This window comes from Zootoca vivipara, chromosome 10 (assembly GCF_963506605.1).
Source record: "Zootoca vivipara chromosome 10, rZooViv1.1, whole genome shotgun sequence".
NCBI classification, from domain to species: Eukaryota; Metazoa; Chordata; class Lepidosauria; order Squamata; family Lacertidae; genus Zootoca; species Zootoca vivipara.
In genome coordinates, this window is record NC_083285.1 from 35,870,458 (window position 1) to 35,937,211 (window position 66,754).

Here is a 66,754-nt window from a genome sequence, read left to right on the forward strand (position 1 = left end):
GTGAATGAACCTAAGGGGGTAGGAAATCCTTGCAGAACAGACAGAACACAAATGCAGATAATCTAATTTGTTTTAAGCATTTAAAGTATTACTTGATGAGGAATCATGTGGGCATTGCCTCCATGACTTTCCGTTCAGCGACAAGAGCAGTAATAGCCTTTTGGCAGCCAGTCCCCTTCCTCCCCACAGGCCCCTCTCTGAACATGGCCCTATCTCGCAGCTATACTCAAGGAGGAAGTGGAGGCTAATGCAGAAAGCAGGAACAGATATTAGACTGGGCCGTCTGGAAACCATTGTAAGAAACCCTAACTCAAGGTAAGTAAGATTAAAGGTAAAGGTAAAGGTAAAGACAGCCCTGACCATTAGGTCCAGTCATGACCAACTCTGGGGTTGCGGCGCTCATCTTGCTTTACTGGCCGAGGGAGCCGGCGTACAGCTTCCAGGTCATGTGGCCAGCATGACAAAGCCACTTCTGGCAAACCAGAGCAGCACACGGAAACACCGTTTACCTTCCCACTGTAGCGGTACCTATTTATCTACTTGCACTTTGACGTGCTTTCAAACTGCTAGGTTGGCAGGAGCTAGGACCAAACAACAGGAGCTCACCCCGTCGCAGGGATTCGAACCGCCGACCTTCTGATTAGCAAGCCCTAGGCTCTGTGGTTTAACCCACAGTGCCACCCGCATCCCATAGGCAAGTAAGATTACCTACTTATTATTTTACAACAGATTTCCTTATTCACATCCATGTTTAACTGATGCAATATAATTTTTCAAGTAATAGTTTCCTCCTCTTCTGGCTGTGTTCTGTAATGCATAACCAAAAGCATGACAAGTAAATACCTTTTATCTTGATACTTGTGATTAAAGAAAGTAGGGATTATAGGCAGTTGAAGGGAATTGGGTATGTTTAGCCTGGAAAAGAAAAGAGAAGACTAAGAAATGATATGATAGCCATTTTCAAATATCTAAAGGGTTGTCATGTGCAAGATGAAGCAAGCTTGTTTTCTGCTGCTCCAAAGGGTAGGATCCAAACCAATGGATTCAAATTTAAAGAAAACCCCAACTAAATATTAGGCAGAACTTTCTGGTGTTAAGAGCTAGTCTACAGTTGAATGGACTATCTCAGAAGGTGGTGGACTCTCCTTCATTGCATGTTTTTAAACAGAGCTTGGATGGTCATCTGTCAAGTGATTATTTAGTTGTGATTTCTGCAGGGTAGGGTTAAACTAGAAGACCCTTTGGGTCCTTCCAACTCTACAGTTCTATGATTTTATGATCATCATCTGCTAATATTGGCCCTTCATAGCTCAAACAGAAACCTGAAGCATAAAACTCCCAGATCCAAGAAAAACATGTAGATTGATGGATGTTAACGAAAGAGTGAAACAGCATTCCCGGGTTATCCTAATGGGTGATATCCAATTATGTCTATCCAATAATGAAATTAGCATCTGCTCATTCAACAGGACTTCCTGTTCCACTCCTTTCCCTATATGTCAACCAAATCTGTTTCAAAAGGTTGAGGGAGCCTCTTGGTAGAAGACAGGAAGGGGAAATCTGCATGTGCAACATTGGGTATTACCCTTAGCCTTATTTTACCAGATATTAGATTCAGTGAATGAAAATGAATCATTCCCTATTAAGGCATCAGTACCTTTAAATTGTGAGTTCTTTCAAATGCATCTGGGAGTATTTAGGGTTAGCATAGACAGTTTCAAAAGCAGCACATACTGAGTGTCCTGCTGGCACAGTTCTTTCTTTCTTAGGGGTTTAGACTGATGCCTTAGGTTAATTTCTTGCTTGAATTAGCAAGACATTAAAAGAGAGAGGTGTGCTGAATAATTAAATTAGATGATATTTTATCATCCTGAAAATGTGAGTCCATTTATAGAAGCATTATGTGTGCAACACTAGTCAACACCCCTCCCCAGTTCACTGCCTCAGCTTTTGTAGCTGGAGTCAGTCCTGCCCTCCTTCCCAGACCAGGTAGAAAAAAAGCCTGAAAGGCAGGGAAAATGTCTTCCAGGATGCACAGCCACACACTGAAATGAAGTCCACTGATTTTGATAGTCTGTTCTTAGATGTTTGGATGTAGGAGAAATTCAGTTTTGTTTGCATTCAAAGGTGAATCTACATGATCTGCACTTCCTGAAACTATACACAAACCAAAAAACAACCATCCTTCTAAATTCACATTTCTCTGATCTTTTCAGTGCAGTTCTTCAGCTAAGTAATGTGTGCAAAAATGCACGTGCTAGTAAAAATGTGCATAGAAATATATATATCACTGAAAACAGGAGACAAAAATGCATTATATTAGGGGGGAATGCTTTGAATTGTACAGTATATATTGGCAAAATTGCATTAAAGGTGTCTGTTAAAAGAAATTTGCTCTAAAATGCTGAGAAATTTTCACAAGGACTTGTTAAACCGATGTGCAAATGTGGAGAACTGAACTCATGATTGGAAAAATGAAAAACCAAAACTAAAATGGACAGATTTGCCAATTTTTAGCCAGATACCACTGTCTGTCTCTAATGCCACTTAGCATTCCATCACACTCCCATGCTGTTAATCCTTCTTCTACAACAGGGGTCAGCAAACTTTTTCAGCAGGGGGCTGGTCCACTGTCCCTCAGACCTTGTGGGGGGCCGGACTATATTTTGAAAAAAAGAAAAAAAATTCCTATGGCCCACAAATAACCCAGAGATGCATTTCAAATAAAAGCACACATTCTACTCATGTAAAAACATGTTGATTCCCGGACCGGCTGTGGGCCAGATTGAGAAGGTGATTGGGCCGGATCCGGCCCCCGGGCATTAGTTTGCCTACCCATGTTCTACAAATTCTTCTATGTGTTACATATTCTTCTACGTGTTACGTATCTGAAAAAGTGTGCATGCACACGAAAGCTCATACCAATAACAAACTTAGTTGGTCTCTAAGGTGCTACTGGAATGATTTTTTTTATATTCACGTACAGCAGGTATCTTCAACTTTTTCAGACCCAAGACCCACTTTTAGCCCATTTCTTTTAACACAGATTTCCATGGTGCTTAATGCTCCTGCTGTGGCCCTTCTTGGATCAGATTGCAACCCACCAGTTGGAGATCAGTGGCCTAGAGCATTTAAACTAAACATGTCTCATTGAAGATAGGTTTGTTTGTTTTTTCAGAACAAAAATGAAAGTTGTTACTTGGGCCTGTGTTTTATTCTACAGTTTTGCATGTTGTTTTATTTGTTTGCCATTCTTTCCCATTTTGATCCTATGGAAAAAGTGGCCCAAAAACTGTTTGAGTGAGGAATGAAAGAAAATGTAAAGAATCGTCAAAACAGAGGTTCATACGAGCCTCGGTGCGAAGCTAGAGAAAACCTGGCAATTTACCATTTGCAAAGGAGTAACAGTTATTTCCACATAGTCTTGTAGCTTTTACTGAACAGTCATTTATAAGGAATAATGAAAAAGAGCCTCTTTAAAAATACATGAAGGGCAAATGTGTTTTCTTTATCAGCTTCACAAATTTGATGCACAATCTAATTTCTTTCTGTTGTACCTTGCAGGGGTCCATTGATCTTCTGGCGTGGGAGGACTGTTATGGTGGGAGTCTGTTTCCCTCAGCTAGATGACAGCATTAATTAAGTTGTGCTCTGGGAAAATGAAAACAGTATAGAAGCATATTTGCCTCTCTGCCAATAAACACTTTAGTGCTAAAGTACTGGACGTTTTCAACCAAAATCAATTTGATTTGGCTTTTTTTTTAAAAAAATGCCACTCATCTTTTGTCAGATATGAAGAACAAGGGAGTGCAAATTTTGTTTCGAGTTTTTCAGACTGGGTCTGTGGTTTTACTGTCCTCACTCATGCAAAAGCTTCAGTCCTATAGCAAACTTTGAACCTCAAGGGACTTATTCACATAAACTTGTGTAAGATGTGGAAATCAATTGCATGAAAATCAGTTGCATTGACTTCCAAGTAAGTATGATCAGGATTAGAGTCTTAAAATGACAAAATCCACAAATCTGCTTACCTTCCATGGTCAGCAGCATTGCGATCAGGCCACAGCCATGTCTGTGGCCTGGGAAAATTGCCAGGGTGGATTCTAGTCTGCCCACAGATTGGCACAGGCTCAGCATGAACACTTTCCTTGTTCTCTTATAATGGCAACGGTGCCCCACCTGAGAGGTGCCAGAACTCAGTTCCGGTGAGTTCTGGCTGAAGAAAAGCCCTGATAATTATGATAATTATCATTAGCCTAGATCCTCCTCCTCCACCACCACCACCACCTTATTTTAAATAGTACAGCAAAAACAGAACATCAACAAAAAGGAAAAAATGAAACAGGGGGGGAAAAACACAGTTCAAAAATACTGAAAACAAACATACTTGTTGTGTAGTACTCCCCCCACCCACCCGCAGCTTCCCTCCCACAATTCAGCTTCTTTAAATCTCTATCTCCACATTTATCCCTGCATTCTCCAAATGTATCGTTATTTGTACTTCTTTTATCTCTTTTCTTTTCCAATCCATACACATACTTTACATTTTTATTCTAAGCATTATTAGCATATCTTTCTTAGAGCAATACTTTAACTTATAATCTTTGAAACATTTCCATTCCTTTTTTAATTTTTGATTTGACTGATATCTTGTAATTGATGTTAGCTTTGCCAGTTCTAAATATTCATTTAATTTGCATATCCACTCCTCTTTTGAGGGCAAGATTTGAGATTTCCATTTAGAAGCAATCACTACTCTGGCTGCTGTAGTTGCCATAGCTGCCAAGTTATCCCTTTTTTTAAGGGATTTTCCCTTATGCTGAATAGGCTTCCTCGCGAGAAAAGGGAAAACTTGGCAGCTATGGTAGTTGCATATAGAAAGATTCTTTTTTTCACTTGTGGTATATCTTTCCCTATCAAGCCTGGGAGATATGCCTCTGGTTTTTTTTAACAATTGGGATTTTCAACATTTTATTTATTTCCTAGCCTAGATCGTTCTTTGCTATGCAAGCATCTCTAAGCAACTTACAACATATTTTAAAACATAAGCATCATTAAACTACATTATAACATTAACATATCACTTCAAAAACACATCCAATTAAAAATAATAAGAGAAACCCAACAGCCGCAAAAAATCTTTGGCCTCACACTAACAACAAAACCAACATTATCATAGTCCATCAAAAGCTGTGTGGGGAAGGGTAAATTTTCAGCACATGCTGAAAAGATATCCAAAAGCACCAAGCAGATGTCACTAGGGACAACATTGAGCAGATGAGGAATCACAAATGAAAAGACCTTCTGCAAGGGATGGAAGGATCTGCCAATTGTGGTCCTCTCGGTTTCTAATTTTCCCAGTCTTAAATTCAGTTCCCCACATTTTGCAACATTTTTTTTTATTTTTTAAAAAAATATAATGGAAATTCATCAGCATTTTTGTGTGAATTTCTCCTAATAAACACATTTTAATATGCAATATTGAGAAATGCACACATTTTTGTAAGCAATTTATCCCAATGTAATGCATTTTTTGTGTTAACTCTACTAATATATTCATTTTTCAGCATGCTTTCCCTTAATATCGGAATTTTCCAAAATACATTCTTTAGTTGACTAACTGCACAGTACAAATTTCAAAGGATAGGTTGTATTTTGCTTCATATATAGTTTTGAAAATATTTGATATATATGGCTTCAAATGAGACCTGAATCCAATTCCCTACTCCAGGGATGTCCAACAGGTCGATTGGGATCTACTGGTCGATGCCCGGGAGGTTCTGGTCGATCGTGGTCGATTGCGGGGCCCCTTTCCTTTGCGGTGGCAAAAACATCCAGCCCTGGCCCCTCGTCCCCTCCTCCATTTCCACATGATCACTGGAACGTAAGAAGGAGCTTTCACTGTGAGGTAGATTGTTTCCTTACAGATATTTTTGTTAGTGACTTTCCCCCTTTACTAAACTTTGACAAGTTCCCCAAAAGAGCACTTTCATCCCTAAAAAACAAGCTCAACAACTTTGACCTGACCCGCCTCACCCCCCCAAAAGGGGTAGATCACTGCCAGTTTTTTATTCTGTAAGTAGATCACAATCTCTTGGGAATTGGACATCCCTGCCCTACTCTCCATTCATACCCTCTCACTTTCTATCATCCTCTGAGCTTCCCTAAGAGAGCAACCTGGTGTGCGCCTGATTAAAGATTTGCATTAATTGCTTTATCACCTGCCTTTTAAACCCCTCTGTATATCAACACACTTGGATGATGTGCCTTTTTGAGCGCTTAACTGAAAGATCATTTAAATTTAATCAAGCAAAGCTGACTCTTGTTGCAGCAAGAGGTGCTTGTCTTTTAAGAGTTTGCTTTTCCTTCCCTGTTAAGAGTAATACGGCACAGTCAAACTGGCTTAAAATATAAACAAACATGCCTTTTTAGTCTCAACCTGCAGATTAAAGTTTGCCATTACCGATCAAGTAAAATTTAGTTAGTTAATCTACCAATTAAAGGTTTCTGGATTAGTTTATTAACACCAACATGTATTAATAAATCCTTGCCAATAATAAAAAAAACCTAAGGTACTAAGGAGCAATCTAATAGTGTAGGCCTGAAACATCATTCCTTATTCAGGTCAAAGCCTTGAATGAGAAATAAAGAGGGAGGGAGAAAATTCCAAGGGTTCAGAGTGATATTTATTCCAGGCCCAATACATTATGGAAGAAATCCTTCCTCAGGGCCAAAAAAGCCTTGAATAATTTCATACTACAAGCCTCAATGATACACTTGAAATCCCTCTACTCACATGCCTTCCAACATTTCATCAATGAAAATAGGGGTGTCCTATTCCATAATGATAATTTTACTATTTATACCTATCTTACTGGGTTGCCCCAGTTACTCTAGGCAGCTTCCAGTATATATAAAAACATAATAAAACATTAACCATTTAAAAATACCTTCCCTATATAGCATTGCCTTCAGATGGCTTGGGGAGTCGGATAATTCCACAGCCTCCAACATTTATCCAGTGAAAATAGGGGCATCCTAAGGAAAAGTGGGAAAGATGGAGGGCACAAGGAGAAGGGGATGACAGAGGACGAGATGGTTGCACAGTGTTCTCGAAGGTACCAACATGAGTCTGACCAAACTGCGGGAGGCAGTGGAAGACAGGAATGCCTGGCATGCTCTGGTCCATGGGGTCATGAAGAGTCGGACACGACTAAACGACTCAACAACAAAGGGAAAGCGGGATATTCCAGGATCAAACCAGAAACTGGGATGGCTTCTCTAAATCAGGGACGTCTTTGGAAAATAGGGGCACTAGGAGGGCCTGTGCTCTTCATATTGACATCTACTCAGATTATTTGTTCCTGAAACAATAGGAAAGAAGACAAAGAATCATACGTGCAATTGACTTACTTTAATTTAGATACCTACTCTGAAAGATCTACTTGCCGGTGCTTTATTTATTTATTTATTTATTTGAGACTTTAGTATACTGGTTTTTATCAGAATAATCTCAAAGCAGTTTCCATATAAGAACACCACTAAAACATCATAAAATGCAATTAAAGCATGATGGGCAGTTTCATTCCAATCATAATACATACTGTACATACATATCTGGGATGATACATGCAAAAATAAATCAAGTTTCATCTCTTAAAAGGCTTCAGAAAATACATGGGTCTTCGTGGGATCGTTCATGTTCCAAGGAGATGGAATTCTATAGTAGGGTGCCACTACAGAAAAGGCCCTCTTCTGAATATTGCGCAAGGCTGCTACAAGTGGATGCCATCCTTAGTCTAGGCAGCTGTGTATAGTTTTTTTTTGTTTTTTTTTAATAGCTCTGAATATTTTTAATAGCTTGGGAGGTGGTATTCACTTTGGGTCACTTTGGAAGGGCTTTCCCTTGGAGGAGCCCTGCTTTGGTTCAAATCCTCTCACTTCACCTTGGGACTTGGATAGAGTGATTAAATGGCCCTTCAAGGTACCTGTACATGACAATTAAAACCTGGCACATGGAGACAGAGCCTTCTTCTCTGATGTCATGCAAACACCACGGCCGTTGTCCATCATTACCTTTTAGGTAATGAAAGATTCTAGTTTACTCGCCCCAAGACACTCCATGCTGTAACTTGGAGGGAGAAGGGACAAACTTTTAATGTCTATGTTTAACTCACTTTGTATTTATTTATTGCATTTAAGTGTTTGGTCGGGGGGTTGGGGGGGGGACAATGGCAACTGGATATTATCCTAGGCATCTGAATGCAGGTTTTGGCTTAAACCAGAACCTTATGTTTTAATGCACAACTGATGCTTAGATAGATTCTTGTCTGATTCCCAATACAAGTCTTCTGTGGAAAGCCACTAATGGCTTTATATCAACACACAAGAAGCTAGTTGCCATCCCGCCCCCCTTTTTATTTGACTGGTATCACTTGTGCGGAGATGAAACAGACAGAAATGTCAAAGGGTGTCTCTAATTTGTCTCTGCGTGTGAAATGCCAAAAAGGGATAAAGAAGGAGGTGAGAGCACTTCTGCAACGCTAAGCAGTTCTGTCAAAAACTTCGCTATACAATTTTTTTACCTTGTCTAATTTCCAATTTGCGCATAAAGTCTTTTTTATGCATGTCTCTTCTCGGACCAAATTAGGAAAGCTAGCTGTACAGTTTCGAGTATTTACATGCAGAATAACACAGCATCCACTATTTGTTTTCCTTTTCTGATTCCCAGCAAACTAATGGAGCAAACTGTTTCCCAATTTCTCAGTTGTGGAGAACAAGCCATATGTCATCTGAACCAGCCTTTCATTCCCTACAGGATGTAGGTGGTGCTGTGGTCTAAACCACTGATCCTCCTGGGCTTGCCAATCAGAAGGTTGGTGGATCGAATCCCTGCGACGGGGTGAGTTCCTGTTGCCTAGCTCCTGCCAACCTAGCAGTTTGAAAGCACGCCCGTGCAAGTAGATAAATACATACCGCTGTGGCAGGAAGTTAAACGGCATTTCTATGCGGTCTGGTTTCCGTCCCACAAAGTGGAGCTAAACCAGCCCCCTGGTTCTCCGGAGAACTGGTAATGATGAAACATGTAAGACAGCAACTTGCTGGAAAACTCAGTATGAGTCTGACTGAACACAGGCTGGAATATGTTTGAAGCCCTATTCTGTGGCAGTGGAGGCAGCAAAAAAAAAAAAGTAAACTTATTCAGCCTCCATTACATCAACAAGGAGCTGTCCAGTGAACCTGTTTCAGGTGGTCAGGAGTCTTTTATACTCTGGCCCACGTGAAAATAATTTAGACCACTTGACAGCCCGAGTTGTAAACAATTTGGCCTGACAACCAATTTTTGGACAGGGTGCTGGAGTGTGTGGTGGCATCTCAGCTCCAGAGGTTACTGGAGAAGATTGAGTATTGAGATCCATTTGGGATGGAGGCAGATTTAGTCACCTTGGTGGATGACGTACACTGGAGACTGGATAGGAGAAGTGTGTCCCTGTAGGTTCTGCTGCACCTCTGAGTTGCTTTCGATACTATCAGCCATGATATCCTTCTGGGCAGCCTTGCTGGGATGGAACTTGGCACTGCTTTACAGTGGCTCCGTTCCTTCCTGGAGGAGTGAACCCAGAAGGTAGTGCTGGAGAACCTCTGTTTGATGCCTTGGTCATTGGCCTGTGGGGTTCCCCGGGGTTCTGTTCTGTCTTCCATGGTAGTTAACATTGCACAATAGAACTTCCCATTCCTTTCCTCTTCCTGTGCACCTCTTGTACCCTCCCCAAATTTGACTTAGAGGGTTGAGGACAATCCAGACCAGATTGGGGAGAATTCACATGGGGAGAGGGGAGAGAGAGGGGAAGTTCTCTTGTGCAGCTGAAAATCTTTGCACTAGGAGATCTACTTTGTTGGATACCACCAATAGTTTATAACAGTTGGTTATTACACTAGTGTTTTCTCATTGCATTCAGTTGCTGTCAGCATTGATCCTGCACATATGGCTCATGGTTTCATGAGGTCAACAAATAATCATATTGAGATTTTATGTCAAGGCCTTTCTCCAGATACATTCTTTATTCTATTTACACTAGTTCACAACAAAATTAATGGCTTTTTTGGCAGTTGTACCCTGGTTAAGGGGCTCCAAAGAGGCCCATCTGGTGCCTGTGGTACAAGTCTTTTTGGGTGCCTGACAAAAATATTATTCAGTATTCACCCAGGCACTTCAAGGTTTTAAAGTTTAATTATTTGTGTTGTCTTACTATTATTTCTGTGGGGATGGAATTGATCCTAAAATCCTAAATAGGATGAAGGGTGATATATAAACATTTTAAATACCTAAATATTAGCACAGCTGCAGTTCTTCAGTCACAGAGACTTTCATTTTATTAACTTTGCAGGGGATGTCCTGTCATTGTGAGCCTTACCAGTTCAAATGAGTTATTATGTAATAGCTTTTAGTAAGAAGCGTTCAGGAAGGCCTAATTCTGTCTGTATGCGGATATGGCAGATATGGAAGAGGGAGAATGAGAGAAACAGGGGAAAAATGGTTAACTTTTCTTTTTCCTCATTGGACCATTTCTTTCCTTTTTCCTTTCTAAATCATAGATGCCCAAGCTTTGTATAAATAAAGAATCCCATTTAAATCTAAAGACATCACCCCAGACATTGCATGAGCTATGTTAAGCATCCGTCAGATGGTCTTGTTCCCTGCTTTTGACAAGTGAGTTCGGAGACTTCAAATAACTTATGAAAGCTTTGAGTGGCAATTGCTTTTATTTAGTAGGCTAAGCACCACTACCACTCTCATTAAACTGGACAGGCTTCCCAAAAAACGAATCTCTGCTAAAGAGGTACATTTCAAAGTTTCTGAATGTCATGAAATAATTGTTTATATGAGGCTTTTGGTGCTGGGTTTCTGGTTTGCACAGAGGAAAGAGTGGGAAGCTCTGTCTTCATTAATGAAGGACAAGGTTCTCTTAGCTTTCCTTAAAATTGGAAATGTCAACTTGTACTGCATTGTCAGAATAAGAGGCTGGCATGCATACATTTTATGATAATTGTTACATGGTGTCGGTCTTGCGTATTTCTTTCTAGCACAGGAGTAGGAGCAGATGATGAAAATGCTGCCCACCTTCATGTTTATATCTTATTTCAGTGCTCAGGATAAGGACCATTTCATTTACTTTCGACTGGTACACAGTCGGGCTTGGAAAGGGAAAAGGTCTTGCTAGCGAGAGGGAAAAGTTTGCTTTAAACTCCTTTTCTGCACTTGTGCTTATGCTCTCTCAATGGCTGTCTCTGGCAAACCTCTGTAGCAAAGATGTTGGCAAACCTGGGAAGATCTGTCTTATGCCAGGCCAAAGCATTCCCCCCCAATACTTTTCCTTTTTAAAAAACTTCATGGGGTGAACCAAAATGGGCAAGGAAGGAATTGTCAGTTTGAATTTCTTTGTATAGAAAGTATTGATCTGATGTGTGGAGATCTTTCCTATTCTACTTAAATCAAGAAGATTCTGGAAGTTTCTCTGTGAAAGAAACAAGCAGAAGGTTCATGATGTTTGGGCTATTCCTTCAGAGAAGCTGAGTACAGCTGGTTTAAACTGGTTCTGTTATTTCTTTGTGTCAAGGTCATGCTGACTATAATAGTGAGGCCAGAAGGAGCGATTAGTCTTATTATAAGTTATTGGAAGTTTAAGTTAAGTCTGCTGCATCTGGATTTCTGATGGACTGTGCCAATCCTGAATGTATTAGATTTGTGACCATTATGCTCATTTGCCTTCAGTAGCAGTAAAGCTCTGCTGGATGAAATACAATTGCCTCTATTTTGGGGAGGAATCCTGCAACGTGTTTAAGTTTTTACTCTGCTAACTATACATTGGAATCTACTCTGGATCAATACTGAGTAGACTTTAAATGACAGGAATGTCCATCTTTTCATGGGCATGGCAAAATCTACAGTGGTACCTCGACATCCGAACGATTCGACTTCCGAAGGTTTCGACTTCTGAAGTCGACAACCTCGGAAGTGTTTTCGCTGCGCGTGCCCTGCACCTGTGCAAAGCGGTGTGCACGGTCGGCGCATGAGCAGAAGTGTGAAATTGTGCTTCGTGCATGCGCAGAAGCAGCGCTTTGACAACCGAAGACTTCTACTTACGAAGACGGCCGCAGAACGGATCATCTTCGTAAGTCAAGGTACCACTGTATTCATTTTCAGAGATGGGGGGCTTTCCATTATGAGCGGTTATGGCCAAAGGGTTCCATTTCATTTCATTTAAACAACAACAACAATGCTTTGACACTGCTTCAAAAGCAGCAGGGCTACAATGAACAGTTTGGCAGCATAATGATGCCCTGTGGTCCAGTGGGAGAAATGCTGTATCATCATGTACTAGCACCAGGGGCATTGGTGGGGGGAGAAAGGTAGATGCCCCCACTGGCCAGGACATGGTGCCATTTTCATTGGGCCATTGTGCAGGAGGACATTGCAACCACTTCCAGCTTGATGAGTACAGTTTTGCCACTGCTTCCAAGTGGCAAGGAAATAACTAGAATCCTCTCACAACAGAAGGCCCTAGCTGTCCTCAAATGGACAGAATTAATAAAAAATGGCTGCACATAAGGGTCATCTTAGTGCTATTTCCTACATAAGGGTGCTTAAAGAGGTCAGTTTAAATTGAATACTGCTGCTGCAAATACAGTATTTCCAAGTATTGCTAGTGCATGGTGCTAAGGAATCGAATGGTTTGCTTGAATGGCTCATACACTGCGATAATAATTGATAATATGGTGTTGATTAGTATTTTTGTGCAACAATACAAACCACAACTGGCGCTGTTGATATTTCAAAAACAATGGCTCCTCTTTGGGATGCATGAATTATCTCTACAAAGAACATAAAGATCCAATCTGGTCAGCCCACATCTGAAAACACTAAGAAAAGGTCATCTTTGCCAGCAACAACTCCTTGTGCAATAATCTTTCTTGGCACTGGATTTTCATCTTTTGAACTCTATGCATCTGACTGTCTGGGTCTTATTTTTACATCATACATATAAAATACATTTATTTATTTCTTCAACTTATTAGTTGGTTGGGTTGTGTTCTTTTTTTTTCACTAAAACTCACAGCAACTTACAGAGAAAAATAAACAAACACATACATCAAAATAAGCATTAAAAACCCAGAAAACTATAAAATGCAATCATATTTTAAAAAGGCAAGATTAAAATATCCCACCCACTCAAGAAGGCCAAGGATAATTAAAAGCCAAAGTATATCCATTTGTACTTAATTATACTCGATTGAACTTAACTGCCTGAGACAACATCAGTTGCCTTGCTTTCGTATCAAATCTGAAAAAAACCTCATTTGCATATACCAAGCTTTTTTCTAAATGGTATATTTTATTCCAGGCCAACTTTAGGTAAAATTCATAAAAATTATGCCAAGCTTGAATTATTTCATACTGTCAAATATTTTTTTATTTGATCTCTGTACACCTGCTGTAACAGACAGGGCCGTCCTTCCTACTGGGCTGACTAGCACGGTGCGCCAGGGCGCCTGCCCAGCAGGGGGCGCATCAAGGAGGCACACGGAGCCGCCTCCGCCTCGCCCACTCTGCTCCTTTCCCAGCATTCATTGTTCAATGTTGATTCATTGTTCAAGAAATCCAATGTTATTGCAAATCTGTGCTCTCAAGCATTAAAGATTTATCATATTCCTTGGTGCTCAAAATATTAGAAGCTCATGAATCTTACATCATCTTACATTTTCCACTAACTTTGCCAGCAACAACTCAGGGTATCATTTATAAATAACTTCAAAAGAAATAGTTGAGCTGACCTGATTGTTCTTGGCCCATAATGAAATTGGTGATGGACTTTTATAAAGATCCCATTATTGAATAGTTACACTTGGCTTGTTTATAAGGGAATGTGAAGCTCTTTGGGAAGACTTACAGTGGTTCTTTTACTTTGTCACATCCAGTGAATGTTTTATGACTCATGCTTTTTCCAAGGGGGTAGAAATATCTATATCTAGATTTTCCTCAAACCATAATGTGCATTACAGCCCTGATAGTTCTTCTTCAGCTCAGATTGCGATTTCAAGCTGGAAAAATACTCTTTGCCTGTGCCACTCCTACCTTCCCACCAATTAATAAATAAATAAAATTAGACTTCTGACTCAAACCTGGAGAGGTCAGTGTTATTAATCAGTTTATTATGATACATGCTTTGTGGTTTAAGGAGAGATGTGCACAAATTTGGAGCAATTTTGCAGTGCAGACTAACCTCTGAAAATAGAGCATAACTTTCCATAACTAATATTCAAATATTAATCCGACCAACTGACTTGGGAAGTCAAAGATAACCAAATGTGTTTCTGACACATTGTGTTCTGTAGCCTGGGCAGTGTGGAATATGGAAGGCTGAATTTAAAGCAGAATAGTGGGTCAGAATGCTGATATATTCCAGCACTGGTTTCTTTTGTCTGTCTGCTTCATATAGGAGGAAAATGCTTTTCAATCTACAGAATTGCACGTGAGACTAAAGCAAATGATATGAAGATGTGTCAGAACTCTTTTCAAATGTGAGGGAGAAATAGCTTGGCTTATTGATAGTGAAACGTATGAAACTGTAGTGAAGGAAGCTGCTGATCACCTGAGATATTATTTCATATTGAAGCAAGGAAATACAAAAATAATGGTGCATATCAGTGGGAAAGGAACAGCTGAGAGTGATAAATATAAGCTTGCAGTAATAAGCGGGCCTTAGTAATTTTTCTTGACTCCTACCTATCTATTGATTCAGCTATGATTTAGTGCTGCTATAGGTAAATCAGTAAACTCACTTCACTGTGTAAAATGATATGCTATTTTCTGTACAAGAACAACAAAGGGATAAAACATAAACAAAAGAGTTACCGCTCAAATGTTTTCAAACAGATGAAATAAAATATTTGATCTTCAGAATTCTTTCCTTGCTTTCCTATAAAAATATTTAGGACAGAAAACATGCACAATTTTTAATATATCCTGAATTTTCAAGTTAACATTATATGAAAACACTATAAGTTTTTTTTAAAAAAACAGTTTCAACACCAGCCACTGAAATCCATTTTAAAGGACCACATCTAAAAATGGCAGCTGGAAACAATGCATTTCTTGGTTATCTGCTGAAAGGTGAGCAGTCAGGGAGCCAGGTGTATTTCTACCTTTACCAGAGCTGTTCCAGCATCTTGGCACGACAACTGAAAAGGCTCTGTCTCTCATACCTATCCACCACACTTGAGATTGCAGGGGAACTTGGAGCAGAGGCTGAGAATTAAACTAGGAGTCACCATCAATGCTGTTGGGTCAGTGGACACATTTGCCACCCCAATCAATGAAATACAGGAACCTACATCAACCACTTCTGCACTCACAGAGAAAATCTCTTTGCACCTGCCCTCTGTTCAGAAGGGAAGGGAAGGGAAGGTGGGTGTCCTATCTTGGTAACAAATGAAATGGTGGCATGTTTGAGGGACCATGCTCAATGCAGGAAAGTTCAAGCCAGCACAAACAGGAACTGAGCTGGAAGAGTGAACAGTTTCTGGTGCATAATGGATTTGGGAGTGGGATAGATATTGAGATCTTCTGGGGTGCCATAGGAGGTCCATGATGGTGCCTGTGGGCACTGCCTTCGTTAATCCTTGAATTAGACTCTGAGAATTGAGCAGATTCCTAAGGGAGGAGGCACTCCTTAAAGGTATTCCGGTTCAAAGCCTTTTAGAACCAGCATTTTAAATTAATTCAGAAAACAAATAGGTAATGATTGCAGATTGTACCGGTATAATATTGGTGTTATGCATTCTCATCCATGTGCTCCAGTTAACATCCTGGCAGCTAGATTCTACACCAGTGTTTTTCAACCTTTTTTGGGAAAAGGCACACTTCTTTCATGAAACAAATCACGAGGCACGCCACCATTAGAAAATGTTAAAAAAATTAACTCTGTGCCTATATTGACTATATATAAAGTAATTCTCCCACGGCACACCAGGCAACATCTCACGGCACACTAGTGTGCCGCGGAACAGTGGTTGAAAAACACTGTTCTACACTAATTGCAGTTTCTGAGTTGTCTTCGGAGGCATGGTTTCATGTTGGCTTGCTTCAGATAAACAAGAGTTAACATTAATCACAGTTTGCTGGTTTGGACTGGGCAACAAACAATGGTTAAACAAAAATAGACACAAAACTTTCCTTGCAGCCATTCAGGAAAATGGGAAAGACCAAGGATTGTCTAGGCTCATTTTTGTCACACTAAAATATAATTTAGCATGACACCTGAACATGAACATTATGTGTTGGTCAGAGAATTGTAGAGTTGGAAGGGACCACGAGGATCATCTAGTCCAAGTTCTGCAATGCAGGAATCTTTTGCCCAATGTGAGACTCAAACTCATGCCCCTCAGATCAAGAGCCTCATGCTCTACCAACTAAGCTATAGTATCTGGGTTTTCCATCATAATATAGTTATTGAAGTAGTGAGCAATAACTTGTGATGTTCCTCTTCCCATGCTGACTTTCACTCACTAGATGCAAATTAATGTAGACAGCTATTAAATGCCAGGAAACATTTACCATATGTTTAATACCACAAAATCTGCCACTTATTTTTAATCTGTTTGCCAAATCCAAAGCAAATATAATAATGTAGCATAGTTAGTAAAAAGAAATGTAATTAAATGCAATGCATGATCACAGATCTGTTTTAACTTCTCTGCGTTATCCATTTTGGTTCATAGCCTAATGAGGTCTTGTCTTCACTGTAACAATTCATACATGGGTGAATTTAATTTTGACTCCAATTATTTATTAGCACGTTAGTGATGGCCCATTGTGTCCCATGTAATTAGCCATGCAACAGTTGCTAGGCCAAGGCTCAATCCCCTGAGCTCATGCCAGCATAGCGGAGCTTCAACAGAATTTGAAAGAAGCTTTATTATAAAAATAGCATTCTAATCTCTTGACAGTTCATATTCTATTGGCAGATACCCTCAGATGCTCTGCTAATAAAAGCTGCAGACTTGCATTTGGTGCATAATAAGAAGGTTGACTAGGAAATCTGTGGCAGTCTAGCCTTCTATTTTAAATTATCTTTCTTTGGCAAATGTGAATGCACTCCGCCTATGGAAAAAGCCTCAGAGTGGCTTTATGTGTATGTTACCACATCAATATCAAGTCGTCCCCCTATACATGAAGTTCCCCATTTGGTCTGAGCACACACAATGGGTTTGGATAGCAGGTTTGGATCTCGTCAGTGCATGGATGAAAGACCTTTGCCACCTTGGGTTCCATGATGGAATAAAGGCAGGATAAATACACAAATAAATAAATGTTTCCAGTGCTGTGGATAGTCTCTCCAAATTGCACCATTGTCAACTTCTGTTCTGTATCCTCCAACTCCCACCCCCACCATCTACTGTTCTTTGCCTCCCATCAATTGGTGCATAAGGTGGCCACCTTACTCTGCCTAATGGTAGGATGGGACCTGCTGAGATGGTAGATGCACTTCTGAGAGCAAACAAAATTCTGAAGATGTTCTAGACTCCAGGCAGGAGCACAACCTTCCAAAAGATCAAAAGGGACATAGCTTAAATTGGTCTTTAGCACATTTAGTGCTATATAAGGTGCAGCCCTCTATGGGAGCTTTAGAACAAAATATGTGCTTGAGAATATCTGCCTTATCATGTATGGACAACTCCCTTCCTTGACTATTGGATCTCTACCACATTTAGCCCAGGCCTTTGACATGGTATCATCACTGTCTGCTGCCTCTGGTTTCTCTCTGTGTGCCTTCTGTTCACCACCATGGGTGCTACCTTGCCCTATGGGCTTTGATTGACTGTAAGTGGACACTAAGAGACAAGGGCCTCTTACCTATAAACATTATATTTTCAGTGCCATCAAGATACCTTGTGTTGGGATTAAGGAATCCATTCTCGTTTTTTTGTTATTAGACCTTTTCTGCACAGTCCAAGTAGAATGTGCATTCAGCATCGATGCCTATCACAGACATTCACTTCTTTGTGTGAATTATTTAATCAAAGGAAAAAGGAAGATATGTGAGAGGAGGAGGAGGCCCGTGCTCTAAACTGGTTGAAATCCATTAGCCCAAATGGGAATGTGTACCTACATTCACAACAGTTCTGTGGGGTGGGCCCCAATTGAGCAGCACAAAGGGAATATGGATCTGTATCAGTATGAAATTTGTCCTGATAGCTAGACTGTGGCATTATAAATATTAAGTGCGGAATAAACACATGGAAACACATACTCAATGAAGCCATGCTTCATTTAGTTATAACTTCTGCATTCAGGTTATATCTGATCTAGAGAACTGGAATTGGCCATTGGCAAGTGTTTTTTCTAGATTGGTGTCCTGACATGTGCCTTTATAGGATGTTTGGGGGCTATTTTTAAAAATTACATGGCCAGAAAAAGTTTGACAGGTACAGCTTCACTGCTGCCCTGTCATAATGGAAGCCGTTCTTTCCCACTGTGACGCAACTATTTAAGGCAGAGGTCATCTTTGAGCCAGAAGCTGTCAACCTTAGCATGAAAATAAATAAATAAATAAATAAATAAATAATAATAATAAAAAAAATTTTTAAAAAAACCTTAGCCATGAATCTTTTTGTTAAGTGTGGATCTCAGTGCCCTACACGAGCCTTGCATTTGGCATCCCAGAGCATTAATTGCTTTTGAAACTCCAAGCTCAGGTCAAAGTAATGATATTCAAATTAATTCATGTTTTGCAAATTACTCAAGTGCCCTTAACTACTGAATTATTATTTTTTAAAAAAGAAAGTTCAGTAATTACTAAGATCCCATTTGTTTACTTGACATGGGTCGCAGTGAAAAGAAAAAGTTGCTTGTATACACTGAGAAAAATGTGTATAAAACATTTGCAACATATATTTAAAGTACTACAAGTAGTCATGGCGAGCTGTAGTTTGTTAAGGGTGCTGACAGTTGTAAGGAGACCCCCTATTCCCCTCCCAGAGCCACAGTCCTGCCCCCCCTAAAAAAATGCCCTAGTGGCCCTCAGTCATTCATGTAGAATGAGAAGCAAGATATAAAAGTTATACTTCTTGTCCCAGAGTTTTAGCTTTCATGGCCGTCCATGAAAGCTATAACCTCCAAGCAATCAATTGACCATGTCTGTTTTCACCCCCAGCAGCTGCTAGCCTTGTGACTAAGTGACTTTGTAGTCTCTGCAGCTTGGCTGGAAGAACTGTCAATCAAGGGGGAAGTCCCTCCTTAACAGAATCCAGGGGAGAGAATGGCAGTTGGGAATTGTCAGTTGGGGAAAATGGTGACTTTCTCTCTCTCTGTGTGTGTGATATATATAGATGATCACAAAGGTTGAGTGCCATTCCCACTCTCTGCTGAGATGTAGCAATATCCCAGGGGTTCCAGGCTCTCAGCCATGGCCTTTCCATGGCCGCTGCCACCAGCCTCCTCCCTTGGGCAGCTCATGGTAGCTGCTGGAGAGCACAGCCCCACATGATGTGCCAGCTCTTGGTCCTCAGATAGTCTTAAGACATTTGGGGCAAGCGGAGGACAGCACAAGGAATACTGATTTTTTAAAAAATAAAAATTATGTGTCCACATCTAATATTGCCTCTTTCTAAAATTTATTTATTGGTGTGTGTTTTTCCTTCCATAAATCTACCAAAGAATAAAATAAAATAAAATCAGAGCAGGATTAAGGGTTTTTCTCAGGATAGTGGAGGGAGGGCTTATGTGCTGTGTTCTGCTGGTGTTGTGGTGGCAGCATGGGGTCAGCATAATTCATGCTGTTCCCTGGCTTCTTTCTGCTCCCATCAGAAACCTCCATTTTCTTGGGAGAGAATTTGATATTAACAAATGTCTTAAGAGTATCTGAGAACCAAGATAAGCTGCCATCGAAAGCTGTCCACATTTTACCTACTCTACAGTTAAAATACTTCTCCAGTTTTATTTCTCACACCTGTTCAAACCAGATAAGAAAACACACACATGAAATTTATATTTTAAAAAAAATAGTGACAAAATGGACAATGTGCTTCCCAGTTTAACGTGATGCATTTTAATAGGGGAAAACCCTAGAATTTTAGGTGACTGTATATACCCCAGTTCATGAATGACTTTTCAGCAAAGTATATCATAAAATGTTGAAGAAATAGGTTGCATTTTCTCCTGACATGCTTGAAGAGTAATAATCCAAATGATAGAAAGACATCTGTGACCCCATTATATAAAGCAGATGTGGAAATGGATGACATTTCTTATTTTAATTACTTTATTTATAGTGTAAATAGGCAAGTGGAATGTTTTCTTTCTCTATGAGGTGAATGGAGACACTACAGTGGAACCTCGGTTTATGAACACCTCGGTTTATGAATTTTCAGTTTATGAACGCTGCGTACCCATCTGGAACGGATTAATTCATTTTCCATTTCTTTCAATGGGAAAGCTTGCTTCAGTTTATGAACGCTTCAGTTTATGAACAGACTTCCGGAACCAATTACACCCATGCTTCAGTTTATGAACGCTTCAGTTTAAGTACTCCGCGGACCCGTCTGGAACGGATTAATCCACTTTCCATTACTTTCAATGGGAAAGTTTGCTTCAGTTTATGAACGCTTACTCCACGGACCGTCTGGAACGGATTAATTCACTTTCCATTACTTTCAATGGGAAAGCTCGCTTCAGTTTATGAACGCTTCAGTTTATGAACAGACTTCCGGAACCAATTGTGTTCATAAACCGAGGTACCACTGTATTGTCAACTTCAGAAGCACTGAGCCAAGAAACACCTCTGTGTGACAAAAGGCTGCTGCCAGTCAGTGTAACAATACTGAGATAGATGGAGCAGTGGTCTGATTCAGTAGAAACCAGTTTCCTCAGGCTCAATTAATTCACAACGTGATCAAATACAATGTGTTTGGGAGAGAGGTGGGATATAAATACCTTAAAATCACAATTGTGATCATAATAATGTAACATACATTGGTACCTCGGGTTAAGAACTTAATTCGTTCTGGAGATCCGTTCTTAACCTGAAACTGTTCTTAACCTGAGGTACCACTTTAGCTAATGGGGCCTCCCACTGCCACCACGCGATTTCTGTTCTCATCCTGAGGTAAAGTTCTTAACCCGAGGTACTATTTCTGGGTTAGCGGAGTCTGTAACCTGAAGCATCTGTAACCCGAGGTACCACTGTACACAGAGACCCACAAAGATGTAAGTGTAGCTTACTCCCTCCACTTTTGAGGTAAGAATTATGCACATCCCCCCACCCCATGCTGATGACACAAAGCTCTACTTCTCCTTTACATCTGCAGGCAAGGCAGTGGAAGTGCCGGACCAATGTCTTGCCTCAGTAATGGACTGGGTGAGAGCCAACAAACTGAAGCGCAATCCAAATAAGACGGAGGCACTGTTAGTGGGTGGTTCCCTAGACCAGATGGGTGGGAAGTTGCCTGCTTTTGATGGGGCTACACTCCCTCGGAAGGAGCAGGTACGTAGCTTTGGGGTGCTCCTGGATCCTTTGCTGTCACTTGAGGCTCAAGTGGCCTAAGTGGCAATGAGTGCCTTCCGTCAGCTTTTGCTGGTGGCCCACCTGCCCTATTTGGACAGGGATAGCCTAACTTTTGTTGTCGATGCTGTGGTGTTCCAGATGTTGCCGGACTCCCAACTCCTATAATCCCTGAACATTGGAGTCAACCAACAGGGTCCCTTTTCTCATATTCAAAATGTATTGCAAGGAATAGTTGCTGTCCTAAACTGGCTGTCATAAAGTAGGAAGGAGGAAAAGGATCCCAGCGAGGGATGTAGCCCTGACTGGGACACACTGGGGCAAGCTAGAGATGGAGAAGGAAAGGTTGGTGTATGCATGGGGCAACAGAGGATGGTGAGAGGGATGGGGGGTCAGTGCACAGGAACCAGAGCAGCAGGACCCATCACCAGAGCAGAGGGGCCTGAATCCCCAAACATGGCAGGCTATGAAAAATAAGGAGCAGTGGGTGATACGATCTAAGAGGCTGAAGCAGGCAAAAGCCCACAGCCCAGCTCACTAGCTGGCCAGGTGGGACTTATTAGCTCTGGGAGGGAGTGTGTGATTCCTCAGCTGGAGTAGGCTTGGGACAGGTGATGGTCCCATGTCTCATCAAGCCCAGATGCTGCAATCAGCATGCAAGGTATACAAGGGAAGCAGAGCTGAGGTGCTGTTTCTGCTCAACTTCCCACATTATTTGGACCACAGCTTGGATGTCATCGGGAGCTCTTTGGGACTATGCTTGTGAGGGACTAACATCCTAGTGCCCCGATCCCTGGATTGGCTGCCGTGGCGGGAATTTGGACCTGTTGGCCTGCCGGATTATGCGCTAATATCTTCTATGGGTTCGTGTACACCCGTGGGACATACCAGGTAAACCATGGTTCAGAACAGTTGCTGGCAAACGTAATGGTCAAAAAAGTGTAATGGTTGGGACCCAAACAACAGAAATGACCCAGGAAGCCAGCTGCAATCCCTACCACTGTGCAGTGGTACCTCTGGTTAAGAACTTAATTTGTTCTGGAGGTCCATTCTTAACCTGAAACTGTTTTTAAGCTGAAGCACCACTTTAGCTAATGGGGCCTCCTGCTGCCGCTGCGCTGCCGAAGCACGATTTCTGTTCTCATCCTGAAGCAAAGTACCTGAGGTACTATTTCTGGGTTAGAGGAGTTTGTAACCCGAAGCATTTGTAACTTGAAGTGTTTGTAACCCGAGGTACCACTGTATTGCTCAGGATCAGACTCTACTTCTTAAAAGACGCCTGAGGAGCATGGAGGGTGGTGCAAAAAACAGGGACAGGCCGCTATGAATGCAGAAATCCTGCATTTGGCCTTTAGTGGTTCAGGCTACATATAGTCAAAAAGGAAGTGCTGCACATTAATAGTAGAATCTTGTTGTCTGGACAGCCCAGGTCCTCCATACACACTGCCCAGACTTGCAACCTGGGGAGGTCACTTCGGTGCTGCTAACACAGAAGTTTGACTTCACCCCTGAAGGTGCACTCCATTGGCTCAGAGACAGATTTGTGTTAAATAGGATTTGTGGAAATCAGAGTATAAGTATCCCAACCAGGCAGGATTCAAAAGTTTTAAGGAATAATATACTTCTGTTGAAGTAATCAGTGATTGCCTCTGCAGAGACCTGGTTTAATAAAACTTTCCATCTCAGTAGTACCAGACTTGGCTAAGTATTTGTAATTAGAGTGGATTATTTGAAAATAATCACTCTTAATGCTTGTGTGCTCTTTTAAGATCCAATACAAACTTAATCTATCAATAGGGAGTAAATTATATAAGCATATCATTAGCATTTTTATGTAAGATTAAGGGATATGGTTTTCTTTCTTTTTTTGAAAGAGAATTTTAAAGCAATTGAATAATTGGTGTAACTAAACTCTTGCATCTTTTACATGGGTTTTTTTTAAAAAAAATTCAGCTAATATTTACTTTCACATGGAAAAAATTGTTACCTATAATGACTCAAATTCTATATTTAGTGTTAAAGTTGTACTTTCCAAAAAGGAGAAATATTCATTTTAGAACCATGAAGGTAATCATAGGGAGATTAGCTAACTACACAATCATGCAATAACAGCATGTTGGCAGGAACAAAGTTTTCCTATCATGGACTGCCAGTGTCCATGACCTGACCATCTAAGCTGGCCATCTCAGATGGATCCTTGATTTATCTGTAGATCCAATGTGTGGATCTTGGAGGTTCAACTTTGAAACTCTGCACTCTTTTGAAAGTAGCTTGGAAACAGAAGACAGGAAACTCATGCACAGAAAAATCATTTTTTCACCGACAAGATTCCCTTTGGCATGTGAAAAGCACTAGTTTACTAGTGTGTTTCTGTTTCCAATGTGATTGGCACGTTCTGTACTGCAAAAGAAAAATGCAGCATGCGTTTGGGGAGAAGAAGGAAATGAAATGCAGCTGAAGGGCATAGCTGACATCTGCATTGCTCATGCAGTTCAGATCAGGTTGCCTTGGCAGAAAGGAGTTAAGAGTAAAGAGCAGGTGAACCTAGCCTTCCATCTTAATCTCCTCCAACTGACTCAAAATAAGTAGTGTTATCTTCAAGCCTGCCATGAAATTAGGAAATAGTTTGACTTACTCTGAGGCAATCCAGACTAAATCGGGCTTGATCTGTCCGCCACATTGCACCATCAGCCTATCCTTTGCCTGTCCCACCTGCTTGCTTTGGGTTGAACGCAGGTAAGTCGCTGAGCACGAAGAACACCTTCTGCAATAGAATGTCCTCCCCCAGAAGATTGAGGGACCCCCCCCCCAGAGAAGATGGCAACTCCCTGTGTCCTTTGCAAAGCCTACTGAAAGAAAAAAGCCATCTACTGATGACTTAAAGTCAATTTTGCATTAGGAAGTCAATTTTCTTATACTGATGAATATGTTTGTTAGCAGCATCTACTTGATGGAATGTGAATTCACATTTTAGCAAGCAAGTCAACAATGGAGGTTAACACTTCTGTTGAGCCTTCCTAAATACATGTCCATATTTCAAAAATTTAGCACTTTATCCTGTATTACCCTTGGTTGATATCTCCTTACACATTCTCATATTTGTACAGCTTATTCAAACATTTCTGATATTTGCTAAGACATATCTCCATACCAGGTTAAAACAGCAATTTGAATCTTTATTTTTTTAAAAAATAAAAAAGTCTTTGGAAATGGGGGGAAATCTACTCTGCTCAACAACTGAGATATGAAATAATAGCATTCACTACATATTATTTTCATCATCTTTTAAATTGCACTTGTGAGCCTCTTCTTTCTATTTCTTCTCTTTTAAATAATCTCTCTTCAACCAATAAGAAACCACCCTTTTCAGAAATGTGTACCTGCAAAATCTTGAACCCTCAAATGTGTTTTGATTATGGAACCTCATTTTACTAACCCATTGTTTTCAAACAAACTTGATTGAATTATTTTAAAACAATGATCAAATATAAAGTGTTGTCTTCCAATACAAAAAGACAAGATGTTAAGTCTTGTATACAGTCATCTACATGGCCTCAAAACAAGCTTGGAAAGTATTTTACATTACAAATTAAGCTCACATCAGAACTGTCCCTTTTTATATATATAGCAAAACAGAGTTAGAACATCATTATCTTTCGATACCAAATGCCAGAAAGACAATTTTGCATTTAAATCATATATGAAGGCACACATATTTTCTTGAATACATTAAAATAGTCACAGACCCCATAGTTAAATAGTACAAAATACTACAGTGGAAAGTATGCACTCTATTCACACCATTTCCTCAAAACTCTTGTTAATAAATAGTTTGCAACTATTTCCCCCTCTTCCTTTTGCTTTAAAGAATATCCTTTGTGGAACATGATGCTTGGCTTTGTAATAATTTTGCAGCAGTAAAAATGAGAGAAGATAGTTTCATCCATCCATTTCCCATATGAATGTGTCTGTGGTTTGTTTTGGAGGGTCATATATTGGCTTATTAAATCAAAACAAGCTTTGCCCTTGGTCCATGCTTGTGTAACTATTTTTTATGAAAGTCTTAAGGGTCTCTGAAGGGACTCGCAGCAAATGATTTATACAGAGGCAAATAACATTGAACTTAAACGTCGAACAGCTGTGCATAAGGACTTTACACAAATGATCTAATTTACACAAGTGTCATAAAAATCAACAAAACAGAGCACCACCCTCCCAAAGTTCAGTTTGAAAAGCAGCACCTTGATCACTATGTATCCTTCTACGAAACTCATCGTGATTAATAAATTTCAGCCTTGATAAAGTGATACAGCAGTGGGTTACACTTGCATCTATCCTTCCCTCCTCCCTCCACAGTTTGCTACAGTAATGCAAGAAGTATTCTATTAACCATAGTTTCCTGTTTCTTCCAAACCAGGAAGCCAACCTGTTAGTTGAAGTTGGTTTAAGGCCCTGGATTGTTCCAAACCTGATGACTATCATTTCCAAGTTTGGACAAAATGGGAAACTATGGTTTCCTGAAGATCAGGCCGAGAAGGGAGGAGGGAATGTCATCACAAGAGTTGTTCATATGATGGCAGAGTAAGCTGAGATATGATCATCCAAGCACAGTAAATGTGTATGAATTTTTAAAAGCAACAGTCTGGTTGCTGTTTAAAGGTAAATAGATTTATGTTTGAAGCTACCCAGAGTGGCTGGGGCAACCCAGTCAGATGGGTGGGGTATAAGTACTAAATTATTATTATTATTATATATTATGACTAGCAACAACAGTGACCAAATACAGGTGGATGACACAGTATAGACTAATTTACCTATGTCCACATCTCCTATTCAACCAAGAACCTACAATGAATGTTCTAGCATTGCATTGGTCTTTCAATGTGCTTTTTGAAATGTCTCGCACTTGACATCTTACTGATTTCAGGCCAATTATGCAATAGATGAGAGATTCGTGATGAATCATCGGTGTATTTCAATATAACCTCCTCCCCATCCAGCCCAATTCACTGTTGCTTAAAAAAAAAGTGTAGGAGAAGTGCTCTTCTGCCAGAACAAAAAATCTGCAATAAGAGTCATTAAGTGTGTAATGTATTCAGCCTCTCACTGTGACTAAGAGGCAATGTGGGAATTGTGAAAGTGAAGAATAGCAAAGGCAATAGTTCAACTTCATTGATTCACTGGGTGTCAGCTGTTAGAGAAATTAGAAATAGGCATCTTCAAGTGGAAATATATGGGGGGGAGAGAGAATAATGATCTGTGTATTTTGTTCATTACATGCCTCTCTCTTTTTTAAACAATAAAACCTCTTCCGAGACTGAATATTGTATTCCAACTTTTACTTTCTTTATTCTTCTCTATAATTTGTTCAACACAAGAATTCTATTTTTTGCACTCATGTTAATATTTCATTTTGCCTTACTTAAGTCCATGCAAGTCATTATCTGACTGTTATTAATTACTACTGGCAGGGATCCAATTTAAGGCATTGAAGTTGGGAAAATTGTTGTTGATGATGTTTATTTTTATTTTATTGTTTTTAAGTACAATACTTCTCTCAGACCAATCCTACGGCAGCTAAAAGTGGTGCTTTGTTTTAATATAGGGTTGCTAGCTGCCTCTGGTTCTCTGTAGAGCATCTTTCTGGGTGTGGAAAATTATATCCTCTGCTCAGGCCTCGGCTAACTACATATCCAACTACCACACAATTGCGCTCATTTCACATGCTAGCAAGGTTATGCTTAAAATTCTACAAGGCAGGCTTAAGCAGTATGTGGACCGAGAACTCCCAGAAGTGCAAGCTGGATTTCGAAGGGGCAGAGGAACCAGAGACCAAATTGCAAACGTGCGCTGGATTATGGAGAAAACTAGGGAGTTCCAGAAAAACGTCTGCTTCTGCTTCATTGGCTACACAAAAGCATTTGACTGTGTCGACCACAGCAAACTATGGCAAGTTCTTAAAGAAATGGGAGTGCCTGATCACCTCATCTGTCTCCTGAGAAATCTGTATGTGGGACAAGAAGCTACAGATAGAACTGGATATGGAATAACTGATTGGTTCAAAATTGGGAAAGCTGTACGACAAGGCTGTATATTGTCTCCCTCCTTATTTAACTTATATACAGAATTCATCATGTGAAAGGCTGGACTGGATGAATCCCAAGCCAGAATTAAGATTGCCGAAAGAAATATCACCAACTTCAAATATGTTGATGACACAACCTTGATGGCAGAAAGTGAGGAGGAATTAAAGAACCTTTTAACGAGGGTGAAAGAGAAGAGCACAAAATATGGTCTGAAGTTCAACATAAAAAAAACTAAGATCATGGCCACTGGTCCCATCACCTCCTGGCAAATAGAAAGGGAAGAATTGGAGGCAGTGAGAGATTTTACTTTCTTGGGTTCCATGATCACTGCAGATGTGACAGCAGTCACGAAATTAAAAGATGCCTGCTTCTTGGGAGAAAAGCAATGACAAACCTAGACAACATCTTAAAAAGTAGAGACATCACCGTGCTGACAAAGGTCCATATAGTTAAAGCTATGGTTTTCCCAGTAGTGATGTATGGAAGTGAGAGCTGGACCATAAAGAAGGCTGATCGCCGAAGAATTGATGCTTTTGAATTATGGTGCTGGAGGAGATTCCTGAGAATACCATGGACTGCAAGAAGATCAAACCTATCCATTCTGAAGGAAATCAGCCCTGAGCACTCACTGGAAGCACAGACCCTGAAGCTGAGGCTCTAATACTTTGGCCACCTCATGAGAAGAGGAGACTCCCTGGAAAAGACCCTGATGTTGGGAAAGATGGAGGGCACAAGGAGAAGGGAACGACAGAGGACGAGATGGCTGGACAGTGTTCTCGAAACTACCAACATGCGGGAGGCAGTGGAAGACAGGAGTGCCTGGCGTGCTCTGGTCCATGGGGTCATGAAGAGTTGGACACGACTAAACAACAGAACTCTCTCTCTCTCTCTCTCTCTCTCTCTCTCTCTCTCTCTCTCTCTCTCTCTCTCTCACACACACACACACACACACACACACACACAGAGAGAGAGAGAGAGAGAGAGAGAGAGAGAGAGAGAGAGAGAGAGAGAGAGAGAGAGAGAGAATCACCATTCCATTTCATTCCAAACTTGTTCCTGAAAAATTTGTACTCAGTATGAACCTGTTTTTACACAACAGTCAACATACAGTATATTGGTTTATTCATCCTGCTGTTCAAACTAGCTTTAACATTTCTGGGTTTGATTCACTTCAGAATTGGGCTTTTGTCTTATTTTACTTAGGTGGATGAGGTTTTTTTTAAAAGCTGTCTATTATGAAAATCTTATAAGCATGGGGATATCTAAAAGGAGTCTGAAGCTTCTTTAAATTCACAGTTTAAGTTTTCAGAACATACTTTAAGATTTGCTTTTTTAAAAAACCTACCATAGACAATTGGACTTTTTTTTTTGCTAAAATACACAGAGAATACTTTATGATTTCTTCCTTAGGCTGGAACTATTTATTTAATCTGTCCATTCAATCATAACAAGATCAGATTGAAAATGTTTAATTTCTTCTTTGAAAAGATTGCCTCCAAGTGGAAGAGATCATTACTACACTCATCTAAGATTCGTGAATTAAATTTAAGGACAAATATTTTTATTTTTGCATTTGATCATTCATTATACACATGTGCACACATAGTGTGCCAGGTAAATGAAAAAATTAGGAGAGAATCTGGAGAGAAGACCATTCATTTGGAACAAATTTATAAGTATTTCTATTATGAAATTAGTCATGGGTCAGCACAATTCAGTATTTGCCTGCTTTCTGCAAGGTTTCATGCAGTTTCACACTGAGGTGTGGTGAAGTAGTTAGTGTCAGATTAGGACTAGGGAGATCTTGGGTTCGAATCCCTGTTCAGCCATGAAGCTTCTTGAGTGACCTTGGATTTGTCCCTGTCTCTCTTAACCTCATCTATGCCATAGGATTGTCAAAATAAAATGGGAATGTGATAAGTACTGTACAAATACACATAACTGCTTGATTCAGGGAGGGTGTCAGAAGAAGTAAGGCACATACAGAAGACGAAATGAAGTTCTATGCTGATTGACAAATTGGCAGTCAACAATTCCTTGGGTCCATATGATATAAAAGTTCTTGAAAGACGTGAAGTGAAATTGCTGACCTCCCAATAAAATGACACAATCTATCATTAAAACCAGTTTCCTTACTGGAAGTCTGAAAGGGGGATGAAATACCCTCTCTGAATTTGCTACACCACTCATGGGCAACAAGCAGGAGACATTTCATTTATCTTTCAGAACGAGAGATTGTTTTAGAACAGTTTGAGGGACACTTACTGCTGGCTGCAAACAATGGCATTTTCTCAGGTCTTTCACTTTTTAAAATGTAGTTTTGTGACCTCCTGCAAGTGAGTGGTGGAGATTAATGCAGCCAGCAGGAGCACCACTCCACACACACACACACACACACACACACACACACACACACACACACACACACACACACATATATATATATATATATATATATATATATATATATATATATATGTATATTTGTACTAGGAGTGGAAGGAGGCTTAGGAACAGCTAGGGGACTGGTCCCCCCAGTATCTGCCGCCTGAGGTCATCATCTCATTTTGCCTAATGGTGGAGCTGGCCCTGAGCACACACCTCCATCCTATAACCCAGGCATCCCCAAACTTCGGCCCTCCAGATGTTTTGGACTACAATTCCCATCTTCCCTGACCACTGGTCCTGTTAGCTAGGGATCATGGGAGTTGTAGGCCAAAACATCTGGACTACATTTGGACTACAATTCCCATCTTCCCTGACCACTGGTCCTGTTAGCTAGGGATCATGGGAGTTGTAGGCCAAAACATCTGGAGGGCCGCAGTTTGGGGATGCCTGCTATAACCCTTCCAACTTCCCCAAAGATTCACCAATAGTTTAAGGGTCCAAAGCTGCCCAGGAGCTAAAAATGGCAAATTATACCCAATGTAAGCATGAAGTTATGGCACAAACCCCCAGCCACATATACGATGATGGGCCTGATCTGGTGGTGGCTAATCAGGAAGTGGAGTTTGGACTTTTGATTGGTATTTCACTGAAAATCCCAGTAAGGATATTATAAACCTTTAAAAGGGGCTGGAAATGGGCAACTGACAAGAAAAAGCTAAAGCCTCTGGGCTAAGGAGGAGCCATGATTGAAGCTTATTTAAAAGAGAAATTGTGTTGAGAGATTTCCTCTCTCTCCCTCTTTCATAAGAGCTCAGGGTCATTCAATTAAAATGATTGTCAGTCAATTCAGGACAGAGAAAAGACATTGCTTCTTCACACAATGTATGATTAGCATACAGAATTTGTTACCACCCCATTTGTAGCAATTGCTCCTGGCATAGATGGCTCGGAAAGAGGATTACAGCCAAAAGTGCCATGCAAACTGGAGGAATATTTCAAAATTTACCAAACACCTTTCTAATCATTACTGTATCAAGACTATTACTGGTCCTTTCAAAATGGTCAAGTTATCATACTCTGCCCTCTTTGAAAAAATAGGGGGATCTGATATGGAGCAGTGGTGAGGCTATTTTTTATTTTAACAATGGTAAGACCTGCCCATTCCACCCAATTATTTAAATTCCCCTCCTGAAGCTATTCTTCCCACTTTTGCAGGGGTCCTATGAAAGTAATGGTGCTGGGAACATTCAGCACATCTCACAGACATTTTAATCCCCTGAAAAATGTACCCCACAGAACATATCGTTTCAGCTCAATGCCAAGTCAGATTCTCATCCTAAGCACTCCCCTGAATGTCTTTTCCATTGTAATGGTAGACACCTGAACTAGAGCTTTTGAATGCAATCAATAAGACTGCTTTAGAGTAAGCACCCTGAGGATTGCCATAATCCTTTCTCTATAATGAAAAACAGGAAATAGGAATCGATTTTCTATTTGTGGAAGCATTACTGAATACAAAAGATATCACTCTTCTACACTGATCTATTCTCTTTTCTTTCTTTTTTTACAATTTATTGGCCTCACAGGTTCCAGAATTAAACTCTCCAACCCAACCATGAAATAAATATTTAGTGATCAGTCTGACAGGGGACAGAATGAGACAGAACGAGCACACTGAATTTATGGATTCGGCCTGGATTGATGGGGTTTGTACAGTAAGAAGTTGGAATACATTTGACGTATTTTATTATCAATAGTAGTAGACATCTTGCTTCTTTCCTTTGGGGAGAACAACCCTGTCATCTCTCATATGGACCCAGAGAAGTTGAATCACACAATTGCCACTACAGGCCAGGTGGAACCTAGTGATCTAGCAGTGGGATGTTTGCCACCCCTTTGGCAAGACACCAAGACAGCCCAGGAGTGAAGGTTGCTCACTGGCTATGCAGAGGCTCTGTCCAAAGCAAGGGTGCAATGCAGGCAGGGACCTAGTGAGTCCACAGAGATCATATTGAGAACCTTGACTTCCAAGGTAAGGTGGAGAAACCAGCTGGTACCATGCATTCAGGCCTCCAATATCCTGTGACTCCTGGATGAAGGTTAAAGATGAAGGTTAAACCAGTCCAACTGGCTACTTTCTTGACCTTCCTGATCAAGGCCCATTAGGATCCTTGCTGATACCCACCCAGCCTGTGTGTGTGCTCTAACCCTAACCCCCTATGCGCTAACCCTAACCCCCTATGCGCTTACTGTGGTATAGGGACTAAGACGCAGGCACTCACCTGTACTGGATACCACATTTACAAGTTGGAATGAGGGCTGGATTTGTATGGGAGACATTGGATTTGTCTCCCATGTGAACCTTCATGCACATGAAGACCTTCCTCAGATGTTTGACCTACCCATTTAATGTGAAATACAGTGAGTGGCAACGTGGACCAGGGCCTTCTTGGTAGTGGCACCAACATTTTGGAACTTGTCACTGAGGGCAGGTTTAAAAGAGGCAATCTTATACATTGGGAGAGACCAACTGAACACTTCTACAACATGTGAAGCTTTCTCAAAATCAAACTCAATAGCCCCAATTTAATTAAATTTGGCTACACTTAACTCCCACTTCATGTTCAATGAGACTTTTGAATAATTAACTTTCGTTAGGGCCAGTTTATATTCATCAGGATTTAAGCTTAAGTGATTTCCTGAATCAATTTTGACTTTGAGGACACAGAGTTTTAAGAATAGTATCTTTACCTTTTGCATATCTCTGCAAGCATGTGAACGATACCAGATAAAGACGGAACAGAGCTGAGAGAGCAGAATATACGTTTATTTAAGAATCTGGAGATCAAGATCTATTCTGAACTATTGAGGCATAGTCCAGTCATTGTATTTTTATGGCTCACAGGAAATACTCAGGTGAGATTCCAGACCTATATCTTCATATATTTGGCTTTTCTGACTACTCTCATCTTCTCCAACTTCCTCATCTCCCATGAAAATATTTATCTGTGGGCTCATCGCCGAAATGGTGGCCATGCAACTGGCACTTGGAAATACCATGTCACAATCATACTCTCCTGTGGATTGCTGTTGTTCTGATTTTTCTTCTTTTCTTCTGTCTGCAGCAGCTGCTTTTTCCGCTGCTGCCCTTTTCTCCTCCTGGCGCATGTCTTGGTACACCTGATGCATGATAAACTGTGTTGTGTTCCTGGGGGCACGCATTCCTGGTGCCCTCCACCCACACAGATTCATGGGGCGCAGTCTCCCCTTTACAGCTGCATGCATAAATGCTAACAAACGCCGGCTCTTCCGCTTCCGACCACGGCGGTGACTTCTCCCGATCCTACAACATCTGGATTTCCACTGGTGACCTGCACACCAATGCTTTGCTTCCTCCTTCTTATGTGATCTTTTCTTCTTCCAATAGCCTCCCCTTTTCTTCCATGGTCTACCATTCCCAGAGAACGTACTGTTCTTCCGTTCAGAAAAGTGACAAGCTTTGGGCTTCTGCACTTTGGTATCATGATGGCTACTGTGAGACACTCCTGGATCACTTCTTTCACCATTTTGGTCCCTTCTTCCCATGTTGGGCCATTGTTTGGTATATCCTAGTTGCAGAGACAGCTGCTGATAACACCGCCGTCCCTGTCTCCACATTTCAGGAGATAATTGGGAAGTCTCTTCCAAAAAAATACCTTTCCAACTTTTGTTTTTTCCTCCCCAGGAGTTTCTCCTTCCACAGCAGCCACTGCTTGTGCTGTTAGTTCTGTGTTGTGTGGTTTGTGCCTTCTGCCCTTAACCAGCTGGGCACACACTCCTGATTTTCCAGTACTTTTTTTTCCTGGTCGTTTTCTGTTGCTCCCTCTTTCTTTGTGGCTTTGGTGCCACTGCTCGTAATACAATGAGACCCCGGTGTGAGATGCTGCTTTGACCCAGATTCAGTGGGCCATAGGTGTCATACCACTAGGGGTGGTAACTTCCTTTCCTCTTGGGAGCCTTGTATAGATTGAATAAAGCATCGTCATCACCCTAGGCAACAGGGAACCAATCATAAAGCAATGGGTGGGGCTGTAACTGGAGATTCCGCCAGCTTTTAACAGGGTGGGGCTGTGATAGGTGTTCTTTTGAGAGCAGCTCTGTAGAATCAAAGACTCTTGTCTTCTTTGGGCTCCAGGGCAACTGACTCCACACAACTGTCATGGTAGCCATGTTGGCGTGCATCTTTTAGCCAGACATAGCTTAAGGCAAATAATATTTTCAGATACCCCAATCCAGTGTAACAGTAATCAATAAAGACTGACCTATGCCATATGACATCTTTATGACTTTAACGTAAGCTGTTACCAAAGATTAAGTAATGAATCAGTTCTAGTTTTCAAAACAGAAGGCTAAAAAACAAGTCCATCTCATGATTTCCCTGTCCAAATTACACAGGGATGATGTGAATAAACTGCCCATGACCCCATATTTAATTTTCTATGTCTGCCATATATCAGATTTTGGGACAGTTCCTACAAATGAAGCTTGGGTAACAGGCAACATGTTTCTATTTACCCAAACTACTGATACAGTAACACTTAACATTCTGTTTTGTGCAGAATGTCTGGGCCCACAAACTGCTAAATATCTTAATGCTCGTATGGATTTTATAGCTGGAAACTCTGTTTCTTATAAATTTATGTATTTGGTTATAGTTAAATTTTAACTTTTAGTTGATAGAGCACGCCCTACAGTATATGCCTTTCTCCCAGTTTATCAAAATGTTGAAGGCAGAAGAAGCTAATACCCAAAAGATTGCTACTCAGCTACAAGTAGATCTGCTCCAGCTGGTTTTTCATCGTCTTTACTACAAATGTGCTTTGAACTATGCATGGAGAAAGGCTTCAGGGCAGTTTGTAGCAGAGACCTAGCAGGCAGTATAAGGGCCCCTGGGCCCCTCCTGTTCCTCCCTTCCAGTTATTGTTGTGGTGGTGGTGGTGGTTTGTTGTTATTTTTAAGAAAGCTGGTTGGGATTCAATTTCAAATGTCTGTGTGTAATGTGTAGTTCGGTCTGGAGCAGAATATCAAACATTTTCCTTGCTCAGTTATTGTGCAGCATTCCAACTTGGATACAAGCATTTAATAGCGAAGTTGAACAAATTCAAGTGACTTTTCTTCGTAAGATCCATGGTGCCCCTAAATGCATAAGTTGCTTAACCCTATGTGTTAAAACCGGTCATCAACTGATGGAAACCAATGCATGGCTCACTGCAATCAAGGCATGGCTGAAAGTCCACTTTAGAACAACATCTAACTCCTTCTTAACCTCTGTGCTTGAAGACCTGGATGGTATAGAGCAATTCAAGATAAAATCCGTAGTTTGGGCATTGCTCTCGAGAGCCTTGAAGCATGTGACGAAAATTACATATCCCAAATATTCAAGCAGCGGCTCTACGACTATGAAACACAGTGCTTGTTTCCTCATACTCTGAGATCCTATTCGCCAGAGGCCTTAGGTATTACAACATCATATGCATAGCTGCCAAGTTTTCCCTTTTCTCGCGAGGAAGCCTATTCGGCATAAGGGAAAATCCCTTAAAAAAAGGGATAACTTGGCAGCTATGCATATGGAACCTGGGCCCAAATATCTAAAGGATCTACTACAGACATACCTCTGGTTACGTTCGCTGTGGGTTGCGTACACCACGGGATACGAACGCGCCGAACCTGGAAGTACTGGAACAGGTTACTTCCGGGTTCAGCGATTCGTGTATGTGCAGAAGTGCCGAATGACGTCACACGCATGCGCAGAAGCGCTGAATCATGCGACAAGCATACGCAGATTCGGCGCTTCAGGTTGCGCACTGCTCAGGTTGCGAACGGGGCTCCGGAACGGATCCTGTTTGCATCCAGAGGTGCCACTGTACTTCCTTCCCATTGAAGAGCCTTTATGCGCGAGATTAAATGCCTTCCCCTCTGCAATGACCAAAGGTAGATTCTCACATACCCCATATCAAGCCCGTTTGTGTGCCTGCAACCAAGAAGTACTTGATTCAATGGACCACATTCTCTTAGATTGCTCTCTACACAGTAGACCTCGGCAACTGATGCTGAGCAAAATGTTGGACCTCCGGCCTATAACTCCGAGAAGAAGTCAAATGAGGTTTCTCCTGGCAGATCGGGACAAAGATATCACTGCTTTAGTAGCTTCCTTTTTAGCCACAATTTTACCTGAAAGGGTTCCCAACGAACCATCCTTTCGGGTAACAGACAGGGCGAAGCAGAATATCTAAGTGCACACGACCTTTATGACCCTCGACAGCTTCAACCTTGTCCTTTTAATTATCCCAGTGACCTGAAATGTTTTAGATTGTGTTGCCAATAAAGGTCTCTGATTTGATTTGAAAAACAATTTAATGGGATCCAAAGTTGCCACAATATGATCAGAAACACTTCTGTTCATCCCAGGTTCTTTCCCCCTGACTCCCCCATAGCTCTGCAGCCCCTTGTGCCTTGTACACCATCCCATGGCTTTCTAACGTGTTTCCCAATCCTCAGGATTAGCTTCCAGGGGGGATGGAGGGGCTGCAGTGCGATGGGGTGTATGTGTTGAAAAGCCCCATCATAAGCAGAATGTTTGCTCATGGAGCTCAGGATTCAAGTTTTTGTGTTTATGGTAACCAAGCCTATCAATAGTCTACTGATCTGTATGCAATAAAGTAACTAGGGTTTAATCTAGGGCTCAGCTAATGGGGCTAAACCTGCTCCTCCAGTCATGGTGGAGAGGGTTATCAATGGATACTTCCCTCGATAGTTATGTTCTGCCTCCACAGTCAGAGGCAGATATGCTTCTGAATACCAATTATTTGGAAACCACCATATGGGAGAGTGCAGCAATGCTCTAATTCTGCATGCAGGCTTTCCACAGGCATCACGTCAGCCACCATGAGATCAAGATGCCATTGGCATAGACGGGCCATTGGTCTGATCCAGAAGGCTTTTCATAGACATCTGCAGGCAGCCCTGTTCAGGGAAGATTTTAATGGTTGGTGTTTTATTGTGGTTTTAATACTTTGTTGGGAGCCTCCAAGAGTGACTGGGGCAACCTAGTCAGATGGGAAGCATATAAATATTATTATTAGTTATTAATTTCGCTATGTCATCAAGGCCAGGTGGCAAATTTCACCCCATAAACATTTGAATGCTGCACCCTTTTGCTTTCTCAGATAAAAGGCTGCTATTCACTCCTATGAGGGGAAAAAAGCAAAACACTGCATTCTATTGCACTGCTTGGAAAGAAACCAAAGTACCATTCCAAACTACGCCGAAAGTTCAGCTTCAGAAACTTGGCCATTAAATAAAACATAGACTCTGCTTCTAATATGTTCCTTCATTGATTCTTATCAGTGTGACTGAGAAGAACGACCATTTGAAAAGATAATGAATTATCTCCTTTCATTCTCTATCAGTACAGGAGCTGTCACATATTCAGACACAGGCTTAATTTCCACCTTGCTTTGCTTTATTCTCCAGACACTTTAGGGAAGCTAAAAAGCATGGGAGTTCTGTAATCCTGATACATAGAAAACTTCAGCCAGAATTACTAGATAACTTATCAAGTCCGTTGTTAAAGAGCACCCAACTTTAAATACACACACAAAATACAAATATGAGGATTTGACAAGCTTTATTTATAATATCTCAACACATGATGGCAGTAGTACTCTTTAAAATGGTGATACCAATGCAAGTAAATTATCAACAGTCTAAGAACCTGATATTATTTGCATAGTTTTTTTAAAAAACAGAGGTTGGCTAAATTTCCGAGTTTTGCCGACTTACTTGCTAGTAAAAAAAGATCAACAGTTGTTGACAGAAACCACATGGATAGGAAAAGGAGAGGTCTAAAGATAGATGCATGTGTCTCCTATCATTTCTACTGTACATATGCGTGCAAGTGTGACTTTGACTTTAACCTGCACCATGTATTAAGAAGCACAACTCTTACAGCTGAGGTAATAAACCTTTTGGGGCGAAGGCTGCATTGACTCATGGTCAACCCCCCAGCGACTGCATGCCAAAGTGCAGGTCGCCAAAATGTAAACGAGTGTGGTGTTTTTTTTTCTTTTCTAAAGAAAACTGTGAGGGTTCCCATGCTTTTTATAGTTGGGTGATTATGGGATCAATCAATTAATATGTATTAACATATACATTAAAGTATTGTTTTAAAATGTACCAGGAATGGCTTAGAGGACCACAAAAAAAAGCATTGGTCATCATGGCATCGAAACAGAGGAGCCAAAGAAGCCGTAAAAAAAAAAGGTACATGGCCAATTGTGGGAGGCAGGTCTTAGTAGACTACAACTCTTGGGAACCAGGTGTAGATTGTGGGCCATGGATTAGACATCCCTGTCTCACAACAAATAGATAGCAACACTTGTGATATCTCAATTGAATATTAACAAATATCTGCCCTTGAAGACAAGCCCCTATTTTGACCATTTTAAAGGGAGTAATGAAAGGGCCACAAAGAATAAATGCTGGTCCTGTGAGCAAATAACTATATAGACTCACCCTCTAGTCTCAATGGTCTTGACAACCAGGCCACTGCCTTTGCTCCTGCATAAAATTTTGTTGCACTGTACTCAGGGCCGTCTTAAGCACCTCTGGCACCCTGGTGCGACAGATCACTCCGCCCCCCCCCCGCTGCCCCGTTTTCCAGCGCGGCAGGCGGGCGGGCGACGAGGCTCAGCGTGGCTGCCGAAGGTGCTGCTGCACGGCGGGCGGGCTTAGCGTGCAGTGTTGCTGCCGAGGGCACTGCCGCGCAGCGCAGCGGAGCGGCTGGGCGGGCGCAGCTGTGCGGCGCCCTCCCTGGCGGGCTGGTGCCGTGGCACCCTGCGCCACCCAGCCTGGCTGTAGGGCCGGCCCTGATTGTACTGTAGCAATAAAAGTAGAGCAGCAGAATGGGAAGCACTGGCTGTCTAGGCATTGGGGTGAACATCTGAGTACACATTGGAATACATGTAAGAATGCACCTTTAAGCACAAATCGCATTGCTCTCAAATGAATGTTATTCATTTATTCAATAGAAGATTTATTGCTTATAGCCATAGAGCATTGCATATACAGTAATACAAATAAAAAAGGAAATGCCTAAAATACAGTCAAAGAGCGAGTCTGTAATAAATCACACCATTCAAAGTTGGACTTAACACATTATTAGCAAAAGCACAACCTTCAAAGACTTGGCTGAGCATCAGGCCTAATGACCAGCTCATCTCTGGTAGTTTTACACCATGAATCAGTTGCCAAGAAAAAGTCCCAAACTCCCTGCAGCCATTTAAGTCTCTCCTCTCCAGAGCTTTCCCCAAGCAATCAGGGACTAAGCCTATGTGCAGCCTGTCACTGCTCCATCCATTTCAGCCCAGTTCTGGTTCTGGGAAGCAGGGAGGGAGAGGAGTTTGTCGCAGCATGAGGGGGAGCAAACTGCCACACTCAGAGCTTTGGGAGGGTCAGTTGCTTCAGTAAGTCCAAGCCATCTATCTGCTCTGACCCTGACTAATTGCTACATTCCTTCTGTCTGCCATGTAATCTCAGCCTATTGGAACTGGTCACAGCCAGGACAGGACAATTCTAATTCAAGCAGGAGAACTGACCACTGTAGGCACTGCTGTTTTAAGGACAGTATCTTCTAAACTGTCATAGACACTTGAAGTAAGTATTAGGTAGTGTGATGCTAGAGAGGAAAGCATATATGTAGAAGGTAAATACTGACTGAATGTTGGGGACAGAGTTTCTTAGGAAGTAGTGCTTCATATTTGAATGTTTTCTCCCCTCTGGTGTATTAAAATATATGAACAGAAACATTCTGTACAGTTTCTACATTACACTTGGTATTGCTCTGCACTTATTTCCATAGTGTCAGGAACTATTGAAATATACCTTTGCACATAATTATTCTACTGTTGCTTTGAGTTGGTTGGTGAGCTTAGTAGAGAAGTAGGGAATTTTATTTCTTCACTATTATCTAGCACAAAATTACTGTGAAGACAACACACACACTTGGTGTACATTTTTTTACTTACACAGTGTAAGGACAGTTTTCCATGTTTCATCTCTAGTACAAAGCAGTGTTCAACATTTTGCAAGAGAGTATATTTATTTTTAATATTAATGTTTTAGTAAAATAACCTGATCTGGCATCTAGCTGCCCTCTATAGCAAGTAGGACGCTGGCCTATATGGAGCTTTGGTTTCATCCAGACAGGACTTTTGCTACATTTTTATGAAAAAAAAAATATGGAAAAGCTTTACATATAGAATATGATTAAAAACAAGGTAGCATGGGTCATTTTCTATTTATATACAATTCTTATAGCTTTACTATTATAATTCTAATGTGGATAAAATTATGAACCAAGTATCATTACTATTCAGTTTCTCTAATACTTATTCATTCCCCTCTCCTTTCATCATAGTTATCATGTCAGCTATTCTGCACTGGCTACAATATGGAAGCGTGGTATACTTTAATAGAGAATGAATTAGTATTCAGAACTGTGCGTTACTGACTGCAACTGTTTACTTATTATTTTACATCAATACAACCATATCATACTGTTACAAGCTTTTGAAGCAGTTTGCTTTAGAAAGCATACTTGCAAAAGAAATTATGTTACATGACATTTTCGTTATGGCCTAAGCCTAAAAAAAGGCTCCCAACAGGCAGACGGGGTAGACACATGTACGCATGAGGGGTTTTGCTCAGGTTAATGGGATTGCCATCTAGCCTGATGTCTTCGAGAGATTTGCGGATGTAAGAATAATCCTTCATTTTGCAGAAAGTATCTTCATGCATTTCTTGTATATTGTTGTTCTAAAAAGAAAACAAAAGATTGATTAAAGCCAGTATTTAAATTCCAATTTAAATGTCAGTTTGTCAACAATAGCCTAATAATTAGTAGTATCATGCACTGGATTTGGATAGATCTTGGGGCCAAGCAGGATGCCTCAGAGGAATTTTGGGGTTTTTAGAGGTGAAGTGGGATATCAAAGAGGCACAAGTCAAAGCCCTAGGACTTTGTGATGAAGGTCAGATGAGAAATTGAATCAATAAAAATAATAAGAGCAGGGAACTCTGAAGTAATAAGAACTCTGAATAATAAGAGCAGGGAACTCTGAAGTAATAAGAACTCTGAATAATAAGAGCAGGGAACTCTGAGTGTCTGGAGGCAGTTGGCAGATGGATGGCAGCTGACTGATTTAGGTTCAATCATGACAAGACAGAAGTGCTGTTTTGGGGGGATAAGGGGCGGGCAGATGTGGGGGACTCCCTGGTCCTGAATGGGGTGGCCGTGTCCCTGAAAGACCAGGTGTGCAGCCTGGGAGTCATTTTGGACTCACAACTGTCCATGGAGCCACAAGTCAATTTGGTGTCCTGGGCAGCTGTTTACCAGCTCCATCTGGTATGCAGGCTGAGACCCTACTTGCCTGCAGACTGTCTTGCCAGAGTAGTGCATGCCCTGATTATCTCCTGCTTGGACTACTGCAATGTGCTCTACATGGGGCTACGTTTGAAGGTGACTTGGAAAATACAACTATTCCAGAATGTGGCAGCTAGACTGGTGACTGTGAGTAGTGGCAGGGACCATGTAACACCAGTCCTAAAGATTCTTCCCTGGCTCCCAGTATCTTTCAGGGCACAATGCAAAGTGTTTGTACTGACCATTAAAGCCCTAAATGGCTTCGGCCCAGTATACCTGAAGGAGCATCTCCATCCCCATCATTCAGCCCAGACACTGAGGTCCTCCTCCGAGGGTCTTCTGCTGGTTCCATTCCCTCATTCAGAGAAGCAAAGTTACATGGAACCAGGCAGAGGGCCTTCTTGGTAGTGGCGCCCTCCCTATGGAACGCCCTCCCTTCAGATGTCAGGGAGATAAAGAATTACACAAATTGAAGGCAGCCCTGTATCAGGAGGTTTCTAGCGCTTAATGTTTATATATATATATATTTAAGATATGCTGTAAGCTGCCCAGAGTGACTGGGGAAACCCAGCCAGATGGGCAAGGTATAAGTTATAAAATTATTATTTATTATTATTTTGTGGCACCTTAGATATCTAGACATCAAAATAATGCTGCAGAGAAATATCTGCTGCAACCAGATTTATCCAATGCTACATGTATGTGGTTCCACTGGTGCAATAGGACCTCCATTTTCTCTCCACCTCTTGCATATACCGCAATCTGCTCTGGAGAATGTCCTCACTGCCTCCAAGCTGATTTTGAGGGAGCATGGGAAGGTCGGAGGGTGACAGGATGGGGAGAGGAAGCTGCACTGAATGCACTGATGTCTGTTGTGTCAGGAAAGCTTAAGCGTTGGATGTCACCCGATGTGTCTAAGCTTACCCACTATGTTGGGAGGATGGGAGGGAGAACATCAGGATTAGAGAGACCACAGAGGAGGAACTCTGTTGTGACTGACAGGTCTAGCTTGCTATCAGAGGGCATGATTTTACCAATGTATCCACAATCCCAGTGCTATGGGGGTGGGGGGGGGGAAAGCAGCTTTGCAACTTATGTCTCCAAATTTAAGAAAAGCACGAGGATGTGGAGGGGCAGAGAGCACCTTTGTAACCAACGGGTCCAACTTCTAACAAGAGAAAATGATATTTAGTTCTTCCTAGCACAAAAGCCCCTGAACCTATTGGTATGAAATTTCTTATCAAGTAAACACTATATCCAAAATAAATTATTGGTTGTTTTAGCCCACCTGCAGATGAAGAGACTGGAGGCTTTCAGGGAGTGGAAGTGGGATATGATCCAAGTTGTTATCAGTGATGTAAAGATGGTGCAAGTCAAACATATCCTGAAGAAAACATTTTTTAAAAAAAGAAAGAAAAGTGATTTATTTGTTCTCATTCTGAGCCACACATGAGTACAGACACTTAAATGCAGCCAATCGTTTTAAACATCTGTACCAAAATCGATTCTTTTTAGAGATTCAACGAATGCCAAAGCTGCAGTTGTGTGGACTATTCGGTTTAGTGGTTTTATTTGCTTGTTTTCAGGTTTGCAAAGCCTGGCTACTTCAGGCCATAAGACTGAGCTTGACCTCACTGCAGTTCTCTCTGTATCACGGCACAATTCCCCCCTTGTTCTCAGAGCACGGAAGACAGAATCATACCATGTTGCCATACAACTGCCACCTTACTCTGACAGTGACTTCATGCAAGGTATTTTTTCCATTTGAATATAAAATTTGAGTACAAAAATATGGCTTCTGTATCAGTTTTGATGTATTATGTGCATGGCACAGGTTGCTTAAAAATACATGCCAGTGGCAAATTTTGATTTAAAAAAAATGTGTTGGTTGTTTTTACTGCTAATGTTATTGTTTTATATTTGTAAACTGCTTGGTGCTTTTTCACAATCAAGCAGTGCACAACTTTTATGAAACAAAAATAAATAAAAGGAAAATAATATGTGCATAATCCATGGCCCATGATCCTTTCTACATTGACCTTAGGAATTATGCCTCCGCCACCACGTTGTTTTGTACTGGAAGAGCCATCTCACATCACTTTATGAGAGAACTCTCTCCTGCTCTTATAATGGCTATTTTTATTAGTCAAATTGAGGGATTTTTTTTTCCTTCAAATTAGTCAGCAGTTAAATACAGAACTCACTTTAAATGCTTCTTGTTTGATTCCTTTGCGACCAAGCCTGTTGTTACTAATATCAATGAATATCAAGGTTGGTGGTAATTCTGGAAGCTGCCTTATCTTGTTATCTCGAAGTATCAGTTCCTGAAGTTGTGGCAGATTCCTGAAGGCATCTTCATCAATTTCAGATATAAAATTTGAAGTCAAGTCAATCCTTTTTAAGTTGCCTAGTCAGGGACACCAAGCAGGGAAAATAATTACAGCATTTCTGCCTGCTTTTAAAGACCAACACCGGGGGGTGGGGTGGGGAGGACAGACAATCACCATTCTTTGGATGCAAATAATTTCAAATTATAGTTCACAATATGATGTTATGTCCAGAAGATGTATGCTACTATGCACTTATTTTTCAGTATGAGAAAGTACTTTGCGTAGAGTGTGTGGCGTTTGCCCATTCTTTTGGAAATGTCTGTACAGGGGGAGATAAAGGGTTAATAGGTAGACCAATAGACAAGCCCAGAGGTGGAGCCTACCTGCTTTTAAAAAGGCTTAGCCAGAGGTTTAGACAATTGGGAAGACAGTTGGAAAGAGAGAGTCAGTTAGTTTGGTTGGTTTCTTGTGGGTGGGAGGCATAGGAGTCAGAGTGGGTTAGAGACAGAGGGGAGACAGAGAGAGTGAACAGTATTTAAAACTTGTTTGCGTTCACAATAAACTGGAATCTTTGTTAATACCTTACAACCTGACTGAGTCTGAATATATTACCGGGGAAACCTGGTTGGTGACAGTGGAAGAGAATAGACATGGTGGCACAGGGTCAATAGTCCGTGGAACGACCGGGGGCTTTGTGTGAATGCCACAGCGTGCAATAAAATAAAGTGTAGTAACCAATAATAAAGTCATCCATACTTAGGTTAGCAAAGTCATCCCTGTTGACCCTTTTGATTCTGTTATAGCGAGAGTAGAAATGTGTGGTTTCCTTCGGCAAGGGGGGAAGATCTTCGAGTTCACGATCATCACAGTAGACAGAAGTACTTAGGCACATACACAGAAGACAAGTTGGGAGGCCTAAAACATAAAACAAGAAACCATTCACTTAGTTATACACCTGTAAAAATTTAGATCAGCCTTGTTCAGAGACACATGGAATGACTTCCGTCAAATCTAACCTGCTGCAAATTCACACAGAGCCATATCATTCTACAGAGCCACACAGTCTAAGTATCTTGCTGAACCAGTTTATGGTTCTGTTTGAGATTTTTAAAAGCATTTGGCTGCTTTTATTCTAGCTGTTCTAGGCTTAGGCTCATGTGTAGGTATCTGAGTTCTCGTGGATAACTTTCCTCTTAGTGTAGCAGAATAATCACCAGTCATGCACCTTTTGATAAAAGTTTCGCATTTACACAATTTGTGGAGTAATGCATAGTGATATTTTTCAGTTATTGGGAAACATATTGAATATTTCATGCACTTTGTGTTAACGCCATTCACAACTGGGTGCACATGCAAACATGTGTACATTATCAATGCTCCAATTTTCTGCGCTTAATATTTATTTTAAAAGTTACAAACCACACTTTTGTAAATCTACAATTAAATGAAACAAACACACAATACGTTATTAAGAGATTTATTATTGGAGGCAATGTGGCTGTTCAAATCCAACAACTTTGAAAGACAGTGTAATCAAATCAAGTGGATTACCTTGTATATTAGATTGGTTCGGATATGAAAATTGCTGCTTGAATAATCCTAGTGATTCACTACATCTGTAATGTTTTATAGGAAATACTCTTATGAATAACAGAGCATTTTGTCCATACTAGATTTCTCAAGTCATAGTCAGGACGATATCTTCATTTTATATTCTACCTCCAGGATCTGTGTCTTCCCTTTAAAACTTAATAAACCTGCATACATTTAGTTTGGTAACCAGCATGCTTTTTTGATATCTGAGGAAATTGTTTTTTCCCCTCCAATGAGACCTCAATTTCCTTAGAATTGTTTTTAATTAGCATCTTTCATGCAGAACAATGACATCAGGAAAGGCTTCAACTAACCCTTGAGGAAAAACTGCTTGAAAGCTGTAGATTATTAAATAAAACATCAAACTACTGCTGAATGAACATAAGAAAATGATCTAAAGCATTTAAACCAGTTTATGAAAGGGTTTCATTAACAGGTGTGTGGATGTAATTGGGAAGAGCTCTGCATTTTCCCATTGCCTTCTGAAAAAGGAGGTGGGATTGAGAAACATTACAAATATTTATAGAAAATAGAACATAACGGTGCAAAATGACCCCATTTTATATGTCTAAGGCTGTTGATGTGGGTGTTTAGGATAGACTGGAAAGCAATATTTAACATTACTGGTTAACATTACTGGATTTGGAGTGTTTTCCAGAAGTAAGGAATTCAGGGCCTCCCACCTTCCATGTTACTCGAGACCAAAAGCCCATTTACTCCACTGCCCTTGCTGGTCTCTTTTCTCTTACTGTTCCTGAGCAGTGACTGGTTGCCCCTGAACCTGGTGTGAGGCAACGTATGGTCAAGGAGGTTATGTAGGCGGGGACCAATAAGGTCACATGAGCGGGTCTAAGGAGGTTACATAGAAAGGGCCAAGTTGTTCTGGGCCTGAAACCAGACTAGAATCTGTTTCTTACAGGTCTACCTGCAGCTATTTAGCCATCACACTCTCAACCACCTTGCCCAGGGAGGAAGTACTAGTATGATTATACCAATTAACCTGAAATTTGGTGACATTATTTTAATTAACATACAACCAAGCTTTAAGGCTTATTTGACTTATAGGAGGGATCAATGTTGTGTTCTGGGGAGGGGGCTTTAATTATTTTGCTTTTCTTTAGCAACTGACATCTCACTGCTTGGCTCAACTCAGCTCAGCTTCTACCATAACTGGTAAAATAACACAAAATCAGCAATTTGCTTTTCAAAACTGGAAGAAAATAGATTAGATTACCCAATTTATCTGTCACTCTTGAATGTCCACACACTCATAAACCTGATAACTATTGTGAGAAGAATGCAGATTCATTCCCATACTTCTTTCCATCTACTGGTGGTAGTTATAACAGCACAACGGTTCCTCCCCCAACCCCTGATCACTAGATAATTTAAGAAGTCTAGATGGTAAGGAGGCAAGTCTGCATACTGTAAACCTGTATAGAAAACTGCATTACATATTCCCTGGTGAAAAGGCTCCTTAGCTTGTGTGGAATTAGAGGCCCAAATCTAGACTAAGCAGAAAGCCAAAATCATGTCCCTCAACTCTCTCTTACAAACCTTCATGTGTATGGGGACCAAGAACTCCTGGTCCATGAGGTGAAGAGCCATCAATAAGCTTTGGTGTGGATGCTTCTTCTTCAGGTTCTTCCGGCAGTGGAGAAGGTAAATAAATCTCTCGAGTTACAGATGGTACTACTGTTCCAATCTCTACCTAGGAGACACACACATATTAAAGCAGTAATGTGGCATCGGTATGCAATGTCAATTTTTATTACAATTTGGTGTATATTCAAATTACCTGGACTTATATTAAAGGCCTAGGAGTCTCTGGTGAGGTTGGAGCAAGAACATGTCAGTAAGAAAGCATTATTCACTAAATGCAGGCAGAATATGTGATGGGAAGACTTTTTCTGCTAGCTCAGAGAAAATGTGAAATATCCATATCACATACAAATTAGTACCTTTCACAGCAGGATACATCATTCATCATCTTGCTGCTGTAACCTATCCGCTCTAGGTTCACATACTTAAAAACCAATGTGTATCTTTGCAACCCAAACTCGGCAGATAATCTGCAGTTTTCATGAAACTTGACATCTTAAGATATTGGAAAGAGGTCACCCTACAAGATTAAATGTGTGGTTTGTGACAAAAGCATCCCACATTTTTGGGAGACTTAGAATAGCTCTTTGGTTTACTTACAGTAGTACCGTAAGTATCTAACACAGATTGGAAAAGGTAGTTTCAGAATCCTATTTTACCAGTAGATGGCACATACTCCCTGGAACACAACAATATCAGCTTATTTTCTGTTCCATAACTCTACAAATTTATAAAATTGTACATTAACCCACTCTTTTTTAAAATTCACTTTAATTTTTCTTTTCAGTAAAGCTTTCTTTCTCATGCATGCTAGATTGTTTTCTCTGGAGAAAGCTGGCAACAGATTCTATAAATTAGTAACATATTGCAAAAATAAAATAAAATCCAAATGGTTGTTGTTGGTGGGCTGTTTTTTTAAATGGAATTGTAAAACTTTCTGTATTCTCAAATATACTGAAATAAATTGAGTGAAGGACTGTTAATAAATCATTTGCTGGGTGTTTTTTTAAACCCCCCCAACTGTCTGAATGAACACTTTCCATGTGTGTTTATGGGGGGCAACCATTGTTCAGAATTTCAGCAGAGAACCAAAACAGTGCTTGCAAAGCTGAAAATGCAAAGAACTTGGTCCGCCTCTCCCCATATGAACCAACCCTGACCCTGTAATCATCATCTGAGGCCCTTCTTCGTGTGCTTCCTCCAAGAGAGGGCCTGAAGATGACAACACAAAAACATATCTTTTCTGCGATGGCTCCCCATTAGTGGAATGCTCTCCCCAGGGAAGCTTGCCTGGCACCTTTATTACATATCTTCAGGTGTTGGGAGAAAACATTTCTCTATTACCAGGCCTTTGGCTGATTAACATTACATGGCCCTTTAAATATGTTTGTGGGAGAGTGCTTATTGGTTTGTTTTTGGTTGTTTTGTTATGTATTCTGTGTTCTAATGTTGTATTTTTATGTTGTGAACTGCCATGTGATCTTTGGATAAAGTGATAAAAAATATTTTAGGAGTCTGCATCAGTTCTGTGTGCATGCTGAATAAGGTGAATTGGGGTTATTCCAGTCATGATTCCATGCTCCTGACCAGATTACATTATTAACAAGGAAGATCAGGGACCTACTAAGCTTCCAAGTTTTTCCTGAGGTCTATTTTTTTATCAAGAAGTTAAACACATAACCTTTCCCCCCTCTCCTTTCCTTTCTAAGAATCAAAACTAAGCTGAGCAGGGAAGCTGACAGAGCTTGAGAGGTGAGGAGGGGTGTCTCTGTGTTTGTGTATCTCATGTTTTGACTGATAGAAAATAATTCACTGTGATTAAAAATTAAACCTAAGGTCACTCAAGTTGCAGTGATTAGGGAAGGGATGTTGAGATAAAAGAGAAAACACACCATGCAACAGAAGCTACAGTTCCACATTGCAAGTACCCAATACCATCCACATAAAATGGTACAGCTTCAAGGAACTTTGAACACCTCCCTCGCAGGGTTTTGAATAGTTTTGTAATCCTGAAACAGGGAGCAAAGAGGTAAAAGTCACCCCACCCCACCCCTTCGATAACCTGGAATTCCTCTTCTTCACAGAGAACAGGAACCCCCACCATCAATGCCTTCTTTTGTGACTATGAAGCTAAGAAAGTGTTTTCGGGATATCAGTATCTTGATGAGGTGAGATATAAGTTCTTGTCCCTCTAGGCCAGGTGACAAGGATAATGACTGTTATCATATGCGTGTCTCTAAAACACATTGTTCCCATCTGTCATTTTGAAAAGGAGACAGCTTAGACAAGAATGGACTTTGGGACAAATCAAAAGAAGACCAAAAGAACACAGGAAATCAAGGCAGATGTTTTCTTCATGGAGGAAGTCTAGAGGGAGGAACACATTCCAGATGTCTTGACCCAGCAGGAACATTATGCAAAAGTGCTAACATATGCCATATAAAAATATGGCAGCTTATCCACTTGAAGCAGTAGACATGATGAACAATCTACTTTTGATCAAGGCCATATCAGAGAATATCATCTTTTCTAAAATGATTTTTTTAATAGTAATTGCAGCATGTTTAGAAAATACAACAGAGATTGATGAGCTTATAGAAGTGTTTTTACATGTAGGAAGCTATATCTCTTACAGTGTAACAGTATGGTTTTTAATGCTGTGCTTTTATTATGTTGGAAGCTGCCCATGGTGACTGGGGCAACCCAGTCAGACTGACAGGTTATAAGCAATAAAATATAATTTATTTATAATGATAAATTTCACTGTTTTCAGCTTCCCAGGTAGGTGCACACAGAACTGAAGCTCCAATTTGTGGTTACTAATTTTATCGCTATGACTATTTGTGTTAAAGATCTAGATTTAGATAAAAGCTTTTGTGGCTCTTATGATCTTTTCTCTTTCTGAAATATCACTTTATGGCAGCAACAACTCAGGGGACTTGGCTTGGTCTGGAAGAGAGATGAATGACAAGGGTTCCACTAGTATTCTGAAAAAATGTTAACATTAGAAAGCAATGCTGGTTTAAGGGATGCCAACTTAAATGTGTGTGCGCACACCAACACTCTTTCATTTCTCACCTTATTTTGCTTTCTTTCTGCCTGTTCCTCTGACTTCTTTCCACAATGGCTCTTTGTTCTACATGCTTTCCCTCTCACAATACCACATGCTTATATTTCTTTCCATAACTAAAGAAATCATAATTTACTAGGTGTACAGCCATGTTGTGGTGCATTGGTGTAATGGTGCAAATTCACACCAAAATCTGAAAGCAAACAAGTCCTGATCTGAAAGGCAGAAGGCACTACAATCTCTCAACAGACAGATTCAGCTGAAGAAACCAGAAAATGGAACATAAGGGATAATGACTCATGGATGTAGTTTCACACTCCTCATGAATCCTTCATATATTCACCCTCAATGTGGCTGTGCCTTGGGCAAGAACTTGTATTTACTCTGTCTAGAATGAACTGAGATGCTCAAATTTCTGACATGATTCTTCCAAAGTTAAACACTGCAGAAGGCATTAAAAAACAACAACGAGAATCAAAGATGTGTTTCCTGACTGCTATATCTTAAGCTTCACAAGACTGTCAATAAAGTGATAGTTCTGGCTTTTTCTTTAGGGCATCAGTCCAATGACAGGTGATTTAAAACACTGATCAATATGCTACTATGCCATTTCACACAATGAGAACACAAGCAAAATCTGTTTCTCATTAGTTTTATCATAAGCCATGCACTATTCTGTCTTTTACATATTTGACAGCTCAAACAAGAGCTTAACAAGACAAAGATGTTGCTAGCTTCAATAATGCAGAAAATAGTTTTTTATCTTCCAAATGTTTGTTTTTGGCAACACTTGAAAATGATCAGAAATGTGAGATTCTGATGGGGCAGAGGAATAGTCCATGTGATGTATTGTTTTCCCCCTCTTTGTGTATTTCTTCCGCTGTTCTAAGAAAGCATTTTCTTCCTCCAAATAAATATACAGTGGAAATTATGTCATATATGGAGTAAAAAGTAAAAAGAGGTTTGCTTCACAGAAGCAATTTTCATATATCAGTAGTATATAATTTAATAAAATTAATAATAGTGTCCCATTAAAAGGTCTCATGAACAGCATGACACCAACATACTTAGTTCATGTGAATAGAAACAGTAGGAGGAACAAGCAATGTATCTTTGAAGAAATAAGATATCCCCATAAAGACTTTCCTACTGAAATCAATGGGACTTAAATTCTTCCGTGTAAGTTTGACCTCATTATGATCTTATGGATTCTCAAATAAAACTGAAGTAACTGAAATGCCTTTAGGGATCTTTAAAAAATTTTTGATTTGGTGCTGTGTAGCAACATTGCTACTCTTACCTAGAATGTCTTTTACAAGTGGTGCCCTGCAACAAATCGTTGCATTGTGAAGTGGTTGTGTTCAGGGTTCCAGACACCTAAATTCGCTCACACAAACACTGTGTTCCCCCTTTGTTTGCCCAACCTTTAGTCAGTACTGAATTCCCGTTGGGCTGTCTAGAATTTATTGGGGGGGGGGCGGTTCCTGGGGGATACACATGTACACCATTTCAGCTACAATGAATTCTCTTATGTCCCCATCCATGTCTCTCTTCCGTCCCTGTTGTTATTTAAATATAGTTTCTCAGCCTAACCCAGGAAGTGACCTATCTGTACAAGGAGCTGGCTCCTCCTACCACAAACATGTTTATTTGTCCTCCTTTCTCAGTCACTCCATTCTAGTCCTCCTTTCCATCCAGCTGTCATGTTTTTCTCTCACTGAACCCAATTCAATGTAATTGGGTTGTTATGGAACTCTTTGGGGAGTCTCTGCCCCTTTAGGATATTTTCCTCTAAAAATTTCTCATGCCTTCAATTTACTGAGCCTAGCAATACCACTCTTTTGTCCACATGTAGTGTGGTTTTGGCCACATAAGCATGAGTGTGGGAATTCTCAGTATGTCTAAGGCAGTATGGGAATGCAGTAGTATATGTTTCTTCAAAGTCAAATTGCATACTGTGAATGGTATAACGGGGAAAATAAAGTATTAAATACATTAAATACATTCTAAAAACCTTTTAATGTCCATCTTATGCACTTTCCATTCAGTTTTCCTAAACTAAGCATATATTCTACAGTTTCTTCCAAAGCAGTCTGCTACTCTGTTTTCTGCGGTAAACAGGAATGAAATTTTAAAATGGTTTCCTGAGTGGTTTCTATTAAGTGCCCATTGGCTTACCCTGGCAAAATCCCCAAGCCACCTAAAGTCCTGAAACCCTCAGAAAATTCTGTGCTAATGTAAAATACCTGTTGAAAATGAAAATTATTCAGGGAAAACACACACCCTTGTTTACATGATCTACACTACAGTCATACCTCCTGTCTGGAACAGATTAATCCACTTTCCATTACTTTCAATGGGAAAGTTCGCTTCAGGTTAAGTACGCTTCAGATTAAGTACAGACTTTCAGAACCAATTACACTCATACTTCGGGTTAAGTACGCTTCAGGTTGAGTACTCCACGGACCCGTCTGGAATGGATTAATCCACTTTCCATTACTTTCAATGGGAAAGTTCATTTCAGGTTAAGTACGCTTCAGTTTAAGTACTCTGTGGACTGTCTGGAACGGATTAATCCACTTTCCATTACTTTCAATGGGAAAGTTCGCTTCAGGTTAAGTACGCTTCAGGTTAAATACAGACTTCCAGAACCAACTGTGTACTTAAACCGAGGTACCACTGTATATATAAATGAACTTAACTGCATATTGCCCTCCATAGCTGATGGGCATGAATGCTCATTTTTCTCCCTTCGGCAATCATTTAACATTTACCTGTAGCAACAGAAGCCCAAGTAGTTACTGTATTTGGATCTGTATCTTCCAAAGAAAAGCAAAGGAAACTAGTTCCTAATGATTTTGTATCAAAATCGGCTGATCACTTAGTCCCAACCCAAGTGGCTCATGATGACATTATTTTCTCTTTCAACTCAAACTCTAATTGTAAAACAGATGAAGTAATCACCTATAATCTTTGAGCTCAGAAAACCGCTGCTAGAAGTGCTGCAAACAAAGCTCCTTTGCTAAATCTGAGTAAGACCTGACCTAACCTCCCAAAAGATTTTAAGGTCATTGATCCTTTTCCTCTTACCCTGCTCTTATCTCCTCTCAACCCCAACAGAGGGAGAAGGTGTAAGAGCCTATTTCTGAAGAAGACAGAAGCAGCAGCAGCAGCAGCATAATCCTCCCACTGATTTCTGCACACCTATCTTCCTGAAAATGAGCTGCATCCTAAACCCTTTCTTCAGACAAAAACTTTCAGCAGTCGTTCAACCATGGAAAGTAAGTGAACTTTTGCACAGTTGCCAGATGTGTACAAATACATGATATTACCAATTTGGCATTTTCTAATGCTTTATTTAAAACCAACCCACAATTCTAAGCATCCTTTTTGAAGTGATTGTCCACATAGTGTAACATGACCTGGGAAGCTACAGTCAATTGCTTCTCAGCCCGTATACATGCATGTAGAATCACCATGTAGTTATAGTAAGGTTGATAGAAGGAGTTGTGTACGCGGTCTTTGATTTTTTTTCATGCTACAATCAATCTCTTATACCATCACAGCTGAAAACATTTTTCTCTCATTATGTCAACTTTTTAGCTTTACCCCCTTCTGCTATTATTTAGTCTTGAAAATTTTCAAGGAAGAGAAAATCATCATGTTTAAGTATGCCTTTTAATCAGAATGATTACACAGGAATTTTCATTCTTTTTAAATAATTTAAATATGTACTATCTAAAAGACTTTGACATCCCCTCCCCACCCCACCCCCTGCTAGTCCATTGCAGTAGTTCAAATTTAATTTCAAGGATTCTAAAGGAGGGGTAGTGATTCCCTTACTTTTGCTGCTTAGCAATTTTCTCTTGGATGCTTCTCTTGATATCCTTGCTCTTTAATTTCATCACATTATGCTAAGGATTGCTTCTATGACAGTAATGGAAAATGCTACCTGAGTCTATGTTAAATGTCCTATTTTATTGGCACTTAAACTTTAGTAGGGAAGACTGACTTCAACCAATCCCATGTGCTGGGCCCTTGCATATCTTGCCATATTAAATCAAATGTCTACCTGGATCCAGTAGGCTATGAATTCCTCATTGCAAGAAGAAACAGTCCCAGCTACTTTAAAAGAGGTGATAATTAGATTGTCTTGAAAAACAAACAACTAGCCTAGACCTATTAACAAGTCCAAGATGGTCACAAATATGTATCCCCTTCCTAAGTAAGGTTTTTGACTGGGTGATTGTTAAGTACTATATTCTCATGGATAACGCTGATTTTCTATTTGAGTTGGGTTTTATCTATTTGAGTTGGGTTTCAGGCCTAGTTTTGGAATGGAAAATGTCTTTGTTGCCCTGTGGAATGACTTTTGCCAAGAAGGGGGTGAGGAATATGAAAAGGTGAAGCCTTTTAAATTTTATTTTATCACACCTTTACAATAGGCATATTTGTTTGGCACTTTTAAATAACTGCACCAAGTACTTTGCCCTGGCTGGTTTTATGGAGGTTTGCATTTATGCTGCTCTGTTTATGCTGGCCTTTAGATAGTTTCTCTACTGCTGGTTTTATTGTTTTAAACTTTGGATTGTATAATAAAAATGCATTATACATCCCATACATAAGATGCTGCAAACAAATTAGTTATATGGGCAGTATATAAATGTGATAAATAAATACTATCATAAGAGTACAGACATATGAGTTGAGCATTGTGTCAGTAAGTGCAACTTGCATCCTATTAAATGTGGACTGCAAATGGAAACACCCCTTTCCCCACCTGTGTGAAGGAGGATGTCTTACACTGCTCTGTTAGGTCTTCTATGACATGTCTTGTTTTCAGACTTACACTCCTGCCTAGAACTACAGTTCCCTCTTCTGCTATTCTAGGGTTGGTTCAAGCATGTGAAAGGGAATTCCCACACCTCTCCATTTTCAGGCAGGTAGCTCAGCTTACTTGTTCAGCTCTGGAGTGCAATTATGGTAGCCCTCATGATTCAAAGTTTGAATCAGAGCTAATAAAAATGTTTCCACTTTAAGATTTTTATAGACATGGGAATCTTTCAACAGCTACAGGCAAACATGGACACGTTTCTCAAAAGAGACTGATATGTTAACCCCAAAGAAAAATATAAACACAGTACTATGTTTCAGAATCGTGAGAAACATTTTGAGGCTCAAATAAAAAACGAAAATAAGTACAGACTACTCCTCAAATTGCACTCCCTTTCTAGTCTCTTTCTCCTGCTGGACCTAACCATCCCTTCCTTGTTCTTATGTTTATTTTCTTTTAACGTTTCCTTTTTCCTGTTGTCTCTGCTTGGCAGCAGACACATAAATTATCTACTTGAATGACATCTTTCTTTTCCTTAATTCTCTCCTGAACAATATGCCCCCTTAGGATGAAATATTTTAAAAGGAGCCAAGTTCCTAGAACTTGGAAGCTAAAGAAGAAATGAAAGCCAATATACCACCTCATCTGCTGATTGGTAAACTTTCAGAACTTTCCACTCTAGTCTTCTTCTTAACTATGGCAATAGGACGATTAAAGTAAACCCAGACTTCTGTTTAGATCTTCCACCTTGCTACCTGGAAGGATCACAGTGATACAAGAGACAGCAATGTACAAAGGGAGATGTCAGGAGCCAAATTCATCATCCTACAGTTCAAAATCTGCACAAGCTGTCCACTTTCCTTAGCACCTGGAGGATGGCAACAACATATCCTATCTGAGAAGATACATAATGGAGAGCATTTACATAAAATTCCAGGCCCGCATTTTTTAAAAGTTTTATATCATTTGTATGAATTTGTAAAAAGAATTCCAGTGTGGGAAGAAGACCTCCCACTGACACCATGGCAAAAATCCTAGACTTCTATCTTGGCTATAAATCACAAAAAGAAATGCGCTTTCCTCACAATGTGAAGAAAACATTGGTTTTACTTTCCTATATTTCCTTGTGTAATATAGCCAGACTTTTGTTCATAAGATGCCCAACATAATAAAATGTATTTATTGCCCCAAACTGTCAGAAATTGTTTCTCTTTAGCATTCTTCTACCAATCAGATTCCAGTTGCTTAACTTCACACACAGAGACTATTCTGAAAGTTGTTGCTACAGTTAATAATTACTTGGTTCAGGGTGCAATTTTGCCTTTAACATTTACAAGCATCACAAATTCAATATCATTTCCTAAATAAGATTTCTTCCATTTAGAATGTAAAACAAAATTCTCACATGAATGTCAAAACTTTTTCAACTACCTCTAAAAATTTGTCTATTTTTTCCTCCAAGGCCTGGTCACTAATGACATTTCAGACAGAATCAAAAGGCAATAGGTACAAGGTCAGCCCAGCCAGTTGCTATGGCAATGGCCCAGTGCTGTCTATATAAGTGATTAAGGCATGTCAGCTCAGCATGCCAGGGTCTTGAGTCTATGTGTCAGAATCAGTCTGTGAGTCTGTCCGTGAGTTGGAGTTTGTGTTTTGTCTTGAACCTGGAGCAACAGAAATACTTTGAACTTGTATATACCATATGTATCTGTAGCGGCAAAGCCTACAAGCTATATATGAACATCTGGAACTGTATTACTGGAGCTTTATCTTCTGCAGCAGTAAACTGTTTTGGACCTTAAGCTGCCTCTGCATGGTGACTAGAACTGGGGACAACTTCCACTACATGGGTATCTCACCTCAAATTCCCAACATTAATGTAATATCAGCTCCTGGCTATACCCCCAAGTGATTCACAAGAACACGGGATGGGCTCAAGCACCAGCTGTTCTAGTGTGTTACCAAAAGACATGATGTTATATCAACAGATTATTAGGTGATGTCAACAGACCCTGGTACAAACGGGTGAGATAATAGATGTTTGCTTTATTCCTTTTTAGCATGCCATCACTCAGTGATTCCCATATGAGATCCTCCAATATGTACCTACTTCCTGCAGAAATTGCTGACTGTGATCTGAATTGTAAACTGAGTCCATTAAACAGAAACCTCTCAATGTAACCCATTTCTTTTCCCCAACCCACCTAATATAAAAATCTGTTTGTTATCACTATTAACAATTGTACAATATAATACATAAGAGCAAAATAAACCCCACAATTTAGAATTACCTGGGCCTGATCAACAGACAGATTTTCATCATAGTCATATAGGCTATCCAGATCTTCCAAACCAACATCATATGTTTCAGAGTCATAAGTTACAGGACTCCTTGTAGGACCAGCCAAAACAGCATCAAAGAAAAAATAATGCATGAAAATATTTGCAATGGCCTTCATTCTTCAGTCTCCTAGAGGAAGAGAGCATATAAGTGATTATTAAAAATATAAATGCAAATATCATATGAAATATTATACAGTCATACCTCTAGATACGAATGCTGCGGGTTGTGTACAACATGGGTTACAAACGCGCCGAACCCGGAAGTAACGTAACGGGTCACTTCCAGGTTCAGTGATTTGTGCATGCGCAGATGCGCCATATGACGTCATGCGCATACGCAGAAGCGCCAAATCGCATGGCGAGCATGTGCAGATTCGGCGCTTCAGGTTGAGTACTGCTCTGGTTGCCTACGGGGCTCCGGAACAGATCCTGCTCGCATTCAGAGGTACCACTGAACATAGGTTATTGAATTGTATTAACTAGAAATTTGATGAGCTAAAGAGTTTTACAAATAATTCGATGTGTGTATACACAGTAATCAGTCACATGAGCCATGAGGGAAACCAGGAGAGTGCAACACTTCAGAGAGAAACATTTTCAAATGATACTTCTTCTATTTAGTCATTCTACTTCAGCATATATATACATACTTATACAACTGGATGTATAAGGGCATCATTCCCAATTATACACTACTCTAAAAGTGATAAACTTTGGCTCCATGGTTAAGAAGTCCTGATGGGATTCATATTGCCTCCTTTGCGGTCAATGGACATCACAGGTGCATAGCTGTGCTCCACCTCTACGTTGGTTGCAGCCTGTAGGTGGGTATCCCATTTTGTGAGGAGGGGTTGAGACTCTTAGTGGGGTGGTTGTACAAAGCAGGTTGAATACATTAGTAAGAGTGATCACCTGGATCCAGAAATCAGAGGATACTCTAGGGCTGCTCTCCCCACTTCCCGCTCAGCTTCTTTCAATACTTTGGATTGTATTTTAGTGCTGTGGTCTCCTCTAAGGGACTGCTACCCTATAGCATCAGGTGCTCCCCTGCCAACTAGGAGTCCAGCACATATACCTAAATAGATACAGTTTGGTTATGGGATAAAACCAGACCCCCATAAGGCTCAAATGGGACTAATCTGTTCATAAGCGTGGGCTCAGGCCATGGGATTCTGGGCTAGAAGTAAGCTGCCTAAATACTGCACAATAACCCATCTAGTATCTCCTTACTGGTTCTGCAATGAGTGACTCCAGGTTCATGCACATGTTGTTCCAACGGGCTGAATGCAGGTTCTAGTGGCAATGTGAACCCAGTCCATGAAACTGGATTTTGAACTCACAGAGCATCTGCACTCATAGCATGCTGGATTGGGCTAGGTTATAACTATATTGTTAAATCTAAAGTAGATCTGGAACACTGGTTTGAATTTTGTTTAATATACTGGCCACCGCCCAACTAGTTAGTCACCCTTAAGTCAAACTGGAATCAATGCGCTTTGTTAGTTGCAACTAACTTGTGCCAAGCACAAATAGCTTTAGCTGGATAGGAGCCATGTGGTCTGAACATTAACAGTCTTCTCTCATCATTTTAAAGCAATGCACACCAAATTTTAAACCCTCCCCCCAATCCAAGTTCCAATCTTCGTTGTATCATTCACATACATTGAGGGATTGATATGGAAAAAGTGTGAATACACACACACAGTATTTAAACTGAGAAAGCAGCACATGACTCTTTACACATTTATAAGCTGTGCTTAAAGAACAGCACACAGTGTATGATATTAGAAATTCATGAGACAATTTGTCTTTTGAGGTTCCCTAGACTCAAACAAACTGATATTAAGCCTCTTGAAAGAAGGCCTTTGTGAAGCAGGTTTACACATGGAGGCATGAAATTCCAATAGGAATGGTGAATAGCACAAGGCTCTCATTTTTCTCTTATACACTTTCCAGTTTTTTAGCTACCTAGAAGACATAACCTACAGCCAGCAGACTCTCTTTGCCTATAACCAAGGGTTAACTGTATTGCACTTTTCAGAATTTATTTATTTACAGTGTTAAAGATTTGTCTAAACTAGAGTTGCTTTACAGATAGGCTATTATGCTGATAACTTAGGAACCTCTAATACGTCGATGAACTTACTTGCAAATTTTTGTAATAAATAATATAAGGACCATCTGACTTGGTTATTTTTTCTGTTTATTTATAATTCCAAACAGTGTGTTGATTTGTTCATATTGTAGCTTGTACTGTTTTTACTACTGCTTATATTGTCTAGAACTTCTAATTTGCAAAGTAGTTGATTTTTTGTTGTTGACATTATCACAAGGAACTCTGAAGTAAGTCCCTGATTATCTAAATGTGCAAATGCAATGCTGAAATTGAGAGACTGTGTCTTGAACACATGACTGGAGAGAGATCTGAACCCATGTCTTCCAGATCCAAAACCATCACACTACCCACTGAACATACTGTTTTGTTTTACTAGAAGAATAAGAGTTTGGACCTGGTAAAAGAGGATAGTACATATGTCATATTACTATTTTATTGTTTTATTCTATAATTTAGATTACATTTACAAATAAAAATAAAAATTAGTATTTTGGAGCATATTTGGCTGTTGAAGACTACATCTAAAGAAATAAAACCACACCAATCTCATATACTATATATATGTCTCTGTATATGTGCTGTATACACACACACACACCTGTAAATCTGCTTGGTCCACTAAAAACTGCTTGTGAAATCTGTGTGCCTCTGTACGCCTTTTAGAGTATAAGCAAAATATTGGAACATACTGTAATTACACTGGCATGTACAAGAGCTGTCAAATATTTTGATGCCAATAATGTACTACTCTCTCATAGGAAGGTACTAAGAAATAGCCATATAAAAATGACATAAGGTACATTTTTATAATTCCAATTCTTCTCAAAATATTAAAATGCATTGCTTAAAAATAGCTTCTGATATATATATATATATATATATATATATATATATATATATATATATATATAATCCAGTTTACTAATCAATAAAGAAGGAAAAAGAAAACTTACCTTTGCCTCTTGCTTTCTCAAATGGCACAGAATTACTCTGAATGCAGAGCCTGTGGTATTTGACCCTAACCAATGGCAGTGGGGTGCCTGGTTTGTGGGAGGGTGGTACAGGAAGCTCTAATCCTGAGAAATGTCTTGGGGCTTAAACACCTTCATATCACAATTTCTGAAAGAAATCTGAGTGCAAAAGCTAGTGATGTAACTGGGTGCAATTTGTTTTTGCAGAAAGAGGATTTTAAAACCCATTACTGCACCAGCTAATACATCATTCAGCATTTCCAAGAATAAACAGAAAGTTCTGAACACTTGAGCCTGTGTTTTTAAGCCTAGTAGTAAAAAACACATTGCCTACATTTTGTTACATATATAGTTTGTGCTATTATTAGTACAATTATTTTTTTATTATGCCAAATGAACTTTTAGTGTGCAAAGTGTGTTTCAGGAATTATTTACATCCATCCTCTTAACAAGAAACTTGAGAAGTTTGATAATATTTTCACTAGACATTTGAGCAACTGAAGCTAAGAGGAAATGACATGCTCAAGGCCATCCAATTCCAAAGAGCTCAGGGCTCAGTCGCTTGACCCAATTATCCCCAAATTAAAACATTGCAATAACTTCAGTCTAACCACCAGAAGGATTTTCCTCTTCGCTAATTATGATGATAAATGAAACCCAGTGCAGTGCATTCCACACAATGCGCATTTTAACTGGAAATCATTTGGTAGGGTTTCACATGTTTTTTCACATTTTAGCTCCCATTGTCTCTTTGCAAAATGCTTTTCACAGTGAAACACATGCCTGCCACACTCAGAAATTGCTCTGGATTGACCAACACTGGTGTGAGAAGATGTTCATTTTGCAGCCCTTGGTAGCTAGCTGCCATTCCCCAGACTATTTGACAGAAATTTATACATACCTTTCTTCTTTAATCTTTAATCCAGCTAGTGTAGAATGCAGCTGCTAAACTGGTAAGCGTGGCAGCCCTGTGGAGCCATCTGACACCAGGCTTGAAAGCACCACAGTGACTGTCAGTGTGGGCCCAATTCAAGGTGTTAGTACTAACATATAAGACCCTACATGGCTTGGATCCAGTACCTAAAAGTGTCTTTCCCAGTATCATCCATCTTGGATCCTAGAATCAGTAGGTGAGGGCTTGTTGGTACTGTCACTACACGGAGCCGCCTGCTTAACAATGACCTGTGACAGGGCCTTGTCAGGGGTGGTTCCCCATTTGCAGACTGCCTTTCTGAGTGAGGAGTATCCCTCATTGCTGATTTTCAGGAGAGAATTTTTTATTTAAAAAATTCCAATTGACCCTGCCATTTGATGGCTGAAAGACACTATTCCTGGCAACCCTGAGATTGCTGATGGAGTATATTTTTAACTTTTTAAATAGAATGTTCATAAACTATTTTTTAGTTTTCTTTTGTAATGTTTTCTTAGTGCTGGGTCTGCTGCCCCGGGCTCCTTTGGGAGGATGGGCAGAATATAAAATAACTTGCAACTGATGCCAGTTTTGTCAGCTTTTGTACCGCACATGGAACTCAGCACCTGCAAGTCTGGTCACGTTTTGGCATCTTTTCCTACACCTCAGTCAGCAAAGTGCCTTAGTGAAGGCATGGAGAGGAACTGAAAATGTTTGTCCACAAAGTTTCTTCCTCGGTGATTCCTGGGGGCGCAGACTTACTCCTGAGTAACAGTGACTTTGGTCACATGTTGGTAAAAGGGCCCCACACCATAATGCTGACAGTCCTTCTGTTTGTAGTAACTTCAGCAACTGGGCTTTTCCACAGCCACTTCTCCTCAGCAGGAACTGCGGCACTTTTGCAAAGACGGCCATTGCTCTCTCAAGGCACAGCCTTCTCAATGCCACATCCACCCTCACCCCGGCTATGAGATAGGTCTCCTACTTCCCTACTAATAGGCTAAATAACTAACAAACTCTCTCAATTGCCCTTGTGATGTTTGAATAAAGGGGGATGTAGAAAATAAATAAACAAATAGCCCCCCCTCCTTTTCCCACCCTCTCCAACCTAGATGGGGCTGTCATTTCTTAAACGGGTAACATTGTATTGGAGAAATACAATTTATTTAACCAAATAATGGCAAACAAAGAGAGAAGTGTAAACAAAAGAAAATACACAAGTGGACCCCATTTAAAGGCTATAGTAACAGAAATCCTTGTAGTCTAGTTAAAAAACAAACAAAACAACAACAGTAATGAATTCTAGCTGAGGCCTAGTTAAGCCTGAATTCTGCGATATATTTCTTAATCTCTGAGAGGCCTGCTTGCTAAGTAATTATTTTGAGATCTCTCTTATTTCTTTCCACAGTATGCTGTTTGTCAACATTGATGTGGCCTTTTCCTTGTGTGAATCCCAAAAGGCTGTAAAGCATCAAGGTATATTTCCTATGGCTTGATGTAGGTGAACTGTAGATTAGACCTCAGACTACTTAAATCGTTTTGCAGTTTGAACAATGGGAGCTTGCGCTGAATATTTACTGGATGCTAGTGGGCATTTATGTCTTTTTTAGATCTTTCCCCCTTGCAATCTCGTCTCACTAACACCCTCAGTCTTAGTTACTACTCTGTCCTCACACACAACTCTAGCTCTAGCCCTGATAATTCTCCTCCCACAGTGTATATAACTCCTCCTTTGCAGGGGTGCCATTTCAGGGCGGGGAGAAGAGGCCTTATCTTCCAAGGCAAAGGAAATAGGTTACTCCAAACTAGCTTTCTTCAAGAAAGCAGAAAGGCAATTGTAATAAATGGGCTTCAGGTTGATAAATGTCTTGAGTACAGCACAAAAAGCTGAATCACCTGGATTCTACCAGCTGAAGCAGTAACTGTGGTGGCAAAGCTACAGCCGGGTATTTTATTAATTGTATTTAAAGTTCTGAAACATTTATATACATGTGGTGTGGTGCAACTTCCCAAACTTATCCTACATAAAAAAATATCCAGGAGATAGTGAGCTGGATTGACATTTAATTTCACTACTCAAAGGAATGGCTGCCACATGCACACAAATACACAAATCTTCCTGCAGCGGCTTCACTATTTCATATGTTAATTCATCTAGAGTAAGGACTTGTTGACATTATTAATGTTGTTGTTGCTGCTGCTGCTGTTGTTGTTTATTGTATTTTGCAGAGTATAATGGACAAAATAATCCCAACTAAAGCAATGAAGTATTACATGCTTGATGCCAATAGATGACCATGTGGAAGCAATCATTAGGTGGTGCAATTTAAAGTTGTTTCTATGTGGCATCTACAATGAACAGGTTTATCTTCCTTCACAGATGTAAGAAATTAGATTAAAAGAGAGTGCTGGGCTGTGGTCATGACCTAGTTGCCAGAGGAACTATGGTAGGGAACACAGCCCAAAGTGATTGTCTTCACAGCTGCCATATATAAACTGTCAAAGATTAATAACTGTTGGAATCTAAAGAGCTACAGTAGGTCAGGTTATAATCCTGACAACAGCATTAGTAACTATTCCACTGCTGCCACCTCCTTTGCTGTCACACCACAGCAGTAGTAAGGTAGTTTCCTATTTTGCTTTTGTAGAAAGCAATGTTTAATGACTATATCACAGCCCATTGCTTAGATATAAGAGAGAGTGAAACGATTAGAATTAAATAATCTCTTAATGTGCCTTGGAGAGGAGAAAGATCAAGAAACAAATGGTTGCCTTCAGTTTTTCTATTGATATGTTCCGAAGCTACACTTAACCAACTTCCAAGTCCTAACATTCCCTAAACCAGGCCTAGCTGAATGGATTTTTCTGGAAAGCGGGTTCTGAAAAAGAAAGTGCAGTTTTACAAACGATACTCAATACAGCAGATCTAAAAGCACATTGATTACAGGTAAGAATGTCTACTTCTTGTATTTAAACCTCTTCTTCACTGTAATAGTACTCTATTGATATGCATGGCACTCACTGTACACTGTCCCACACAGCTTACAATCTAAATTTTAACGAAGGGAAAAATAGAAAGGGGAAGAGAAGTGAGATAAACTTTCCTCTAACAGGGAAAGAATATATGCTAATGCATTTTTCACATACTGGGACTTAGCTTATATATGGAATAAGTACTTAACAATCCCTTAGATACATATCCTTTAGATATGCCGCTTCACTATAATTATATGAAAACAGTGTCTTTTACAAACTAAAAATATGGTTGCTTTTTTCGTTGATTAATGCTTTCTTGTGTTCAAATGCTTGACTTTGCATGATTTGGAATGGGAAAACCTGTTGCTGTGCTCCATGTTGTTTTGTTTTTACAACCCCAGTATGTTTCAATATTTTTGTAGCTTCAAGAAAAACAGTGTTGGGAATAATTGCCTAAATTTAAACGAGTCTATCATGACTTGAAAAAAACAGTTTTAGTAGATCAGTTTAAATTCTGCATCTGTTGTATACTGCAATATATTAGTAGACCAGTTCAAATTCTGCATTTGTTGTGTACAGTGGTACTTCGGGTTAACAACTTAATTCGTTCCGGAGGTCCATTCTTAACCTGAAACTGTTCTTAACCTGAGGTACCACTTTAGCTAATGAGGCCTCCTGCTGCTGCCACCGCGTGATTTCTGTTCTTATCCTGAAGCACAGTTCTTAACCCGAGGTACTACTTCTGGTTTAGCGGAGTCTGTAACTTGAAGCGTCTGTAACCCGAGGTATCACTGTACTGCGATATTTGGGGAAAATAGTAGGGGTAATTTATGTTGTCTTCTCCCCTCCCCCCACAAAAATATATTAGAGGACTTGGGATATGAATCTGACTCCAGGCTCAAAGACCTAATGTCACTCTGTTTTTGTTATCCCAAAATCTGCCATATGGGAAATATTTACCATCTGTTCCCAGTTGATTAGTATCAGTTATACTGATTGACTCTTGTTTGCTTTTGGCTCTCATGGACAACATGTCCAAACTGGATGATAAAAACAGTGGGAGGAGGGGATAGCACAAATTAAAATGGCAAGTTTTCCATTCACAACCAGTGCCTCATTAAACTATGTGTAATGAAACACTGATGTCATGACAGTCCGATTCTGCAGTTCGTGAGTCCAAAGATTGAAAATATTTTGAAAAGGCATGTGAATAAAAACTAAGAATCCTGTTCAAGGATTTTTCTCATTATAAGCTAGTACAAATGCTGGACTACAATACACAGTAGGTTTTTCCATCTCTTCATCCAACAACTGATGATGGCTGGGGGTGGGAGGAACAAAATATCTGGTGTTAGTTCAGTGCATGGTTCTTGGACACGTGGAATACTGCTGTGGTCTGCTGTGTCAACCTCTCCTGCACAGCTGAAGCCCACCATAATTGAGGATGAAAGAAATGGAGGTGGGGATGGAGGTTGAGAGGCAGCCAAATCCATGATAGGTTGGCTATTGTACATATGCTGGTACTAGGTAGGGAAAATACTGTAATTCAGATCTCAAAATAAAAATAAATGAAGTGTTACTTGTGGAGTTGCATACCATTAGACTACAGCTTCAAAATGGTGCTTGTATGGTTTGGTACTATTAGGCTGAAATCGTAAACATGCTTACAGTAGGCTTTACTTCCTAATAAGCAACATATGATTGTACAGTTCTGGAATCATCTGTCTCAACAGACTTTTAATAGACTTTTCTGGTTAAATTAATCAATACTAAATATACATTAATTATACCTCAATATGCACTGAATAAAGATGCATAATATATGATGTAGGTTTTTCCTTTAGCAGTTACTTTTTCTCCTTCAGCCATGAAATATGAGACTCTTTGTTATATAAAACATAGCTCTTGCAAACTTTTCCTTTAGACTTGCCAGTGATAGATGATTTAATTCTTTCCAGCTACACGGTTGAGTAGAAATTTTTTGCATGTGGTGCATGAAAAGGACAGATGGGTGTGATCCTAGAGATGTGTGTCCCTTTTTACAATTGCTATGGATATTTTAAATACAAGTTCAAGGGATGCATTAATTATGTGAAGTTGTACCTTGTAATGTGCCATTTGTAATTTACTTTGTTAGACATTCATTTATGTTGTAGTTCTTTTGCACCTTTGAATGACCATTCCTCATCATCAGATTCTTTAGACACAGGTGCTACTGTTTTAAAAAGTTGCAAAACTGATAAACCTTGCTGTGCTCCATCCTCATTTATTTTCTGTTGGACTTTCAAGAATACCATGGAGTTCACATAGACAGTACTGCAAAAAAACAACAACCCCAGGAACTGTTGGTGTGGCCTTGAATTGGTCTTCCGCATTATAGTTTTCATTTCTTGCATACAGTCATATAACAAACATTTTCTATATTTGACACAGGTTCTTAATACCGTCGTGATTATCAGCATATTTTAAATATGGGCAATTCCAAAGAGATGGGAATATTAGTTTACTGTGGCA

At 40.1% G+C, this 66,754-nt stretch overlaps 1 protein-coding gene across 1 annotated transcript; it reads right to left on the minus strand.

Annotated features, from left to right (window-relative positions):
- Positions 1-39,097: 39,097 nt before the first annotated feature.
- EPYC (epiphycan) lies at positions 39,098-60,480 on the minus strand. The gene is made up of 7 exons (XM_035127788.2): positions 60,337-60,480; positions 57,216-57,394; positions 46,976-47,129; positions 44,582-44,740; positions 43,700-43,902; positions 42,784-42,879; positions 39,098-40,888 (listed from the first exon to the last, which is right to left on the minus strand). The coding sequence occupies exons 2-7, from the start codon at positions 57,381-57,383 to the stop codon at positions 40,688-40,690; spliced, it is 981 nt and encodes a 326-aa protein (XP_034983679.2). The 5' UTR covers positions 57,384-57,394; positions 60,337-60,480; the 3' UTR covers positions 39,098-40,687.
- Positions 60,481-66,754: the final 6,274 nt, after the last annotated feature.

Coding starts and splice junctions, on each gene's coding strand:
- EPYC (XM_035127788.2), bottom strand. CDS start 57,383: ATGAAGGCCATTGCAAATATTTTCATGCATTATTTTTTCTTTGATGCT. Junction 47,130..57,215: donor TGTCTGTTGATCAGGCCCAG/GTAATTCTAAAT, acceptor TGTGTCTCCTAG/GTAGAGATTGGAACAGTAGT. Junction 44,741..46,975: donor TGGTCCCCATACACATGAAG/GTTTGTAAGAGA, acceptor TTTATGTTTTAG/GCCTCCCAACTTGTCTTCTG.